The sequence below is a fragment of the Lithobates pipiens genome, unplaced genomic scaffold, assembly GCF_037356315.1.
Source record: "Lithobates pipiens isolate NorthernLeopardFrog02 unplaced genomic scaffold, aLitPip1_a1.2 Scaffold_3, whole genome shotgun sequence".
NCBI lineage: Eukaryota > Metazoa > Chordata > Amphibia > Anura > Ranidae > Lithobates > Lithobates pipiens.
This window is the reverse complement of record NW_027507790.1, coordinates 227,903,606-227,975,694: the sequence shown is the minus strand read 5'-3', so window position 1 is coordinate 227,975,694 and position 72,089 is coordinate 227,903,606. Positions and strand designations below refer to the sequence as shown.

Sequence of the window (72,089 nt, the reverse complement as noted above, 5' to 3'; positions counted from 1 at the left end):
TTAGGTAATAAATGGCAGGTGCCCTGAAACTATAAAAAATAACTAACCAACCAGCGTCACCTGTAACAGTTATATGGTGATCACTGGTGAACGGGTTAACTAGGGGGCAATTAGGGGGCTTTATGCGGTAGTATATGGGGGTCCCTGGTGCTATAAAAAGCTGCGGCGAACCTAAATACCTACCTGCCTAACTAGCGTCACCTGTGACACTAATACAGCGATCAGAAAAACGATCGCTTTTTTAGGCTGGGTTCACACTGGAGCGATGCGGGAACGCCACGAATCCGCGGCAGGTTCCCGCATCGCATGCCTACCGGCGGCAGTTCACACGGCCCTATGCAAACTGCTGTGAGTGTCAGTGAAATGTTAATGACACCCCCAGATCAGTTCGCATATCGCAGTACGATCTGCAAACTCGGAACGCATGGTGTGAACACCCATGCGATCCGATTCTGCTGCGGACCAAAAAAAGGGTCCCGTGCGAGTTTGCGGCGGGTGCGGTGCGAATTCAGCCATACTATCTGTATGGCTGAACTCGAATCGCACAGAGATCGGATGTGATTTGCACTGCAGTGCGGTGCGAATCACATCGTTCTCATAAACCGCTGCAATGTGAACCCAGCCTTAGTGACACTGGCGACGGGGGGTGATCACGGGGTTAAACCTTTATTGGGGGGGTTAGGGGGGTACCTTAGAACTAAAGGGGGCTAACCCTAACTGCCCTAACAGTTATTACAGTCACAAATGACACCAATGCAAAAGAAATAAATAAAATGCAATTGGTGTCACTGTGACTGGGGGGGCAGGGGTGATTGGGGGGGTGATCGGGGGGTGAAGGGGGGGTGAGAGTGTGCCTGGCATGTTCTACTGTGTCATGTTGGTGCAACTCACCGATCCTCTCTCCTCGGTGCCGGAACGAAAAATACCGACACGGAGGAGAGATTACATCACTTCCTCTGCCTGTGTTTACATTACAGGAGAGGAAGTGATGTCACGCTTCACTTCCATTCGTCAGGAGCGATCGCGAGGGGGTGGCCATGAATGAATGGCCGCCCCCTCATCCCGGATCGCTCCTGAATGGATACCGACCGCCGCTGGCACCGGGGGGGGGCCCGATCGGGCCCCCCACCCGCGGGAAGGCAGGGACGTACAGGTACGCCCATATGCCTGCCCGTGCCATTCTGTCGACGTACATCGTCGTGCGGCGGTCGGCAAGTGGTTAAAGGACAGCCGAGATAGGAGGTTTTGAGCAGGTAAGGAAATTAACACAGAGAGAGTTTTGTTTAAAATAAGGATTTTTAAAGTGTCACAGCTAGTTTCATTTGGATTATCAGATAAAAGGTGTTGTTAAAATAATGATTGTAGACTTACCCTGTTACCCTGTTTGTTTGTTCGTCTGTTGATTTGTTTGTTGATTATTTGTTTATTGTTGTTTGCTGAAGTTATAATGAGTCGGTACAGGTGGATTGGTGGGATGTGCAGATCAGTGCAGATCACTGTTTGGCAACGGGCACGGGAAAAGGTTCAACCAAGGGTAAAAAGAGAGAGAGTTGGTGGGGAGGCTAGAACCCTTGTTGACAGCACCCCACCTCCTGCAATGAGCAGCCCTGGTGCTGGGGTCTCATAAGACTTTTGCTGGATTACGGTACCAGAGATTCATAGAGATATCAAGATGTCGGTTTATTGGGCAGTGATTAAATTGCTGCTGAATGCACTGACAGGGGGACATGGTTACTGTTTTGGGGGGTCTGAATGAGGTAGAGGGAGATTATGAATCTTCCTGCTTCCCCCTCGGGTTCCCCCAGATTCCCTCATTGCTCCCCGATTCTCCACCTCTGAGCTGGTGGGTTTGGGGGTGTGAATTCTGACACGGACCTCCGGTGAGGCGCCAGGGTCGCAGCTTCATGGACTGACCGTTTCTGTGTTAATTAGTGAGGATGCTCAGAGTGCAGCGATCATCCGAGGGAGAACATGTTTAAACACTTCTCCCACGACTGTCTCTGTTTCATGGACTGTTTGTGGACTGTGATTAGTGGTAGTCCTTGGGGTCACCCTGTTTGCAATTTCATAAGACGGACACCTAGGTAAGGGAAAGTTGTTAATAGTGAGAAATGCTTAATTTTATGTGTATGTGAATTTTTGTCTTGTCTTGGAATTCCAATTTAGAGTATAAGATTGTTTTTGTTTTCTGAATGCAGATAACTTGTTGGGTAGTTGATTTATGTCCTATGATCCTGCCAAGACAGAGAGCGTTGCTAAAGTGGGCAGGTGAAAGGGACAGAGTAGGGTACTCATCTGTGTGTGGTGCTTTAAGAGGATTGAATCGCGGATTTGGACAAAGACAGATTACTATTTGAGTGATCCCTCCTGTCCAAAGTATTGTTTAGCACAATGCACGGGGGTACATATCCGCTCGCTGAGATCTGCTATTTTGTTTCGGGTGGAAGAGGGGACCAAACCACCAACCATGCCTTCACAACCGCTTTTGTGGGGAGCATACTTCTATAATTGCATTCCATAGTCAGTGAGTCAGAAAAACTTGCTGAGGTGGAGAATGAATGTTAAAGAAGGATTTGATGCAGAAAAGTTATCTATGAAAGTACATGTTTATTGTTAAAATGTTGCAACTAGTGTCAGTCTATTCATGAAATGTGTTGGGCACATATTAAGCCCATGCCCACTCCATAGTAAATTGGGAACATTAAAAGGGGAATGTGACATGTCACTGATAAAATTATATGTATGCGCTGGTACCAAATGTTTTTTTAAAGGAATCTGATCAGATATAAATTTTTAGAGTCTGAACTTTAAGGCCCCTTTCATTACTGATATGCCCCGTGATGATCCGCTCGCTCAGCGGGGATCGCTCCGTTGTCCCCGCTGAGCCGGCGGCGGACAGGGCGGTCTACGCACACTGTGCGGGGACCGCCCTCTCAGCTCTCCACTCTCCTCTATGGGGATCGGATGAGCACGGACCGCCTGTCCCTGTTCATCCGATCCACTCTGCAGACGGATAGAAAATAGGATTTTCCTCCGTCTGCAGAATCGGACTGTTGCGGAGGCGGACAATAGCGGGTGTCTGCGGATGTTCATCCGCAGACACCCGCTGTCCCATAGGGATGCATGTATGTCCGTATATCATCCACAAACGGATGGATGAAATACGGACATACTGTCCGCATGTGTGAAAGGGACCTAAGACTGTTTTGGGTGTGGTTGCCTATCCTTACATTATTGAAGTTAAAAGATGTTTTTTCTGATAACAGCAAATGTGCTATATTTGTGCAAATAGTTTTAATAGTGTTTAAGCTGTATTAACAATGATTTTAAATTGTTGATTGAGTGATTATAATTAAGAGTCCACAATTCGAAAGTAAACAAAAAGAAGTTGTATATTCCAGGTGCTATGCCAGAGGAATTGTGGTTGATAAAGAAAAAGAGAAGTAACTGTGTTGTGTAATTCCGGACACTAGAGAGAAAGATATTAAAGCGGAGGTCCACCCTAAAGTGGACCTTCCGCTCATTGGAATCCTCCCCCCCTCTGGCGCCACAATTGGCACCTTTCAGGGGGGAGGGGGTGCAGGTACCTGTACAGTACAGGTATCTGCACCCACTTCCGGGATAGCTCTCTGCGGAAAGGGGCATAGATTACGCCCCTTTCCGAAAGTCCCCCGCTGTCTGCTGGGAAACACACAGATCCCAGAGGCAGCGGGTCCATCCTTATTGCGCAGCGCGACTCGCGCATGCGCAGTAGGGAACCGGGAAATGAAGCCGAAAGGCTCCACTTCCTGATTCCCATACCCAAGATGGCGGCGGCAGCACCCGAGAGATGATCGAGAGATCGGCTTCGGGTGCCGACATCGCGGGCGCGCTGGACAGGTAAGTGTCTCTATTTTAAAAGTCAGCAGCTGCAGTATTTGTAGCTGCTGGCTTTTAAAAAAAAAAAAAAAACGTGGACTCCCGGCGGACTCCCTCTTTGAAGGTGTTATGGACAAATGAAGGATGAATGGAATGGGCAAATGAATGTGGAATGAGAGAGTGGTTCTATTGTGTTTAACCACTTACAGACCGGACCATTTTGCTGGTCAAAGACCAGACCACTTTTTGCAATTCAGCACTGTGTCGTTTTAACTGACAATTGCGCGGTCGTGCGGCGTGGCTCCGAAACAAAATTGACTTCCTTTTTTTCCCACAAATAGAGCTTTCTTTTGGTGGTATTTGATCACTCCTTTTTTGAGCTATAAACAAAAATAGAGTGACAATTTTGAAAAAAACACATTATTTTTTACTTTTTGTCATAATAAATATCCCCCAAAAATATATAAAAAAACTTTTTTTCCCTCAGTTTAGGCCGATACGTATTCTTCTACATATTTTTGGTAAAAAAATCGCAATAAGCGATTATTGATTGGTTTGTGCAAAAGTTATAGCGTTTACAAAATAGGGATAGTTTTATGGCATTTTTATTAATAATTTTTTATTATTATTTTTTTACTAGTAATGGCGGCGATCAGCGATTTTTATTGTGACTGCGATATCCCAAATGGTCATGTGACCCATGGGGAATGTTCTGGAAAGGGGCTTATTTTATATAGGAATCTCTCACAGGTGCACTCACACCTGTTCCCAGCCAGGCAGTGAAGGTGCAACAAGCTTCCCACCCCCCCTTCCCTTGTCGCTAAGCACGTTTATGTGGTCTGTCACCCTACGTGATGTAGGGGGGACTTTGGTTAAAAGATTTATGTATGCTCGAGTCCTTTAAGACTGAGCTGTTTTGAAGTTGATCGTTTGAAATATAAGAATTTTATGATGCAATAAAATTATCAGAATATGGTTATTATTTATTTATTGATTTGAATATACCAATAAAAGTGCAGCGGCCAATTCTTTGCCAATAAGTGTGTTGAGTTATTATTTAAATAGGCTATATAAGTTTTGGTATTCGGGGAGGGTAGGTGCGGCCTGCATTCCCATGACTATTCTGGATATTTACCTTCTGAATTCCCAGGGTGTCAGTTATGAAGTGTTGATGATGAAATGTTGTCTATCCATCAATGTTTTGTTTGTTGCTGATGATCAGACATATTTGCAAAGTGGTGAGACTTCTGAGTCAGAATATGTGTTTGGGTAAAATGTTCTGTCCTAAGTCCCTTGGGTCCACTTGGGTCCCGGGAATAGAAGAAACTAAAGAGGTTTAAGTTTTGTTGAAGTTCTGCTATAATACTGGATTTGGAAAAATGTTTAGTTAAATATATTGAATCTATATAATGAGAACCCTTGCTGAGAAACATTTTTCATTCCTGCATGTTTTACTTATGTTTGAGTCAATTAAGAATATTATTTTTAATATCTCCAATGGTTAAGGCCTGAATTGATCAGGTAGATTCTGTGACTACTCATGTCAGATGAGGAGTATCTGCCCCAGCCAGCCTGCATTCACCCACAGCCCTATGCACATGAAGAAATGCCCAACCCAGTCATACCCTACGCCCCATTTATACCCTGCCCTATACCCTATCCGGATGAAGTGATGACTACAGCTTTAACAAGGAAATCTTCATTGTTCATCTTTGTTGTTCAAATACCATAGGAGGTGCTCAGATGACTAAAGGCGGACTCCTGCTGGAAAATGTTCCTGCAAATGATACCTCAAGGGGGAGCCACATGACGCAAACCTGGGGTACAAAATTCCTGTGAGCACCACATGAAAGAGATCCAGATGTGCCAGCCGAAAGTCCCCGGTCTCGCCCAACGCATCAGTTCCAGTCTGTCTGTGGATATCAAGTTCTGTCCTTACAAAGAGGCAGTGTTTTGGGGTAGAGAATTCCTGTCTGTACATATGAGTGATCACAGAATTGAACTAAAAGATTTTGGGAAAAGTTGAGCAGGATGAGAGTTATAATGTGGACATTTCTTTTTACTTATTTTTTTGCAAATTTAATGGACATTCAGAAGCCATCCAAGAGACTTTTTTCTTTTTGAGCTTTTCTTTGGGACTATTTTTATTTGGCCTAAAGGCTATCATGCCCCTCCCACTTGTTTCTATGGACTGTCACGCCCGTTCCTCCCTTTTGCATTCCATGGACAATTGCTATGCAGCTGAGATTACATGTTTGTTGTTTTCTATTTTTGCATGCTTGGAAGGTGGTCCGGGTGAGGGGACAGGAAGCATATTGGGATTGTTGTTGTAGTGTGCCCAGGATATGCTCGGCCATTTCAGTGTATATACTGTTTGAAGGGATGCTGTATTGGTTCACATGTCATCTACCAGCCTCTGTGTTCTAGGGGGGGTCTTAAGGTTATATGTGGACCACCTGATAACACCACTAATAACACACTCATTGGACATAGAGGGGATGTGTATTCAGAGTCTACAGGAACTCCACAGTGTTTGACACCTTACATCGTGCCCTACATCACACTTCATGCATACCTCTGACCCCCATACTGAGATGGCCAAGCTACTTTCACAGCTTGCCCTTGCAGGATTCTCTGAGGGTGCCCAACAGGTCCTTAAGCAGACAGCCACTGGCCTAGGGCAACAGCACGTACATTTGTTGTGGAAGAACATGCCATCCATGGATTCTTAATGATTCCAAGGGATGGTGTTGCTTGGCCTCATTGGTTCCAATAGTGGTCATTCTCGGGGACAGTGAGGAACATCACTTGCTCAAGGCTAGTGGATGCCCCCTCAAACACCGTTATGCTGGGTCATTGTTTCTGGAAAAGAACATGACCTGGGCATGGTTCCTCTTAGGAGCCTAAGGGGGTTTTGACATGATGAAAAGGCAAAATAATTGCTTGGGAGCCCCCTGGGTAACATGGGGGGTTTGGTTTCAATGCTGAATCCAGGATTGGTCCTGGATTAGGGATATTGCTTTGTTTGTTGTACTGATTTTGCTTATGGTATTACATTTATACGCCTGTTTCAAGTTTATTATGTGCATGATTTTCCAAGGTACTTGACTTTCCAACCCAGCTGCAGCTAATAGAATATATCTTAACTTTTACTATGGTCACCGGGATGAGTATGTCACAATGAGAAGAAATAAGTCATGTTCATGATTTGATTTCATGACTTAAAGAGGGGATTGTTGTGATATGGCTGAACCGGAGTGCCTCCATCTTTATAAGTTCATATAAGATTAACTTGGGTTAACCTATTAGTTAGTTTAAACTCTGTATTTACAGACTGTAGCAGTTTTCATATAAAGCATACATATAAGAAAATATAGCTTGCATAAGCAGTTTTATTTTGTACTGTCTAAATAAAGAAATTGTGTCACAATATGTCTGGGCCACAAGACTCATGAATGTGACTCATGAAAGCAGATGACATAATTAATGATATGTAATGATATGTAATGTACACCTCTGTATTACCCACACCCATGTTCTATGCAATGATTGGCTGATAATGGTGCATATAAATTGTAGACCCTCCCAGAATAAACCAGACAACCCCTGAACACCAATCTTGACTCATCTCTTCTTGTGTTCGGCAAAATGCTGTCTCCTTAGTCTGCAGTGCTAAGTAAGGGTTTCGTAAGTGTGGTAATTGCCGTAATTATACCTAGCTGGTCTTTGTCAGGTATATAGAAATACCATTTTAATCACAACGGTGACTTGTGTGTTGACACTAGGTTGGTGATCAGTGCGTAAAAATCTGTAAAAAAACAGCACATACTCACTAATCACCAACCGGCTGCATTGATCCCCTCTCCTCTCCTCTCCGAAAACTTCTATGTGAGGAGAGCCAATTTCCTAGCAAACGGCTCTCTGTTTACATCACATGACGGCTGTGATTGGACACAGTCGTCATGTGATCAGGAGGGCTAATCACAGACCCCTCCTGCCAATCGGAGATGCGTCATGTCCGGGTGACGTAGGCTTAGCCCAAGCACCGACACATAATCTAGGGAGTAAATTCACTCCTTCCCAGGTAATCAATCAAGCATGGCCTCCTCTGAAGTCATCTCTAGCCAAACTCTGAACTTGCTCTTTATTACTCTGAGTGGTGAGCCGGCTCATTCTTGACCTGCAGCCCACCTCTTTGCTGTGAGAATGACCCACAGAGCTCATCGGAGCAAAGAAAAAAAAAAAGAAAATGAATTTGGCAAGAGAGTGGTTGAGAGGCTGTCCAAGCTCATCTCTATCCAGCACTATGAGGGTGCACATGTAAGGTATGTCTGTATTTTAATTTGAATTTGGTGCATTCCTTGTGTCACAGTGTAAAAGGGGATGCATTTCACAATGACCTGAATTAGCATTAGTCATTGTCAGAAGCAAAAGAGTCACAAAAGCTTCATGAATCTATCGCAGAAGTGGTGCAGTAGTTTGTTTTATTCTCCTCTCATTTGCCACTATGCCTACTTTTGGTGTTAATGTGCAAAATATGGAATACAGCTAAAAATTTGTTGAAAATCTATCCTACTGGAAATCTCCTATCCTACCAGATAGAGATGTCGAAACGCCAGAGATGCTGGTAGGAGGTGGCGGGTACACTTAAAGCGGTAGTAAACCCTACTCTATGTTTTAATCTAAGACCATATTTGTAATGAGCGAGACAATATACATCTATATAGCTAGGCGCCATTATGTAAAAAGTTGTCCTTACTGTATAATCCGCGATGTTTCCATTTCGTTTTTTATTCACTAAATCAGCGCCATCTCAGATGTGGTTCTTCCTTGTTCTCTGCAATTGTCATTTCCGCCCACACTTCGCTCTGCGCTCTGTAATCCCGCGCATGCGCAATTCGTGCACAATATCCAAGCCTCGTATTCGTTTCCGGTTTCTATGGAAACGAAGAAAGGTTTCTCATAGCCTACGGAGGTGTTCTGCCAACTACTGTCGCCCCATCGCTTAGTGTCGGGGACAGTATTGGACAGCACACAGCACACGGAAAATCTCTCTCGCGCTTGCAAGATATGTAAGGCCCATAAAACGTAATTAATAAAATCTTACCTTTTAAAAGCATAGATCCTAATTTCTTTTCAACTTTCGTCAATATATTGTTATATATATACACGTGATACATATATATACATATTTTAAATGATATACATAAATATATATATATATAAAACGTATAATATATATATATATATATATATACAGATAGAGATTTTCGATCATTTAGAGATATATATATATCTCTAAATGATCGAAAATCTCTATTATATATATATATATATATATATATATATATATATATATATATATATATATATATATATATATATATATATAATAATCTCTACATGATATAACGTCTCTATCTTTATATATAAATATCAATATAAAAACAACACAATTAAAATGTTAAAATTTCTTTTATCGCTTTAATATAAAAAAGACAATATTTAATTTTGTCAATAATTTTAATTCTTATATTATAATTTTTTTACATAATATCAAGATCCAATAGAATTTGAAGTAATAACATAAATTACAATGGTAAGTATAAATGATAAGTAAATATATATCTATTTATTATAAAGACTCTTTTTTTTTTTAACTGTGAAAACATGTCTGTTTATATAATTATATATATATATATATATATATATATATAGAGAGAGAGAGAGAGAGAGAGAGAGAGAGAGAGAGAGAGAGAGAGAGAGAGATAGCTGTGTGTGTGTATATATATGAGATAAATAATTAAAAAAATTAATATATATATATATATATTTTTTTTTTTTTTAAACAATTTATTTATTTTGTCACATTTTTAATTTAATCAAATATTTACAATTAATAGTATATAATACTGAAAAATATAGATTTAAAAAAAAAACAATAAAAGTGATTATTTTTTTATTAATTAAATTCTTACACAAGCCACACACAATCACTCATTTTTTTGTTGCTTCAAGATTAGTTAACCACTTGCTTACAGGGCACTTAAACACCTTCCTGCCCAGACCAATTTTCAGCTTTCGGTGCTCTCACAATTTGAATGACAATTACTCAGTCATGCAACACTGTACCCAAATGAATTTTTTGTCCTTTTTTTCCCACAAATAGAGCTTTCTTTTGGTGGTATTTGATCACCTCTGGGGTTTTTATTTTTTGCGCTATAAATGAAAAAAGACCGAAAATTTTGAAAAAAAACGCATATTTCTTTGTTTCTGTGACAGAATTATGCAAATTATTAATTTTTCTTCATAAATTTTGGCCACAATTTATACTGCTACATGTCTTTGGTAAAAATAACCCAAATTAGTGGATATTATTTGGTCTTTGTGAAAGTTAGAGAGTCTACAAGCTGTGGTGCGAATCGCACAAAATTGATCACATCTGATGTACTGGTGGCCTATCTCGCTTCTTGTGACCCGAACAAGTCAGGAAAGTACAAATACCCCCCAAATGACCCCTTTTTGGAAAGTAGACATTCCAAGGTATTTAGTAAGAGGCATGGTGAGCTTTTTGATGTTGTCATTTTTTTCCCACAATTCTTTGCAAAATTAAGATTTTTCATTTTTTTTTTTTCTCCACAAAATTGTCATTGTAATAGGTTATTTCTCTCACGTGGCATGTGTATACCACAAATGACACCCCCCAAAAAATTCTGCTACTCCTCCTGAGTATTACAATACCACATGTGTGGGACTTTTTCACAGCCTGGCCACATAGAGAGGCCCAACATGCAGGTAGCGCCATCATGTGTTCTAGGAACATAAGTTACACATCTAACTTGTTGACTATTTATTACACTTTTGAAGCACCAGGACAATGACACGTGACACTGATGACAGATGGCACTGATACGTGGCAATGATGACAGGTGGCACTGATGACAGATGGCACTAATATGTGGCACTGATGACAGATGGCACTAATATGTGGCACTGATGACGCGTGGCACTTATACGTGGCACTGATGACACGTGGCACTAATACGTGGCACTGATGACACGTGGCACTGAAACGTGGCACCGATGACAGATGGCACTAATACGTGGCACTAATATGTGCCACCGATGACAGATGGCACTAATACATGGCACCGATGACGCGTGACACTGATGACAGATGGCACTGATAAGTGGCATTGATGACACGTGACACTGACAACAGATGGCACGTGACACTGACAGGTGGCACTGATGACAAATGGCACTGATACGTGGCACTGATGACAGATGGCACTATGTGGCACTGACGGCAGGTGGCACTGACGGCAGGTGGCACTGACGGCAGGTGGCACTGGGGGCAGGTGGCACTGGGGGCAGGTGGCACTGGGGGCAGGTGGCACTGACGGCAGGTGGCACTGGGGTGGATGGCACTGGGGGCAGGTAGCACTGGGGTGGATGGCACTGGGGGCAGGTAGCACTGGGGTGGATGGCACTAGGGGCAGGTAGCACTGGGGTGGATGGCACTAGGGGCAGGTAGCACTGGGGTGGATGGCACTGGGGGCAGGTAGCACTGGGGTGGATGGCACTGGGGGCAGGTAGCACTGGGGTGGATGGCACTGGGGCAGATGGCACTGCTGGGGGCGGATGGCACTGCTGGGGGCGGATGGCACTGCTGGGGGCGGATGGCACTTTTTATTTCATTTTTTTAATTTATTTTTTTTCCACAATCAGAACGGCTGCCGCTGCAGCCGTTCATCTCTCCCCTCTCGCACTGTCTGTGCGAGGAAGGAGAGCGGCGCTGCGAGATGATCTCATATGTTTACATATGAGATCATCTCCCATTGGACACGCCGATCACGCTGTAAACGGCCGCTGTGATTGGCCGTTTACAGCGATCTGTGTTTGCCTGTCCCCGGGGGACACGGCGAACACAGAACTTCCGCGATGCGCGCCCGCGGCGGCGCGCATTGCGGAAGTAAACATCAGGCCGTCCAGGGACGACCGCCCGAACGAACGCGCCTGCTCTACGGCCGTCATTCGGCTATAGGGCGGGCGTGAGGAGGTTAATAATGTCCACTAACCAAAATTTATGAATCTTGAAAATTTGTTATTCTTTATTTTTTTTCAAATCATCAACAACATAAAACACCATAGAAAATGTTTAATTGTAATTTTTTATTTTTTTTAATTAAAGACGACTGAGGAATCTCAAACCAATTATGACACAACCGAAGATATTCCTTCAACGAGCATGAAAGCTGCATCTGACAGAGTAAATTACAATCAATAATAGATGCACTATAAACTAAAACAAAACTTTCAATATACTGTTAATACAAACTTTACATTTATAAGAAAAATTTTGTCTATGCAAGTTGAATCATGAAGTTTGACTGTCGTTAATATTTTCTTGAAATCTGTATGAATTAAAAAAAAAAAAAAAAAATGAAGAATCATTTCAATGAAGTTAAATTAAGTGATCATGTATTTGTACAGTTATGATAGTATATACAAGTAATTTATAATGTTTCCCTTTTTTAATCCCCAAAAAAAAAAAAATTCTCATATTTTGATTCCTCTAAAAAAATATATATATATATATATATATATATATATATATATATATATATATAGATATATATATGTATGTATGTATGTATGTGTGTGTATATATATATATATATGTATCGATAGATATATATCGATAGATATATATATATATCGATATATATATATATATATATATATATATATATATAGATATATATTTTTAGATGTGTATATATAGATATATAATATAATTGGAATCTATAGAAATACAAATGATACTTATATATATATATTTTTTTAATATATTAGAGGAGAGATCTTTTACAAAGAATGTGGTCAAAATATCCGACAGTTCATGACGACCCAAGCTTTCCGAATAATCCACCATCTCAACCTTCTTTGTTGCCTAACTCGGAAACAGAAGAAGAACTTCGGCTTCAAAGAAGATTAGATAACATAGACTGGTGGGAATGTGGCAATTGTCGTGCCATGCCAACTGCAAGAGAGTGTGTATGCTGCCAAGAACTCGCAAATGTAAAGGAAAACATTGAGGAGGGTTCAGTCTGCATTACTCAATCGACCATTTTTAAAAACATGGTCATGGACAGGATGAATACTACTATTATATTGACGATTATCCACCAATCGACATCTCGTGCACCAAATGCCGATGACAATAGGTATTAATTTAAAAATAAAAATTTTACACATTACTCTGATGATCAATTAGTATCCTGTCTACAAATAAAATATCTATGTGTGTAAAATTTTAGGTAAAGTTTCTAAAACTAATCTTTTCTACAATCTATTTATTTTATCGATTACAGAAATTTGAGAAAAACTTCTTATAAAGCGTGGATACATGGATACACGGATATCTGGGAAAGGGTAATCGAAGACCCATACCTTCCTGTGCCGTTCATGCAGTAAGAGCAGCATTTCCAGACCCAGATGGTGAATATGTTGGTTTTAAATATTCTAATGATTATGATGCTGGAGACATGGCCTTGGAATTTTAGATTTTCAAACAATATTAAACTGAATTTACCAAAAAATTTTTATTAATAAAATTTTTCATTTAAATGTGCAATGTTATTTGAGAAGTGCTTTAATAAAAAATTTTAAAACTTCATTTATTGTTGTTTTTTATTTTTTTAATTCTGGTCTAGTTATTAATTAAATCAAGTTTTTTTTATATATAAATATAATAGTAAGACATGCTATAGGAATATAAAATATATTTTTTTTAATGTTAAGAAAAAATTAATTGTTTACCAATGCAAATTTTACTTTGAAAAAGAAAAAAAAATATTACAATATCATTTTAATGACAAAATTTAGAAGGTGAAAAAATTATATTTTTAATGATTAAATCATCTTTTAGTATTTAGAGTATTAAACGATTTTTTCATAACTAATTGCCGTTGTCCAACCCTATTCGAATTTAAATATTCCTAATAAATGTCAAAAAAAATATATATATACAAATAATGTACTGTTATATAGATTGTTACTTTTTTTAAATCAAATATACATTTTAGATAAATGTAATACTAACCTTTAAAAAAAAAACATACCTTATTCCTAAATCAATATCTTGTGCACAAAATTATCAGGCATAAATATATCTATTACATATTTTCAAAAAAGTAAATAAGAAAAAACACTAACTTTTTGTTTTTATCACATACGTTCATGACATCGATTCTTCGTCCACAAGTAAAGGAAAACGTGACATGTGTTTGGACACTGCATCTTTTTTTAATGGTCTTTCGGAAGAAGCTATATTTGCTGGCAGAAGCTCGTCTTTTGACTTCCACGTAGGTTTTAGTTTTCCAGCGGCAACACTCACTATAGTACTCATTATTTTTGAAAAATGCTTGTGGCTTACGGGATCATAGATTTTATGCACTATCCATTTCTTTCTGGAACGTGGGTGCTCTAAAGCAGTTTTTGTGCCCAGCTCTTCAGTTCTCTTGGTCTGTCTGCGAACAATAGCTTGCGAGCGACCAACATTGTTGTTGTGGGACAGAATGGCCAGCTTTGTTCGAGCCTCCATGGAGTTCATCCGATAATGTAATCGTTTGCTCCGATATTTGAGAACACTCGAATGGAATGTTTCAATGGCGCCAGTACGACAATAGAGCACCAAATGGGGCACATCATTTTTCAATTGAGTAGACGTAACTAAGTCTTCAAGTGCAGTAAATGCTGCGCTGGGTTTTTTTAACCATTGCACCTGATTATCTGTGTCCGATATTGTAGTGTGCTGACAGCACATTTTTTTTCCATCCTCCTCCCACTCATGTATGTTGCGTACATGGTACAGAAGGGATGTCCAAGTGCTCCAAAAAATGTCGGTATCTCCTAAACTGTGCCTACTGCACCAGTAAAAATGGTTGACAACCGCAGCTATCCAAAACTGTAAGTCCTTACAAGTTGCTTTCTTGCTGGCCTCTATTAATTTTTTTTTTAAAGATTTTACATAGTGCCACAAATCATATTGATGAGAAATATGGCTGTATTCTTCACGCATTTTTTTTTATGCCCACGTGTCGATCCATTCCTAGAATTTGAACATCATATTTCTCTTCGATACTGCGTTCCAGGCAATTCTGAAAAGCCATTTTTTCCATCGCTACGGACGACGTGGTTTGAGACACTTGCACTGTTTCGAAATCAATGATGAGTTCAGATTCAAGTTCCATCATAGTGTAAGTGCAGTATTTGGCACAGAACCCTGGACTATCGCATTGTCCGTCGCCTACTAAAAAAATCGAATCGCTTTGTAATGTGGATTTTAGGTTATTTTTTTCTTCAAGCCAGGAATGATCGATTCCACCGTATATAAATTTTTTAAAATATTTGTGATATGTTGTTTTAGAAAAAAAGGGAATTGTGCACAAATCCATCATTTCCTTTACTGTGGTAAAGGATGATCCACTGCAAGTAATAGCAGCCGCAATAATTACATTTCCGGCTGCAAAATTAGCTATTTTGGGTTGACTTTCCCATATCAGATTTTGGTGCTTTTCTTTGCATGTCCCATAAAGTTTTAGTAAGCTGCCAACGGTCACTTTATCAAATTGTATTAGTTGCTCAAAACATTGCTCGTTGGGGCAACGAATATGCTGAAATAATCGATCTAAACAGGATTCAAAAACTATAAATTTTCTTTCTTCAAGAAATACTGATTCGTTGGGAGGTATAACACTGAGAGCATCTGTGGTAAAGCTACTTTCTGCTTGTGAAAGATCTGTTTGGGAAATTGCAGAGAAATCAGGGGCATAGGTTTCATCTAGTGTTGTATTTACATCTAATGAGGTATCGATTGGATCATTTGTCTCCATACTCTCAGTACAATCATTTTCGGGAAAAATGCAAACGTCAATCAAACTAAGTGTTTCTGTCACATCTGAAATTGGCATCTGAACAACTCTTTGTTCAGCGGATACAATTTGTGTTGCGCTGGTCCCAGCTTGTGCCAAGTCATCATCAGACTGTGCAACAGCAGACTTTATTGGCGTTAACTCCAAATCTGAAATATCTATTGTAGTTTTGCTTTTTGAGGGTGTGGATTTCATTCATTCTGGATCAACGATGGGACAAAAAATTGAATAATCGTGATCTGGCTTGAAATCCGTATGACTTCTCCGAAAGAGAATAATTAGATTCTTCTTCATAGGTCTGGGTAGCCACCTCAACTTTTGTTATCTAGTTTACCAGGACAGATTTGAAACATTGGCATCTCCTGGGAGGCTCCCTGTTTTTTTGGATGTGCATAGATCTGTCTTCTGGAAAATAAGACGGAACAGCATTGTGTTTTAAAAGTGTGTTTTTTTTTTTTTTTTCATATGACTCTGCTGAAAAATGGGCAGAGCACATCCTAAAACGATCTCCGTTTGTGTCTTTAAAAATTTCATCGGCTGCAAAAATAAGTTCATCATCTTTCAAACTAGATGGTGCTAGTCATTGTTTTATAGACATGTGCATTCGTTTTCGTCCGAATGCATTTTCGTCCGAATTTCAGCTATTTTCGTTTTCGTTTTGACAAACGATAACGAAAGCACAAAATACGAAAAACGAAAGATCCGACATAAATAAATGCTTTATTTTCGTTTTCATTGTTACAACAGTTCGATATAGAATAGGAGATTCGACATGACTCTGACAATAACAATCTGTCTATAGAACCTGTGGTCGAATGTGCCTAACCTTACCTCTATTAGTCCAAGATTATATAGAGAAAATATTCGACAGAGAAAAAAGATTTGACAGAGAGAAAAGATTCTGCAAGTTACTGTCCTAAAAAGTGTTTGGGGACCCGGGTCCTGCCCCAGGGGACATGTATCAATCCAAAAAAAAGTTTTAAAAACGGCCGTTTTTTGGGAGCAGTGATTTTAATAATGATTAAAGTGAAACAATAAAAGTGTAATATTCCTTTAAATTTCATAGGGGGGGGGGGGTTGTCTATAGTATGCCTGTGAAGGGGCTCATGTTTCTGGTGCTTATAACTGTCCCTGCACAAAGTGTCATTTATGCAGGAAAAAAAGTCCTTTAAAAACACTCGCAGCTATTATGAATTGTCGGCTCCCGTAATACAGAGAACACTCATTGAAAGTCATTGATAAAAAAATAAATAAATAAAAAAGTGTGGGGGTCCCCCAATTCAATTACCAGGCCCTTCAGGTCTGGTATGGATATTAAGGGGAACCCTGCCTCAAATTTAAGAAAAAATTTGACGTGGGGTTCCCCCTAAATATCCATAACCAGACCCTTCAGGTCTGGTATGGATATTAAGGGGAACCCCGCGTCAAATTAAAAAAAAAATTGACGTGGGGTCCCCCTAAAAATCCATACCATACCCTTTATCCAAGCACACAACCTGGCAGGCCGCAGGAAAAGAGGGGGGAACGAGAGAGCGGCCCCCCCTCCCTCCTGAACCGTACCAGGCCACATGCCCTCAACATTGGGAGGATGCTTTGGGGGTCTGTGACCCCTCAAAGCACCTAGTCCCCATGTTGATGAGGACAAGGGCCTCATCCCCACAACCGTGGCCGGTGGTTGTGGAGGTCTGCGGGCGGGGGGCTTATCAGAATCTGGAAGCCCCCTTTAACAAGGGGACCCCCAGATCCCGGCCCCCCCCTGTTTGAAATGGTAAGGGGGTACAAAAGTACCCCTACCATTTCACAAAGAAAGTGTAAAAAATAGTTAAATAAGACAAACACACTAAAATCAGATTATAATTTAAATCATGCAAAATTTCAAAAGTTAAAGTTGTTTTAAGAAAATTAATATATTACATATATTTATTCTAAAAGACTTCCTTGTTTAAATTTGAACGGATGTCATTAGACACAGCCGATCACATGTTTAAAGTGCCGTGTACGCTTCTCTGAAGGAAGCTATTGGTTTTGCCATGTCTGAAAAAAGTAGTGCGATAGCTGCTGCGTACGGTAATGGTGGCTAGTCATGTTAGCGCGTAACAGAACAATAAATGCCGCAAGCTTCTTTGACTGTGGGCGGGCGTCAACAGCTTTAATTTTTATTAACATCTATCATTTTTAAAATATATACTGTTTGCATGCGATACAGTGCACAGAGATGCGATACGGTGCACAGAGAGGTGGCACAGGTGTAGACCAAACGGTCCACACATGTGGCCAATAAGAGGAAGTGCAGTCATGAAGATCTTATGGGGCATTGATAGTGGGCAAAGATGGTGGAAAAAGAAGATTTGGAAATGACTTTTGTGACAGATATCACATTTAAAGAAGACAGTGATTGTGACTTTGTTTGTTTAAAAGATTATATTTTTGGATAGCAGCACAGCCATTGACTCTCACTATTTGCAATAATAAAAAATAATTTATATGCAAAGTGGATGGCGGGGCGGGTAGGGCAGAGTAGTGCTCTATGTGTCAATGGACAAAGAAGCTGGACACGTGAGCGCACCCGCACAAGTACGACCATGTAAATATGTTTTACAAGGGCGCACTACAGCTAAATCATATGCATGAACTGTTCGCTATAAAACTAGAAGAGAAGGATTGGGGCAACACTGTGCAAAAACAGACGCACATAGGAGGTTTGTATGGCAATTTGATGTAAAAATAAAAAGAAAAAAAAAAACTTACCTGTACATATCATTGAACAAAGGCCTCTTAGCTCTCCTTGGATGAATCCTTTCCTTTCCAGGGCGTTCAGTTTAAGTGGACGGCCATGTCTTGTTAGTTTGGCAGTTGGGCCATATTTATCCCATTTTACAATGGTGTATGTAAAAGAGCTCCGTGAGACGTAAAATGCGTTAAATGTGGTATTTAGACTTTATGCTTTTCTTTACCAAAAGATTTTTTATTTAAAAAAATTTTTTAAACCTGTCGGGGAAAACTAATAATCATTAATCATGAAGAGGATACTATTTCATTGTGAAATACTTATCTTATAAGGAGGCCGCGACAACTCGGCCGATACACGACAAGTGAGCTGACATGTTGCATTGGGGTTTCATATTGCGCCTCCGACACTGTGAGTGGACTTTGCAGCGGTATCATCACTCGTGCGCATAAACGTGTGAGATTGGTTTCCTGAAGGGTGCAATGTCTGCCGGGCTTCCAGCAGGCGAAAACACGGTGAGCTTGTGATTATGCAGTCAGCGGCTTACTGCCAGGGGAATTTCCCAGATAGCATACAGGTTTTGTTGATTTTTTAAAACATGCTGGTAAGCCTTTTTAGGTTTAAAAAGATAGATTATACAACCATTTTAAAGGCGAATTAATCCATTAATTATTTTTTTTTAAATTAAATTTATGTTAGATTCATTTTAGGGTAAGTATTGTATTTAATTTTTATGTCGGTGTTAATGTAGTGAAGTGCTTGGTAAACTGTGGGCACTATCTTTATCCTGTATTGTATTAATAATAGTAATTTTTGAAATACGAATCAAAGATTTTTTTATTACAGATAATATTACTTTAAATAAATAAGAATATCATTGGGGGGATATAACAGTATTAACAGGTCAATATACTCTTGCTGAGAATTCTTTTAAATATAAAATAATTCAATTAATACATTTTACTACGATGATATAGATAGATATAGATATATATATATATATATATATATCTATAAGTATATACACACATATATACACATATATATTTCGAGCGAGCTGTGTATATATATATATATATATATATATATATATATATATATATATATCTTATATATATATATCTCTCAGTAGATATATATTGATCTCCATATAAAATATATATAATATATATATATATAATTATTTATATATATACAGCCATAATAATAATAATATAATGTTGATAACTATTTGATTTAATTTCATTAATATTACTTGTAAATAATTGCAATCTCCAAAAATCTGACGACCAATTCAGAATTTTTATATATATATATATATATATATATATATAATTTTACACACACAAAAAATATATATATATCTAATAAATATATATATATATATATATATATATATTATACACACACACACACACACAGAGATATACACACACATTTATATATATTCACTAAGAAGCAGACACATACATATACACAAGCATATATATATATATTTATTTACATTAACTTTATAAAGTTTATTAAAAGAAAAAAAAGTGACACAACACATTTAAAATATAAAAAAAAATGTTTTATTAAGATTAAATACATGTAAAAATAACAAATAAAAAGTTGAACATTTAATGTAATATTACATAAAAAGAAATACTGTACTGTGTCTGTATTGGCAGGAAGCTCTATCTGTATAGGAAATCCACGCCGTCCATCTCCTTGAGCACGTGACAGAGGAGTCACGTGATAATCCTGATCCTCTGATAGAAAATAAACATGAGGAGTCATCAAGGGATGTCGGGGCTGACGTCTACAACAGGAAATGACGCAGCCCCGACAGACACAAGAATCATTCCGGCCGGTGTCTTGTCAAATAGCGTCCTCCATCGGAGAGTGTCCCCTGCGTACTGCGCATGCGCAGTACACAGGAACACAGATTCCGAAAATTGCAGAGGATGAACGGCGCCTGCGCCGTGAGTCCAGTTTCTATCCCCACTATCCAAGTGGACATAGAGTTAGAATAAAAAAGAGCCGAGCGCAGCGAGGCCGAAGCGTGGCGTGTTCGTGATTCGCCAAACCAGCGGACTTCTGGCGCTGTTTGCCCGGCAGACATTTTGCGTGTTCGTGATTCGCCAAACCAGCGGACTTCTGGCGCTGTTTGCCCGGCAGACATATGCCTTTACATTGTGAAAGAACTTTGACCCATGATGACACATCCATCATGGGGTACAGGACAGCCAATTGAGACATTTCAGCACATGGACAATTGGACATTCCCCCTACCTTATAAATAGACCTGATCTGGCGGCCATTTTACATTCTGTCTTTTGTCAGTGTAGGGTGAGGTTGCTGTGTGGAGCAGGGACAGACTGTAGTGACACAAATCGCTAGTTATTAGGTCCACAAAAGTCCTTTTAAGGACTGGTATAGGTGTACAGTATATAGGGTGCTGGTGCACTGCTGCTGACTGCTGTGCTGGTGATTGCTGCCCGATTCTGCAGCTGTCTTTTATCAGTTTAGGGACTGAGGGACAGTCTGCAAATCACTAGCTATTAGGTCCACAAAGGTCCTTTTAAGGACTGGTATAGGTATACAGTATATAGGGTTGTACACGTATAATCTACCAACACCACCACCACCATATACCTTCCGCTTGAGTCACAGGAATTATTTTCCGATCCATCACAAGACATTGCCGATGCGCAGCCACTCTTGGCATTGGATCAGAAAGAGGAGGTAGCAACAACTGCCACTCAGCAGTCTGACGACAGTACCCAGATCAGCCCAAGGAGGAGGTTGGTCCCCGCTGTTGCTGCCTACTCCAAGATCTCTAATTATAGCGGTCGGGAAGGTGACGTCGATGATGACGTGTCTAGTGATGTCACATGGGTGCCCACAAGAGAGGAAGAGGAGGGGAGTTCAGAGGGAGATATGGACCTCCAGAGAGGGAGGAGAAGCAGGCGGAACTTAGATTGCACAGGAGGGACAAAGCAGACTGCTAATGTATCAGGAGCGAGGCATCAACCATGTACGGTCACATCTGGCGCTCCCAGGACGCCGACACATGGCTCCGCAGTGTGGGCTTTTTTTTAACGTGTGCGCTGCTGACAATAGTGTTGCCATCTACAATCTTTGCAGTAAACGCATAAGTCGCGGTAAGCCCAACACTCACCTAGGGACGACCGTCTTAAGAAGGCACATGAGCTGCCATCACCGAGCCCAGTGGGTGCAATGGAACACACAAAGCCACACTCCAGGCTCTCACCGTCCAGCCTCGTCTTCTACTTCTCCTTCTCCTCTCTCCTCACAATTGTCCTCCACTTCACCTTCCATCATGCCATCCTCACGTTTTTCTGGAAAAAGACAGGCTTCCGTGGCCCAAATGTTCGAGCGTAAAAAAAAATGATGATGCCGGATAACCCTCTTGCCCAACGGTTGACGGCTGGCTTGTCAGAACTGATAGCCCGCCAACTACTGCCATATAAACTGGAGGACTCGGAGGCGTTTCGAAAATTTGTGGCCATTGGAACACCACAATGGAAGGTCCCAGGAAGGAAGTATTTCTCACAGAAGGGCATCCCAGAGCTATATGGCCATGTTCAGCGGCAAGTGAATGTATCTCTGGCACACAGTGTCGGTGCCAAGATGCATCTAACCACAGACACGTGGTCTAGCAAACACGGGCAGGGAAGGTATATCACTTTTACTGCCCACTGGGTGAACCTTCTGACGGCCGTCAAGCATGTAACCCGTGGCACCCGTGTAGATTTGGTTTTACCGCCATGCAGGCCTGGCTCTTCTTCTCCTCCTCCTACTCCATCCTCCTCCCTCTCCTCCTCGGCTGACTCCTCCTTTTCCGCTGCCAGCATCTCTTCCGCTGCACCGCCCAAGCTCCCCAGAACCTATTCGACATGCCAAGTGAGACGTTGCCATGCTGTGCTGCGTCTGTTGTGCCTGGAAGCCAAGAGCCACACTGGCCCTGCACTCCTTTCAGCCTTGTGTTCACAGGAAGATCAGTGGCTAACACCGCTCAATTTGACAGTTGGTAAAGTGGTATGTGACAACGGTGCCAATCTGCTTAGCGCATTGAGACAGGGCAAAATTACGCACGCTATGCATGGCACACGTCTTAAACTTGGTCATGCAGCAATTCGTTGTCAAATACCCTGGGGTACAGGACATCTTGCGGCAGGCAAGGAAAATCTCGGCCCATTTCAGAAGATCTTACACAGCCATGGCTCGCCTTGCTGACATTCAGCGGCGACACAATCTGCCGGTCAGACGTCTTATTTGCGATTGCCCGACGCAATGGAACTCAACCTTCTATATGCTTGATAGGCTGCTCCAACAGAAACACGCAGTTAACGACTACCTATACAAACTTTGCGGCAGAACAGGTTCTGGGGAGCTTGTTTTTTTTCACCGTGCCAGTGGCTGCTCATGCGCGACGCATGCAGACTTTTGCGGCCATTTAATGAGATCACCAAACTGGTCAGTCGCAGCCATGGCGCCATCAGTGACATGGTACCTTATGCCTTCTTTATGGAGCGTGCATTGCATTGTGTCATTGATCAAGCCGTGGAGGAGCAGGAAGTTGAGGAAGTCGCAATGCTGGATGAATTCCCAGGGGGGGCTACTCTGAGACAAGTCAACAACAGGTGTCTGAAGAGGAGTCAGAGGAGGATGGTGCGGGGGCGGATGAGGAGGAGCAAGAAGAGCATGCTTTAAACCTTTCTGGGATCCCTGTTGTGCGTGGATGGGGAGAGGAGAACGAGGAGGATGACATTATCCTGGATGATGAGCAGGAGCCAGGCCACCACACCGATTCCAGTTTAGTGCAAATGGGGGCCTTCTTGCTCCAGTGTTTTAACAGGGACCCCCATATAAAAAGCACAAGGGTGAAGGACCAGTACTGGGTGGCAATGTACTTAGACCCCCGGTACAAACACAAAATGGTGGAAATGTTACCACCGTCACAGAGGGCTGTCAGAATGGAGCACTTAAAGACCTTGCTTCAACAACTGCTGCATTCTGCTTTTGCCTGCGCTGGCAGAGGAGGAATTCCCACTCCCAGAGAAAGAGTTGCGGGTACCAATCCAACAGAGCCTGCAAGAAGAGGCCGGTTTAAAGATGTGTTGGTGACTTCTGATATGAGATCATTCTTTCAGCCGACCCATTGACAGGTGTCATCCGGATCCAGCATCAGGGAACGCCTAGACCGACAGGTGTCCGACTACATCGGGTTAACAGCCGATGTGGACGCTCTGAGGAGTGATGAACCCCTGGACTACTGAGTGGGCAGGCTTGACCTCTGGCCAGAGCTTGCCCAATTTGCAATGGAACTGTTGGCTTGCCCCTCGTCCAGTGTCCTGTCCGAAAGGACGTTCAGTGCAGCAGGGGGGGATCGTGACCGATAAGCGCACTCGCCTAGCTCATGACAGTGTTGACTACCTGACATTTATAAAAATGAATGAGGCATGGATCTCAGAGGAATTCAACACATGTGACCAGTAGACCATGTATATGCATAACTCTATAAACAATTTATTTAATCAAGCACACAGACCTTTTTTCTACCTTTGGCTCACTTCCTTGTACAAAAAAAGCACACTGTACTATATGCCCGTACCCTCCTGTTTGAAGAGGTTGAGCGGTGTCATATTTTTGGGTCCCGCAGCGAGTTGCTGGTATCAGTGCTGGTGTCAGTGCTCTCTATCTCGGTGCTGGTGTCAGTGCTCTCTATCACGGTGCTGGTGTGGTGTCAGGGCTCTCTAACTCGGTGCTGGTGTCAGTGCTCTCTATCACGGTGCTGGTGTCAGTGCTCTCTATCTCGGTGCTGGTGTGGTGTCAGTGCTCTCTACCTCGGTACTGGTGTCAATGCTCTCTATCTCGGTGCTGGTGTCAGTGCTCTCTATCACAGTGCTGGTGATCATCTCCTGCACCCACTTCATAGCCTGCCCTGACCTTTCCTCTCCTCCATGGCCTTCATGTGCTCCTGAATTGTCAAAATTTCACAGATAAAAAAAGAATGCTTGTTGTTGTCGATCCCAGATTCACTTAATACTTTTGTTATGTCAGTGTCCATGTGGTGGGACTATGTGTGCACAGCTAGTAAGTATTTTGTGGCTGAAAATATGACCTGTAGGTTTTTAAGGTTTGCCTGCCATTAAAATTAATTGGGCCCGCTGCGAACTTTGCGGTTCGCAAACTTTTGGGCGCGTTCACGAAACGTCCCGTCGGAAGTTCGTCCATCACTATTCAGCGCCCTCTTTTTGTGGCCTGCAAACAAATTGCCCTGGTGGATCTCTCTATATCCTCCCACTCTGTCTGATTGGATTTTTTTTTATCTCAATAATTAATTCTTTTGAAAAATACACTTATTTTTTAAGAAACTCAATGAATAATTTTAATGCTATTTGGGCACAATGAATGGAGTCAATGTCCCTGCTAGTGCAGTAGGGAACTTAAAACTACAAACTATAAAAATCTCGGTTTGTATAATATATGTTCATAGGTGGGATATATTTATTTTTGTGGGTTTTTTTTTTCTTTTCGAATTTTGTGAGATGTATTTATCGTGTTATTTTTGTATTGCAAGGTTTTGTGAAAAATGGGAAAAAAATTAACTAAATGAAATCTGATTAAGTATTCTTGTCACAGATCAGCTGCGGAGCTGATCTGTGTCTCACCTTTACAGCTGTAGGTCGGCTGCCACCTGTTGTTCCACTAGCTGGTGTTCAGCTCTGTGCACGCTGCAGCTATGGGTGTCGCCGGCCCTCACCTGTTGCCTAATATATGATTCCTTCCTGCTACTTCCTGTCCAGCCCCTCATGTGCTTCTCTCTTTAAATCCCTTTCAAGCCAGCTACTGGTTGCTTGAGCAACATTTGTTTCTGAGCTCCCTTCATGTAACCTGGTTTACCTGACCTCTCGTGAACTTATCTCTTGTGTACCAACTCAGCTTGTTCTGATTACGTTGTCTGTAGCCCGCCCTGACCTTGGCTCACTATCCGGCTCTCCTTTGCTTCATCCATCCATCCTTGTCTAACAGTGTCTTCTGGTACTTCCCTAGTGAGCAGGGTGAACCCGGGGGTTATGACCTGGGGTCAGCATGCAGCTAAGCCCAAACCTTGGCAGAATACCGGCTGGCCCTTAGAATCCACGCCCTGGGGGATCCCGTTTCACCCGCTCGCTCAAGCCATGAACGCCTCTGAGAATCGGCCACTGACCGAGGATCAAATGCAACATCTAGTTCAGAGACTTAACTCCCAGCAAGCTAATCAAGAGCAAATAATGCTGGTTCTTCAGGATCTTGCCTCCCGTCTGGATCGTCTGCAACTTGCTGCAACTTCAGCTCCTCCCATTCCTGCTCCTGCTTCAGTTGCTCCCGTCTTACCTGCTACACCTGGCAATCCCTGCCTGCATCTGCCGTCGCCACCTCATTTTTATGGCGACCCTAAAGCTTGTCGGGCTTCAATAATCGATGTTCCATCCACTTTGAACTTTCCAGCCACCATTTTCCAACTGATCGCACCAAAGTCACATATATCATCTCTCTCCTCTCCGATGATGCTCTAGCTTGGGACTCTCCACTCTGGGAATCACATCATTCTATCACCTCCAACCTCCAGCTCTTTTTGGATGCATTCCGGAAAACTTTTGATGAGCCCGGCAGAGTGTCTTCGGCTGCTGGGGCCCTCCTTCATCTTCGCCAGCAAGGAATGACAGTCGGCCAATACGCAGTTCAATTCCGTACACTGGCAGCTGAACTCAAATGGAATAACGAGGCCCTTACTGCTACCTTCTGGCAAGGCCTATCTGGCCGTGTCAAGGATGAACTCGCTGGATGCACCATTCCTACCACATTGGATGACTTAATCGCATTGAGCATTCAAATAGACATGCACTTCCAGGAGCGGGCCCTGGAGAAATCCAGATCCAGTCATCCCCCTGCTGGCCGTCCAGCACAGGTAGTCCAAAGACCGGTGCAATCCTCTCTATCTTCAACCTCTCACGTGTTGGAAGAACCTATGCAGCTTGGGCGAACCCGCCTCACTCCCGAGGAACGTGCCCACGCATGGAATTGGGCTTGTGCCTTTACTGTGGCAATAAAGGGCATCTTTTGAACTCCTGTCCAGTCTGTTCGGGAAACTCCATGGTCTAGATCACCAGATGACACCAAGCTATGCAGTGCAATAACGTCCTTACAGGATGTCACCAATTTACAAGCCGACCTCAATGCTCTGTCTAATTGGGTGACTATGTGGCAGATGAGGTTTAATGTTGAGAAATGTAAAGTTATGCAGTTGAGGGTTAAGAATATGCATGCATCATACACGCTAGGGGGAGTACAACTGGGGGAATCCATAGTGGAGAAGAATCTGGGGGTTTTGGTAGATCATAAGCTCAATAATAGCATGCAATGCCAAGCTGCGGTTTCCAAAGCGAGCAAAGTCCTTTTCTGTATTAAGAGAGGTATGTACTCCAGAGAGAGAGATATCATTTTGCCCCTGTTCAAATCATTAGTAAGACCTCATCTGGAATATGCCATTCAGTTTTGGGCACCAGTTCTCAAAAAGGATATCGGGGAACTGGAGAAAGTGCAGAGAAGGGCAACCAAACTGATAAGAGGCATGGAGGAACTCAGCTATGAGGAAAGATTAGAGGAACTGAATTAATCTCCTCTTCTCAAGAGTGAATAAAGGGGGGATTTGATCAAGATGTACAAATATATAAGGGGTCCATATAGTGAACTTGGTGTCGAGTTATTCACTTTACAGTCAACAAAGAGGACAAGGGGGCACTCTTTACATCTAGAGGAGAAGAGATTTCATCTCCAAATACGGAAAGGTTTCTTCACAGTAAGAGCTGTGAAAATGTGGAATAGACTCCCTGCAGAGGTGGTTATGGCCAGCTCAGTGGATTGCTTTAAGAAAGGCCTGGATTATTCCTAAGTGTACGTAATCTAACTGGGTACTAAAATTTATAGGTAAAGTTGATCCGGGGAAAATCCGATTGCCTCTCGAGGGATCAGGAAGGAATTTTTTCCCCTGCTTTAGCAAATTGGATCATGCTCTGCTGGGGTTTTTTGCCTTCCTCTGGATCAACTGTGGGTATAGAATTGGGTATATGGGCTGGTATGATATTTATTATATATAATTTTTATTTTTTTTTGGTTGAACTGGATGGACTTGTGTCTTTTTTCAACCTGACTAACTATGTAACTATGTAACCTGGAGGGAGGTGATCTAGACCGATCCGTTAATTTTGTCCGCTTCCCTCGTTTCACCCTTCTCGTGGCTATCCACTGGGCTTAAAAGCAAAATCAACTCTCTGCATACGTGGACTCTGGTGCTGCCAGAAATTTCATTAAACAATCTTTAGCTTCCGAGTTGGGCATAGCCTTTGTTGCCTTGGCTATACCCCTGTCCGTGACCGCAGTAGACGGCTCCTTCTTGCCTATGAGTCCCATCCGGTTTAAAACCCTTCTATAGAGTTATGCATTGGGGTTTTGCATGGTGAGGAGATCTCTTTCCTAATTTTGCCTAAATCCTCCAGTTCCATCATCCTGGGCCTTCCATGGTTGCAGAAACACTCCCCGCATCTGGACTGGAATTCTGGACAAGTATGAACTTGGGGTCCTCCATGTCAGCAACAATGTATTTCCAAGGTGCTACGGTGCTACCTCCTCCTTCCATTCCTCTTGCTGAGACCTCCACAAATCCCATGTTGCCTGCCCAATATCAGTCTTTCCAAGATGTTTTCTGCAAAAAGTCCGCTGATCGACTTCCTCCTCACAGAGACTTTGACTGCTCCATTGATCTTTTACCTGGGACCTCTCCTCCCCGAGGCCGAGTCTACCCTCTATCTATCCCCGAGACACAAGCTATGTCTGAATACATTCAGGAAAACCTGCAAAAGGGTTTCATCAGGAAATCTAACTCACCTGCCGGAGCCGGGTTTTTCTTTGTAGTGAAAAAAGATGGTTCACTCCATCAATGCATCGACTACAGGGGTCTTAACGCCATTACCGTGAAGAACCGATACCCTCTTCCTTTAATTTCAGAACTCTTTGACAGACTGCGAGGTTCTCATGTTTTTACTAAATTGGATCTTAGAGTGGCCTACTGTGACGGAACCGATCCCACACTCCGATTGAGTGCTTCCGTCATATACCACTTCCTCCCACCCTGAATATAGATATCAGATATTCCAACCGCTCCCAAGCACAAAACAAGGCAAAACTTGCTTAGCTGCTCAACATGGACGGATTTATTAGAACCAAAATGCCAAGTATTTATAATACAGTAGAAGACTAAAACCTAACCTAATTAGCATGAGCTAATTATCTAAATCAACACTCAGACTAGTTGACTGAGGGATAAGACTTTTCAGCTCCTAGCTCACTAACAATTCAATTGCAGGTTAATTGGCACAAACAACAAAACAACAATAGGTGAAATACTCTTTAGAATCTGTGTCAAGCCCGACTAGACTCATTTACATTATACAAGACACAGACAGGTGGCTGGAAGGTGATGATGTTAGCATCTAAGAGTTTGTGTCCCAATAGTGTGATTCAGTCAATTGCTAACATGGCATTTACATATCCAGAGTCTGTGTGTCTTGGGGGGGACATGGATCTGAATCCAAGTAACACCACCTCAGGGGTCCCCAGGCATATAGCTCACAAAGAGCACCATTCCCCCAAATGCGAGAGCCCATAATCACAAGGCAAGAGGTTCGCATTCAGTCCCCTCCAAGAGCCTCGGTCCCAGCTAGGTCTGTCACATTTCTCCCCTTTCGGCAGGAGACTAACACAGGAGGAGACCCCAGACGGGTTGACTCCGAAGTTAGTCAGGGGTTGCAGTCCTCTAATGCTGGTATCCACACAGTACCCCAGATAAAGTGTCCCAAACAGAGCATTACTTACCCAGCCAACCTCTGCCTCTCTCGGAGAACACACTCGCCGCTAGGGAGAGGCCTGGACTGGCTGGCTGAGGTCGATACGTATTCTTCTACATATTTTTGGTAAAAAAAAATGCAATAAGATTTTCTTGATTGATTTGCGCAAAACTTATAGCGTTTACAAAAAAGGGGATAGTTTTATGGCATTTTTATTAATATATTTTTTTTTTACTAGTAATGGCGGTGATCAGCGATTTTTATCATGACTGCGACATTATGGCGGACACATCGGACATTTTTGACACATTTTTGGGACCATTGCCATTTATACAGCAATCAGTGCTATACAAATTCACCGATTCCTGTTTAAATGACACTGGCAGTGAAGGGGTTAACCACTAGGTGGCAGTGTAGGGGTTAAGTGTGTCCTTAGACGTGTTTATAACTATGGGAGGCATGGCTGTGTGTGACACGTCACTGATCTCTGCTCCCGATGACAGGGAGCAGAGATCAGTGACACTGTCTTGTTGTTTACATTAGCATCTCCCCATTCTTCCTCCCCGTTAGACAATCGCGGGTATCCCCGCAGCAATCGAGTCCACGGGACCCGTGATCTGACTCACGGAGGTCCCGACCGGCCCGCACGCGATGGCGCGGTGGCAAATTTAAAAAGACTTATGGGTATGCGCATTTGCCTGTCCGTACCATTCTGCCGAGATACATCAGCATGCGCCGGTCGGGAAGTGGTTAATGGCTGTGTGTTGAGTTATTTTGAGGGGACAGCAAATTGACACTGCTACAATGTAAAGTAGTTAGCGTACAGCTTGTATAACAAAGTGTAATTTCTTCAGTGTTGTCACATGAAAAGATAGAATAAAATATTTACAAAAATGTGAGGGGTGTACTCACTTTTGTGAGATACTGTATATTAGGTGCGTGTGTGTGTGTGTGTGTGTGTGTGTGTGTGTGTGTGTGTGTGTGTGTGTGTGTGTGTGTGTGTGTGTGTGTGAATACCCCCACAGAATAGGTGCAGAAGACAGGAAGTTTTAATTTTGTTTGTTCTGCGCCAAGCATATCCAGAAATACCAGAATTACAAATGGTACCTGTGACAGACCTAGCCGGGACAGAGGCTGTTGGAGGGGACAGAATGCGAGCCTCTTGCCTTGCGATTATGGGCCCTTGCATTTGGGGGAACGGTGCTCTTTGTGAGCTGTATGCATGGAGACCCCTGAGGTGGTGTTACTTGGATTCAGATCCATGTCCCCCCCCCCCCAAAGACACACAGACTCTGGATTTGTATTTGCCATATTAGCAATAACACTGAATCACACTGTTGGGACACCAACTGTTAGATGCTAATTTCATCAACTCCAGCCACCTGTCTGTTGTGTAAATGAGTCTAGTCTGGCTTGTAAGAATTTTCCACACATGGTTGTGCTAATTAACCCTGTGTTTATGTTTATGGTAATGTGTATTGAATAGTCAATCAGTGAGCTAGGAACCCTGAAAAGTCTTATCTCGCAGACAACTAGTCTGGGTCAATGATTAGATAATTAGCTCATGCTAATTAGGTTAGGTTTTAGTCTTCTACTGTATTATAAATACTTGTCTTTTTGTTTCTAATAAATCAGTCCATGTTGAGCAACTAAGCAAATGTCGTCTTGTTTTGTGCTTGTGAGCGGTTGGAATATCTGATATCTATATTCAGACTTAGGAAGCGGTAAACTGATGGAAGCCCTCAATCGGAGTGTGGGATTGGTTCCGTCACAGTACCAGTTCAAGCTTTCAGGCAGAATGACCGCTTGAGAGAGTGGCTAGTCAGGTCAAAGTTTAGAACCTCAACAGTAGATGTGAAACATTACTTTTGTGTACAGGTTCCTACCCATGTTTGACATGTACACGATACTCTTTACTTATTATTAGGCAAGAATTTTATAAACCTAACCATAGTTACTCTCTTATGCCCCGTACACACGACCGGACTTTTCAACATCCAAAGTCTGACGGAATGATTCGATCGTGTGTGGGCTGCAACGGACTTTTGATTCGCAAAAGTCTGACAGACTTTAGAAATGGAACATGCTTCAAATTCTTCCGACAGAACTCTGCCGGACCCAGTTCCTACCGAGAAATTCGCTCATGTGTATGCTATTCCGACGGACTAAAACCGACGCTAGTGCAGCTATTGGCTATGAACTTCCTTATTCGAGTCGAGTCGTACGTCATCACGTTCGAATCCGTCGGAGTTTGGTGTGATTGTGTGTGGCCAAGTCCGCTCATTCGGAAAGTCCATCAGAACTCTGCCGGAACTCCGTCAGAACTCCTTCGAAAGTCTGTCGGACATAAGTCTGGTCGTGTGTACGCGGCTTTAGACACTACACATACCACTAATTCTTTGTAATTTATGCATTAGAGTGATCATGTAAACTTATCAATGTAGGGGGGGACTGAAAAACCAAGGACCAAGATGTCCAACACCAACATTCTGTCTACGCCTGCCTCCCATAGTGCATTCTGATGCCATCTCTTCACCAGGTAAGCAACACACACGCACCCAGCCACATGATATTAAAGAAAAAACGTTATTGATTAGACCAGGATTCCTTCTTCTGTAGTCCAGTTATAATGCTCAAGTGCACATTAGGTGCTTTTGGCTGTGGACACGGGTCAGCGTGGACACCCTGACCAGGCTGCGGATCACAACCCGATCCCTAACAAACTGCAATACACTGTGTGTTCTGACACCTTTCTATTGGAACCAGTAGTAATGTTTTCAGCAATTTGAGCTACAGTAGCTCTTCTTTTTGAACACGTGCAGGCCTTCGCTCCCCACATGCATCAATGCGCCTTGGCCACCCTCGGCCATGACCTTTGTCACTGGTTCACTGTTTCTCCCTCCTTGGACCACTTGTGATAGGTCCTAACCACTGCATACTGGGGACATCCCACAAGAGATGCAGTTTTGGTGTTGCACTGACCCGTTTTGTCCAGCCATTGCAATTTGGCCCTTGTCAAAGTCGCTCAAATCTATGTTAACTTGCTGCCTAATATATCCCACCCACTTTCAGGTGCCATTGTATTGAGATAATCAATATCATTCACTTTACCAATCAGTCATGTTATGGCTGATCTGTGTATATAGTTACTATTTGAAATTATATATAATTTTTTTATTTTTGATAAACAGACTGAGCCACAAGCTATTTTTTCTTCTTTTTTTTTTATTATAATACCAAACAAGTCATACTTACCTTCTCTATGTAATGGTTTTGCACAGAGCAGCCCCGATCCTCCTCTTCTAAGGGCCCCCACTGGTGCTCCTGGCTCCTCCTCCCCCCACTGAGTGCCCCCATAGCTAAACGCTTGCTATATGGGCATTTGTGCATGCCTGCTCCTGAGCCCCACTCTGTGTATCCATTGACACACAGAGCATGGCTCAGCCCCACCCCATGCTTCGTCCTTACTGGCTGTGATTGAGTCTATGAGGAGGGAGAGAGTCTTTGCTCCCTTGCACATTGCTGGATTGAGATTGGGCTCAGGTATGTATAGGGGGAGGGAGGCTGGGGGAGTGGGGGGGCTGCATGCAGAAGGTTTTTTACCTTAATGCAAAGAATGCATTAAGGTAAAAAAAGCTTCTGCCTTTAAAACCACTTTGATGAATTTTGAAAATAATGAAAATGTCAAATAAATGAAAGACTTAGTGAGAGCTAAGACCAATCCAAGTGTAGCGACCTGCTCCTAATGAGCAGACGCTATTGTTTTTGTAAATTTAAGTTTGTCTGAAGCTGCAGTTTGGCTCTGACTAATTATGTCAAAGTTCTGGTTTCTGTACCAGTTCAGCTGGGTTGTGCTAGTTTCCACTTGGCCGTGGGTGTCGCTGTCACCATCGGTAGGTGTTGGAAATGCAACAGGCTGAATGCATTGGGTACCCCTTTTACTCAGAAATAGCCCAGTGGGAGTTGTTCACCTGCTGTGCATTCTGGGTAAGGGTACTTAAGGTACAGGTGCCATATTTTTGGGGTTCATTATCCCGACCTCATGGCCCTCCTGGCCTGAGGTGTATGCTGCCTGTCTCTATGTCTCGGGGCTGGCTGGCCCGAGGCTTTGTAACTGAAAGGGCGGGCCCAAAAGTCTTGGGGCTTACCGATTCAGGGGTGGTCTTGTGCTGTCTTGCCTGTGGGGAGAAGCCAAGCGGCTGGAGGATCCAGGGGAGGACTTTTTCAGGAGAGGACCGAGCAACAAGGCTGGTATCTCTGGAAGAGCCTGAAGACTCAGTTGGAGGACGCATCCCGGGTCACCTACCACACAGTATCGCCGGATCGGCTGAAAGAAACTGGTACTGTGTGACAACTCAAAAATTTCTCAACAAGTTGCTGGTTGTGCTTTCCTGTGGCAGAGGATTGGACAACAATTTCGTTGAATTGACAAGTCTGTGGCAGAGACTTTGTTCGAGCATCTCACCGGGTGCTAGGTCAGTGAGAGGCCTATCCGGTGATTGCTAGACCCAGCCTGTGGAAGTTGTTTGTCCTCTGGATCAAGAAAATACCTCTAACCTGCAATTACAAGGTACCTGAACTCCCCTTAACCCTCTATCCCTCTATTGCAAAGCTTTGTGTTTCTTTCAAATAAATCTTTGGAGAAAGGACTAAGTGTCGGAGCTAACATGGGAATGCAGGCCGCACCTACCCTCCCCGAATACCAAAACTTATATAGCCTATTTAACCACTTCCCACCCGGCCAATGCATATATACGGCCGGGTGGGAGCCGTCTACTCCTGATAGGACGTTCAGGAACGTCCTTCAGAAGTAGCGGGATCGCGCGCGCGCGTGCCCGCGCAGCGGCGCGATCCCGATGTGCTCGTGTCACCCGGACACGGCACATCTCGGATCGGCAGGAGGGCTCTGTGATTGGCGCTTCTGATCACATGACGGCCGTGTCCAATCACGGCCGTCATGTGATGTAAACAAACAGCCGGTTGCTAGGCAATCGGCTCTCCTCTCCTCACACGGAAGTCATCGCTGAGGAGAGGAGAGCAGAACGCTGCAGCCGGCTGATGATCAGTGAGTATGGGCTGCTTTTTACAGCTTTTTACTCACTGATCATCAGTGTAGTGTCAACACACAACACACCACACAGTACAAACACAGTCCCCACATATGTCCCCAAAACACACATGTCCCCAAAACATACATGTCCCCAAATAATAAAAACACATGTCCCTAATAATAAAAACATGTCCCCCACATATGTCCCACTAAAATCACATGTCCCAATGATTATCTGCACACATATGTACGTGATCACCTGCACACATATGTACATGATCATTTGCGTACATATGTCCGTGATCACACAAACCAATTATTATACACTTAACGGAATTTTTTTTACCAAAAACATGTAGCAGAATACATTTTGGCTTAAATTTATGACAAAATTAGATTTTATTGGATTTCTTTTCAAATAGAAAAAAGAAAATATTGTTTTTTTTCCAAATTTCCGCTTTTTTTGCGCTTATATCGCAAAAAAAAAAAAACGGAGTCGTGAATAAATAACACCAAAATAAAGCTCTATTTGTGCGAACAAAATGATAACAATTTAATTTGGGTACAGTGTAGCATGACCGCGCAATTGTCACTGAAAGCGCTAGAGCGATGAAAGCTGAAAATTGGGCTGGGAAGGAAGGGGGTGAAAGTGCCCTGTATTGTAGTGGTTAAATAATAACTCAACACACTTATTGGCAAAGAATTGGCCACTGCACATTTATTGGTATATTCAAATCAATAAATAAATAATAACCATATTCTGATAATTTTATTGCATCATAAAATTCTTATATTTCAAACGATCAACTTCAAAACAGCTCAGTCTTAAAGGACTCGAGCATACATAAATCTTTTAACCAAAGTCCCCACATGCCGGGTTTGAGAATTTCAAGCCCGGCCTACCCCACAACCACGGACAATTCAATGCAGTTTTGCAATCCTACATTAATTATTTTTTTTTATGGAATAAGCGACAGAATATCTACGAATTAACCTTTCCATATTTTTTCCTTAGTCTGAGGAGTAAGGTGGTAACCTAACAGCGAGATATCACATGGTAATGTCTCTTTAAAGCACACTTCTGGTACCAATGCGCTAGATATATTAATCTCAGCTGGTAATAGATATTGCGAATTAACATTAGCTGACTGATTGTTATTAACATTACCTATATTGCCTAAGCTGACAGAATGTCTATTTTGATTAGACCATACATTACCATAATTACTATTTTAAATTGCAGGTGTATTCATAGTGTCAGCTAATCTGTTAATGGATTCCATAATGCTATTAAGTGTGTGTGCTAACTCACCTATACCGCCAGGGGGCGCTGGAGCATTTGTTATATCTGAAGCAGCATAATGCTGCTCTCTGTGGCCATCTGCGGGATGTCTGTGATACTCGCATTGCTTGCAGCCACATGCTGTGGTAATAATACTGGGCAGGGTTTGTCTCTCCTCACTCACAACCGCAGACACTGCCTCTGTCCTCTGTATAGCTGCCGCTCCTCTAGCCCACCCAGCACTGCCTCTGGGCGGCGATGGGGACCGGACCCTCTTCTATTTCTTTTCTGTCAAGCTGACCTGATGCTGCATAGTGGCTGTTGCTCATTATCATTCTCTGCCAAAGCCAGGCATTTTCTAAGTCCTTCTTCTCCACCTTTATCCCCAGCTTTCTCCAACACTTGCCTCATTAAGGTTTTCATAGCCATGACTGAAGTACTTCAGGAGCCTGTTTTCATCTTCACTGAGCTTGTTGCACCTTCACTGCCTGGCTGGGAACAGGTGTGAGTGATTCCTATATATTTATAATAAGCCCCTTTCCAGAACATTCCCCATGGGTCACATGACCATTTGGGATATCACCAATAGCCTTGCAACCCTTAACCCCGCCCCCAGCCCAATTTGCCATTCCCTTAAAGGGACATTAACCCAAATACATTAACCTGTATATAGCCCTAAATATTTACACTATTGCTTCTATTCTCTTATTAATAAAGGGAGGGGCGAACGCATGCCCATGCTGTCGGGCTCAAAGCCTTAAGCCTTCCTATTTCATTCTTTAATCCGCACTACAATGGGACTCCTAAGACGGACACAGTGAGCAGGTGAGGTAACGGTAAGCCCAACAAAAACCAGCAGCTCCTTCGGGGGTCAGTGCTACACAAGCTTCCACATTATAGATTTGAGCAGGGCCGTCTTTTATAATATATATTGGACCCTGGGCAAAATTTTTATTGGGGCCCCCACCCATGCAATTTCCCTCTCCACCTACTCTGAGACATACAATAAATAGAAGCTTGACTTAAAATCAGTTTTCCATATCAGATCAGGCAGCAATTGCGATTGGTTGCCAGCACTTACAGCATATCATTACTGCTTACTGACTAGTTGCTCGAGGTTACAGCACATCACCTCCTCACAGCAGGGGAGCATGATATACATAGGAATGATGACTTTATTTACATATCAATGCCGCCAGCCACACATGGGGTCACCATGTGACATCAACCGGTGACCACTCCCCTTGTCCCTATATAAGTCGCCGCACACCGCGTCCCTGGCATTGCGGCCGGAGAGAGTGTCGAGTCAACATCTCCAGAAGAAGAAAAAGAACGGAAGGCGGTAGCGGCAGCGGCGACGGCGACAAAAAACCGGGCCACCGCTAGTAAAAGAGCTGGAAGAAGAAGCGGTGGCCCGGCAAGAAGAACCGAAGAGGGGGACAAGACCCCCCGAAGTCGGAAGAAGAGGGCGGCAACGAAGAAGAAAGCCGGGCTCCTCCGCTAGTAAAAGAGCTAGCAGAAGATAGCAGAAGAGTCCGACGAGAAGACCCCCGAAGACGGAAGAAGACCCCCGGAGCTGTGCAATAAACTATTTTAACCCTTGTGTGCTGTGTTTTATATTTTTTTTACATTTTTTCACAGGTGAATGGGTAGGGGTACATTGTACCCCATACTCATTCACATAGGGTGGGGGCCGGGATCCAGGGGCCCCTTTATTAAAGGGGGCTCACGGATTCCGATAAGCCCCCCGCCCGCAGACCCCGACAACCAACAGCCAGGGTTGTCGGGAAGAGGCCCTTGTCCTCATCAACATGGGGACAAGGTGCTTTGGGGTGGGGGGGCCGCGCGGCCCTCCCCTTCCCCAAGGCACCCCCCATGTTGAGGGCACGCGGCCTGGTATGGCTCAGGAGGGGGGGGGGCGCTCGCTCGTCCCCACCCCCTTTCCTGGCCGGCCGGGTAGCGTGCTCAGATAAGGGTCTGGTATGGATCTGAGGGGGACCCCCACGCCGTTTTTCGCGTAGGGGGTTCCCCCTTAGAATCCATACCAGACCTAAGGGCCTGGTATGCTCTCAGAGGGGGAACCCACACCAATTTTTTTAAATAAATTTGGCGTGGAGTTCCCTTTTGAGAGCTGATAATTCTGTGAGAGTCTCCTCCGTATAGACGGAGATCCGACTTGGAGGCAACTTCCATTGAAATCAATGGGTACCAGTCGCCTACAAGTCGGATTGAAGTAGTACAGGAAGAACCATTTCTGAAGTCGGAGCGACTTCAGTAGTGTGCATTAAGACGGCTCTCATTCACTTACATTGATTTCTACATGTTGTGCGACCTGGGGCGACTTGAAGTCGGATCTGAGTTGCCTCTGTGTGAATGGACCCTAAGAGGACCTTGATTTTTCTTGTTCAGTCATCTTTATTGAAATGTTTACAATACAAACTATTTAATAACATCATTTGCCATGTACAGTATCTCACAAAAGTGAGTACACCCCTCACATTTTTATATATTTTTTTTTCATGTGACAACACTAAAGAAATTACACTTTGCTACTATTTAAAGTAGTGAGTATACAGCTTGTATAACAATGTAAATTTGCTGTGCCCTCAAAATAAGTCAACACAGCCATTAATGTCTAAACTGATGGCAACAAAAGTGAGTACACCCCAGTTCAAATTGGGCTCAAAGTGTCAATATTTTGTGTGGTCACCATTAGTTTCCAGCACTGCCGTAACCTTCTTGGGCATGGAGCTCACCAGAGCTTTACAGGTTGCCACTGGAGTCCTCTTCCACTCCTCCATGATGACAGCTAGTGGATGTTAGAGACCTTGCGCTCCTCCCCCTTCCGTTTTAGGATGCCCCACAGATGCTCAATAGGATTTAGGTCAGGAGACATGCTTGGCCAGTCCATCACCTTTACCCTCAGCTTCTTTAGCAAGGCAGCGGTCATCTTGGAGGTGTGTTTGGGGGTCACTATGTTTGAATATTACCCTGCGGCCCAGTCTCCGAAGAAAGGTGATCATGCTCTGCTTCAGTATGTCACAGTACATGTTGGCATTCACCGTTCCCTCAATGAACTGTAGCTCCCCAGTGCCGGCAGCACTCATGCAGCCCCAGACTATGACACTTCCACCACCATGCTTGACTGTAGGCAAGACACACTTGTCTTTGGTTCAGAAGGTGTCAAGCGTGTGTGGTGGCAACCAGGTGATGAGTACAAATAAGTTTATCTTGGTCTTATCAGACAACAGGACATGGTTCCCGTAATCCATGTCCTTAGTCTGCTTGTCTTCAGCAAACTATTTGCGGGCTTTTTTGTGCATTGTCTGTAGAAGAGGCTTCCTTATGGGAAGACAGCCATGCAGACCAATTTTATTCAGTGTATGGTCTGAACACTGACAGTCTGACCACCCACCCCACCCCTTCAACCTCTGCAGCATTGCTAGCAGCGCTCATACATCTATTTCCCAAAGACAACCTCTGGAAATTACGCTGAGCACGTGCCCTCAACTTCTTTGGTCGACTATAGCGAGACCTGTTCTGAGTGGAATATGTCCTGTTAAACCACTGTATGGTCTTGGCCGCTATGCTGCAGCTCAGTTTCAGGGTTTTAGCCATCTTCTTATAGCCTAGGCCATCTTTATGTAGAGCAACAATTCTTTTTTTCAGATCCTCAGAGAGTTCTTTGCCATGAGGTGCCATGTTGAACTTCCAGTGACCAGTATGAGAGAGTGAGACAAAAAATTGAACACACCTTCTCCCCATTCACACCTGAGGCCTTGTAACACTAACGAGTCACATGACACCGGGGAGGGAAAATGGCTAGTTGGGCCCAATTTGGACATTTTTACTTAGGGGTGTACTCACTTTTGTTGCCAGCGGTTTATACATTAATGGCTGTGTGTTGAGTTATTTTGAGGGGACAGCAAATGTACACTGTTATACAAGCGGTAAACTCACTACTTTACATTGTAGCAAAGTGCCATTTCTTCAGTGTTGTCACATGAAAAGATATAATAAATCATTTACAAAAATGTGAGGGGTGTACTCACTTTTGTGAGATACTGTATATCTCACATCTAGTAACACACACTAGAGGGTGCTAGAGTAGCTAATTTATAGTCTGGCCCAGGGATAAACCTGAGTCACTGAATCTGGGCCAGGGTTATTAGAGGCAAGGGCTGGATGACTCATTCTGGCAGCTCTCTGGTGCCTCCCCCCATTTCTAAAATGTAGGAGAATGTTCTGGAAGATAGTGGGTGGGGGCTAGGTGGGGTTACCTTGAATATTTATGGGCCTTAGCCAATCCCCAGGAGTGGGCCTGGCAGCGGAGCAAAAAAAGTCCTTAAATAGACATGAGTCATGCCAGCAAGAGAGAAGGGTGGAAGATAAAGAAGCAGTGTGGAGGATGCTGGCCCTTGAGGGACCCCTTACCGGGGAGTATTACCTTGGGCTGGAGCTCGGGAGGCTGGCCTGGAAGGATCCCACCACAGGAGGCAGGTGAAGGGATATGTATAATGCTGCTTTAAAATCAAATGGTGCCTATACATAGTACAATAACACTGATAATGATGATTTTGATCGACCCATGAAGGTTGTGGAAGAAAAAAAACTGGGTACTGGGTCAATCAATGGTGTGTTTTGTTTTTTACATGTAGATTGATCACAAGTGATTTACAAGGACACATAAATAAAGCCATAAATCAACCCTGCGTGATTGTTTTTTTCCCTGCCACAACCTACTGATTAAACTGGGTTGATTAAAACCATCGCTGTCGCTCGTTGCTTGGCCATTACATTTTTGAACATTTTGTTGAATCGAATGGCAATCATACAATTGTATTGTACCATGTATGGCCATAATGAGCCTTTGGATCACCGCAATCTCCCTGAGGTTATTGATCAGCGGCTGCAAACTTTCACTGACACCTGAGGTATCCATGTTGTGAGCACAATGAAATCATCTTCAGTTCTGATACAATGCCAAGTTTCTTTAGTTCCTCTTTAGTTTTCCTGGAGAACGACATTTCCTAATGAGAGCCCCGAATAATGTGACAATGAGGTAGATGACCGCAGTGAGAATGACAAAGAGGAACAAAATAACATCCAGCAGCCAATATTGATACCAGGGCAGTTTGTAAGAATAGGGATGAAGATGACCGCCTCCACCCGACTGGATAATGTGATCCACCCATCTCACTAATTGCTGGTCTGGAGGAAAGGGCTGTGACCTCCTGATGGCTTGCAACTTCATTGCCGATGTCTTGTAACTGTAAACATAAAACATAATACAATCAGGGTCAAGTAAAATGCTTTTACAACTTGTTGTCTAAAGTGATTTTACAACAGAATTGTAAAGTTTTTTCGTTCCACCCAGGGGCCTGAATGGAATAAAAACTGCAGAGCTTTGGAGGAGCTGCCACACTAACAATGTGATGTTGGTACAGCAATATCCCCCACTGAGCTTTTGTGTTCTGTCTGGGGAACACCCCCTCCCACAAGGGCACCCTGTTCAGCCATTGGCTGAGAGCGCTGATCGGATGCCAGCTTCTGTTGGACCGGCTGTCGTATACACGGGCCAAATGTCTGATTTTTTTTATTGAACCAGCCGATGAAGCCTGATATTTGGCCCATGTGTAATAGGCTTTAAAAGGTGATCTCCAGGTATTGCAGTTTTTTTTTTCTTGTATGTATAGTAGCTAACAAAAGTGAGTACACCCCTCACATTTTTGTAAATATTTTATTATATCTTTTCATGTGACAACACTGACGAAATGACACTTTGTTATACAAGCACTCACTACGTTATAGCAGTGTATATCTGCTGTCCCCACAAAATAACTCAAAATACAGCCATTAATGTCTAAACTCCTGGCAACAAAAGTGAGTAAAGTGGAATTGTCCAAATTGGGCCCAATTAGCCATTTTCCCTCCTATGTGTCATGTGACTCGTTAGTGTTACAAGGTCTCATGTGTGAATGGGGAGCAGGTGTGTTAAATTTGGCGTTATCGCTCTCACTCTCTCATACTGGTCACTGGAAGGTCATCATGGTACCTCATGGCAAAGAACTGTCTGAGGATCTGAAAAAAAGAATTGTTGCTCTACATAAAGATGGTCTAGGCTATAAGATTGCCAAGACCCTGAAACTGAGCAGCAGCACTGTGGCCAAGACCATACAGCGGTTTAACAAGACAGGTTCCACTCAGAACAGGCCTTGCCATGGTCAACCAAAGAAGTTGAGTGCACGTGCTCAGCGTCATATCCAGAGGTTGTCTTTGGGAAATAGACGCATGAGTGCTACCAGCATCACTGCAGAGGTTGAAGGGGTGGAGGGTCAGCCTGTCAGTGCTCAAACCATATGCCGCACACTGCATCAAATTGGTCTGCATGGCTGATGTCCCAGAAGGAAGCCTCTTCTAAAGATAATGCACAAGAAAACAGAGAAACAGTTTGCTGAAGACAATCAGACTAAGGACATGGATTACTGGAACCCTATCCTGTGGTCTGATGAGACCAAAATAAACGTACTTGGTTCATATGGTGTCAAGCGTGTGGCGGCAACCAGGTGAGGAGTACAAAGACAAGTGTGTCTTGCCTACAGTCAAGCATGGTGCTGGGAGTGTCATGGTCTGGGGCTGCGTGAGTGCTACCAGTGTTCTGACGAGAAGTGTCCCCCCATCGGATAGTGTCCACCCTATACTGCGCAGGCACAGTGCTTGCACGGTACAGAGGTCAAAGGAGACGCCAAAAGTCTCTGAAGATGAACGGCGCCTACGCACTTAATAGTACTTTCCTTTCACATGCTCCCGATGTTGTAAAACAGCACTTTGTAACAGGGCCCCTCGCGGGCTCTCTACACTTCCGGCACGGCCTCGCTTCGCTCGTCATATTTTTTTCTAACTCTATGTCTACTTGGATGGTGGGGCTTGAACCTGGACACGGGGCAGAACGTACTATTAAGTGCACAAGCGCCGTTCATCTTCAGAGACTTTTGGCGTCTCCTTTGTCCTCCATACTGCGCAAGAGCAGTATAGGACAGACACTATCCGATGGGGGACAGTTCTCGACAAGACACCGGCACAGAGGAGCTACAGTTCATTGAGGAAACCATGAATGCCAACATGTACTGTGACATACTGAAGCAGAGCATGATCCCCTCCCTTCGGAGACTGGGCTGCAGGGTATTATTCCAACATGATAACAACCCCAAACACACCTCCAAGATGACCACTGCCTAGCTAAAGAAGCTGAAGGTAAAGGTGATGGACTGGCCAATCATGTCTCCATACCTAAACCCTATTGAGCATCTGTGGGGCATCCTCAAATGGAAGGTGGAGGAGCACAAGGTCTCCAACATCCACCAGCTCCGTGATGTCGTCATGGAGGAGTGGAAGAGGACTCCAGTGGCAACCTGTGAAGCTCTGGTGAACTCCATGCCCAAGAGGGTTAAGGCAGTGCTGGAAAATAATGGTGTCCACATAAAATATTGACACTTTGGGCCCAATTTTGACATTTTCACTTAGGGGTGTACTCACTTTTGGTGCCAGCATTTTAGACATTAATGGCTGTGTGTTGAGTTAATTTGACGGGACAGCAAATTTACACTGTTATACAAGCTGTACACTCACTACTTTATAAACTGTAATTTCTTCATTGTTGTCACATGAAAAGATATAATAAAATATTTACAAAAAAGTGAGGGGTGTACTCACTCTTGTGAGATACTGTATATAACATACCTGTGGGATCCCTCTAGAAGCTGGAAATCACTGTAGTGGCTACCCTGGGTGCTACTCCAGTGATCTCCACTAGCTTCCAGGTTAAGTGCCAACCAGCTGCCCTGCTTCCACAACACATTCTATGTCTGTTACATCTGATATCTGTGAGGTTAGACATCAGATAACTGTATGTTGATCATTGCAAACCACACAGATATTACATTGCCAACAATTACCATTTATTTTCAATGATGTGTCGAATGGTGCTTGCAAAGTTGTCAGCCTTAAGTTGGTAAGGTAGAATAAAAGTTCCCATTTGTTTGGCTTTTACTCTGACCATGTTTTCTATCTGATCCCCAAAGAGGGGAATCCCAAGAACAGGAACACCATGATACACAGCTTCCATCAAACCGTTCATTCCTCCGTGTGTCACAAAAAGACTCAGTTTCGGGTGCCCTGAAATTGGTAAAGGAAATACAAAAAAAATCATTCTAAGAGAGTGGACACGGTACTGGATTATATTTTCATTTCATATTCCTGATATGTGCCTGCTGTACCATCTACTTGTATGAAAACATATCTTGCTCTCTTTGTATTGCTTCCTTTGTGTAAAAACCCTGGTGTTCCTGACCAAAAAAGTGTTGGGGAGAGGAGAAGTGGGGTGGGGAAGAGAGGAGTAGGAAAGAGGGGGGAAGGGTCACACTGATTAGTGGCCGCAGCATATTGGTATTCAAACATTTGCCTAGAACAGAATTTGATTACATGATGAAATTTGAGTGTTCCCTACTGCACCAGATGAATGTCTATCCATCTAAGACCAGTTTAAGTGGAGAAGGATAAGGTGAGGGAGAAGGTGAGTAGGGGAGGAGGAGAAGAGTATACATGTAATGAATTTGAAAGTTCATGACCACAGAGAGCCACTGATATTACTAACTAGATGACCAGGCCTAAATCACAGCAATGCCTGCAAATGATTCATTGTAATGTTGTTCACTCAGCATGAATGCTACAGATCAGCCTTTCTAAAAGGTCCCATGAAACCCTAATGTTCTTCAAAGATTTACTATATGTTCCTTGAACACTGAGGGGTGGTGGTCTGATCTCCTGTCTGATGGTGCCTGCATAGTTGTGGCACCAATGTCACTAGGCAGAGCCAATAACTTTGAGCCAGCACAACCATTTCTCTCATACCTCAGGTAAGAAACCTCAAATCCCAATTACATTTTTACTTGCCTGTATGGGGGCCCTTACACTATTAAAGGGGTAGTAAACCCTCATGATTTTTCACCTTAATGCATCCTATGCATTAAGGTGAAAAAACACTTTGCAGTGACCGGCCCCCCAGCCCCCCCCCATTTTACTTACCTGAGCCCCGTATTTCCCTTGGCGAGGATGCGCTGACCCTCTCTCCACAGGGTCCCGGCTCTTGATTGGGTAGATTGATAGCAGAGCAGCCATTGGTTCCTGCTGCTGTCAATCAAATCCAATGACATGGGTGCCGGGGCCGAGTCCGGCATTAGTGTCTATGGATGCAAATGCTGGACTCGGGAACACACCTGCAAGGTAACCCCCCTGGGAGAGAGCTTCTCCTAGGGGGTTATCTGATGCAGGGAGGAGCCGCGAGAGCCATCGGGGACCCCAGAAATGGACGATCGGGGCAACTCTGTGCAAAACAAGCTGCACAGTGGAGGTAAGTATGACATGTTTGTTATTTTAAAAAAAATAAAAAACAAGCCTTTACAATCACTTTAAAGTGGAGCTTCCGCTCATTGGAACCCTCCCCCCCTCCGGCGCCACAATTGGCACCTTTCAGGGGGGGATGGGGGTGCAGGTACCTGTACAGTACAGGTATCTGCACCCACTTCCGGCATAGATATCCGCAGAATCTGCGGATATTTATGCCCCTTTTCGCAGGTCCCCCGCTGTCTGCTAGAAAACACACGGATCCCAGAGACAGCGGGGACCATCCTTATTGTGCAGCGCGACTCGCGCATGCACAGTAGGGAACCGGGAAATGAAGCCGCAAGGCTCCACTTCCTGATTCCCATACCTAAGATGGCGGTGGCAGCACCCGAGAGACGATCGAGAGATCGGCTTCGGGTGCCGACATCACGGGCGCGCTGGGCGGGTAAGTGTCCTTATTTTAAAAGTCAGCAGCTCCCGCTTTAACCACTGATGTAAAGAATCAACTTTCCTGCCGACCACAAATGTAGTTTCCTTACTGACCACTGACGTTGAGGATGCACTACAAATGTCACTGCCAATCATTAATATTTATTTAAATGTTTATTATTAAAAATTATTTTCTTGAGGGCAGCAAGGGACTGTTTAAAAAATGATCCACTCTGTGTGTCAAATATGCTAAATACACCATATTTATTATTATTTTTTTTTATTATTATACCTGCAACTTGCATTCCCTGACACTTGAATATTATATTAGTGGTCTTCCATGGTAAAAAGGTTGAGAAAGGCTGCTATAGATTCTTTTATGAAATTGTTCAGACCATTAGCATGTTTAATTGATGTCTTCATGTATCCATATATACTATAACTTCTGCTTTAATAATAGTACACTTTTTACCCAGTAAATCATTCTGTGGCACCCAGTCCATAATTTTCACATTGGGAGAAATGTCCACCTCTTGTGGCCAACTTGACTTCCGGTACCTCCAGATCACCTTCTGCTGAATTTTAGCAAATCCACCGTTCATTTCCTTGAGGAATTCCACTAGAGGGAGTGAGGACAACATTGACCCCAGAGTCACCACAATGAATCCAGCATCTCCAGACTTGGATATAAAGTCTTCCAGTTCCTGAATATAATGAAAATACATTTCATTTGGCAGTAAGAAAATGTCTGGATTTTTATCCGTTAATCCTTGACACATTTAAAGAGGAAGTAAGGGCGAATTTTTTTTTTTTAAAGCACACCCTGTAAGGCAAAGGCATAATGAGCTAGTATGCATAGCATACTAGCTCATTATGAATAACTTACCTGAGAACGAAGCCCCCGAAGCGGTCCTTTATCTTCCTCTTCGCCGCTGCCATGGATCCCGGAGCGACTTCCGGGTCTCACGGGTCCGGCGCTGTGATTCGCCGGAGCCGCGATGACGTCACTCCCACGCATGCGCACTGGAGCCGACACTCGCGGCATATCGCCGCGAACTACGGCCTGCCCCAGTGCGGCTGCGCACCGCTGTCTATGGCGCATGCGCCATAGACAGCTGTGGCTGTCTTCGGGTAAATATCTCCTAAACCGTATAGGTTTAGGAGATATTTCTTGGACCTACAGGTAAGCCTTAATCTAGGCTTACCTGTAGGTCAAAGTTGGTTGTAAGGGTTTACAACCACTTTAATGAAGAATATATTATTCCAACAGATGCTAAACACGCCTATATTACAAAGTCCTGCAGGCTAGTAAAACATGAGTATGTAAACCCAACATTTCATATTCCTGATATGTGCCTGCTGTACCATGTACTTGTATGAAAACATATCTTGCTCTCTTTGTATTGCTTCCTTTGTGTAAAAACCCTGGTGTTCCTGACCAAAATATTGACCACACCAAGCAGGGGGGCAAAGCGTGGTCAGTTCTCTAGCTATGCTCTCCTCCAATGATCATACTTGTCCTAACACCGCCTTTTACTGGGAAATTTAATGTACTGCTGTTTCTCCTTCCCTAGCTCTTATGCAGCTAAGAACAGAAGGAATATGATCACATATAAAAAAAAGTGAAAAGTAGTTATTTATAATGTTTTTTAAATCAATACACAAATGTTTTGCCACTCATTTCTATTTTAAAATGAATGGGTTGTTTTACAAGGTGAGAGTTTACAATCACTTTAAGCCTCAGAACAGGAATATACTTAATGTCTATATTATAGCTAATGACTTGCAATTTCATTCTGTTAAATAATATGTTGGTTTTCAGATTGTGAACCTTGTCAGATAGATATATAAATGTTATTCTCTATACTATATCAAGACTGGTGCTTCTGTGCGAGACGGTGGATTTGAAGGGAGGGTAAGCCCCTTTGAAGCTCTAGATGTTGAGCTTACCTCAATGTGTCATACCAACATTGTATGCACTAATTGCATTTTGTTATCAGTGTATTAATTGTAATTAATTTTTGTTTTTGCTGCTATTTGCTATTAGCTTGTATATCCCCTGAAGAAGCTATTGCGAAACATGTCGGGATAATCGATTACAAGCACTTCAATCCGTTTATTATGTGGACCAGCTATCTTCTGTAACTTTTGTATCTACGTAACATATGTTATGTGTTAATTTTAATACATGAGAATAAAATAATCGTTTTTATGTACTGCTTTTTTTCTGTTGCTCTATTTCAAGTATTTAAGCACCGAAAAAATCCCTTTCTCTTTTGGCTCTCCCATTATTTAAGATATATAAATGTATTTAGAGTAGTTGGTGTTAAGTGCGTGTCCATTGGAGCATAATAAAGCACTCCAGCATATCTTCAACACCCCGCCCCTAAACCCAGCCATAGATTGTTTTATTTCAATTTCTTCAACCACAGGTGACGATGGAAGAATCCCTATAGCTATTGTGTTCCCCAGGAGGGGGGAGCCGTCCCGGCCGGGAAAGTACACAATGATTATTGCTAGCGGCTGTAGTCGCTGGCAATAATTGTATGAAGAATAAGACAGACTAGCTGTACCCAAGCTGATCGATCGATCAACTTGGCTGCAATCAGCCTGCCCATACATGGTTTAATCTCCACCGGTCCCTGCTGAACCGGCTAAGATTCAATCTATGGCTGGCTTTAGACCCTTTCAATTAGGCATTTTAATTCTGTAATGCACTCTTCAGGGACCAGGAACGATTATTGCATTTGCAGTCCTGAGCACTCACTTGACATTGAAACTACCAAAGATGCTGACAATCATTTTTTGTAAGTTCTGGTGACCCTTGAAAACATTGGCTTGGACCTAAGTATCTTTCCACTTTTAATCCAGTTTATTTCACTGTTGTTTAATGATATTTAAAAACATTACGCTGAATTTCTGAATGCTCCATTTAGAAATGAAAAAAACGTTGCCTTTGAAAGTTACCATTGTGTAAATTGTTACGCGCCTATCTGGGCATGGCAGCAAGGTCAGAAACGTCAGAATAGCCCCCACTGGGGTAGATAGGGTAACTAATCCTACGTGAAATCCTATTCAGGTTTGTTTTTAGTGGCTTCTCTCTTCTCATTGCTTTTTGTAGCATGTGTTATTAAGTTGTACTCATAGAAGTAATTTCTTAAGAAAGAGTCAGCTACAGTATCTGTACTCTGTACCACATTGTTTTAATACGCAATAAAAACTTTTGAATGTTAAAAAAAAAAGAAAGAAAAGACAGATGGTACAGTTGTACCCTATACATCTGACTTCAGCTGTTCTTGATTGGAATTTCTGCAGGGGGTATAGAATCAGTGTCAACAGCCACCTTGTAATCCTTAAAGCAGTAGTTAACTCCGCTATATATTTTTTTCTTTTAGGGGCCCCCAGCACATTAGTACATTATGGCAGACTTACCTGTCGAACGGTGCCTCCATCGCTGAAATGGGATTGATCCGTCAGGCTCCCAGCGTTTCCTTCATCGCCCCTGTCTTCCTTCCGGGTTTCATGCCTTTGGTCGTTTAATAGACTCAGCCACGATGATGCCACTCCCCCCGCAGTGGCGGCTGGTGCTGGGGGATTTTGGGGGGGTGGATGGCCCCTCCAGGTCTGTATTAACCTTACGGGTGGAGCCCTTCAGCAGTCATGGCTCCCCTGGTGCATGGCGCTGCAGCTTCTGTGTTGGCCTGGTCTTCTTTCCGGGTTCTGGGTCTTCACCCTCCTGTCCTAACTGGCTGGGGTGGAAAGCTGTTAGCTGGTATCGCAGGGTGGGAGGGTTCGGGTGCAGTGCTCTGCGTCCCGAGCTGCAGTGCTCTGGGCCAATTGGGGCCTAGGGCTCTGGTCACGTGCTTGTGAGGGGGTGACAGACCTGGTAGAGACCTGTTGTTCTGATGCCCCACACAGTGCACGGCCACACACATGGATTTCGCAGGCTTGGGGGGGGGGGCGGCACCCCTGCACTCCTTGTGGACTGGCCGCCACTGCTCCCCTGTATGCTCACGGGAGTCACATTGCTGCAGCATAGATCAGGGCTGTAAATGTTTGCTGAGCTGCACATTTGTGCGGCACAGTGTACATGACGGCTTACAGGCAGGATGAGGAATTTATGTCTCTTCTGTCATAAATACTCTGCCTGTCAGCAAATTTTAGAAAAATTAAGTTTACTTCCACTTTAAAGGGACTCTAAAGGTTACGATTTAAAAAACAAATAACAAATGTTATATTGCTCTGTGCAATTTTTTTGCTGGTGGTCCTGGCTTCTCCCCCCTTCCAAGTGTCCCAAATAGCAAGCCTCTTGCTATGGGGGCACTCGAGCAGGCTTGATCCTGAGCCTCACTCCTGTGAATGAAATTCAGCTCATCCCTGCCCCCACTTTCTACTCATTGGATGACTGGCTGTGATTAATTGCAGGAGGTTCCAATGGCACCTGCTGCTGTGTGAGCCAATGAGGGGAGAGAGACCTGGGAGATCTGCAGGTCTCACGCACATTGCTGGGACGAGATGGGCTTTAGAGTTTGAAGAAAATAAAAAAAACTTTTTTTGTTAGTAAAATGATAGAAAAAATAAAACCTAGGGAGAGGTTCTAGCATTTTTGTCTGTCTTTCTGTTCCTTTTTATTTCTAATCCTAGTGGTGGATCACTGTCTCCAAACTAATAAAAAATAAAAGGTTTGGCTTGAGTTGGACTTTGACCTCTGTTTAATTAAAACAAGCTAAAAGGAAATCATTCAGTCATACTCACTTGTGATATTGGTTTTACAGGTTTTGCCAATAATCCCCCAATGTACTGAACGTGAGGCAGAAGTGGACGAGGAAACTCAAGAGTGAAGTCTACATTGTACAGCCAGAGCTCAGCTTTCAAGTGAAGATCGGCTATAGTTGGTCTAGATTCAGCAGGAAAATGTTCTTCGATTACACCATCAAAAAGTGAGTCCATCTTTGTCTGGAATACTAATGAAGCCAAAAACACCAACAGGTTCTTTAAACGTCCAAAGAAATCCATCTGGTCAGTGAGTTGTGTTTGGAACAATGGAACGTAAGACAAAGGACTCGGCATTCCTACACGGTAAGCATTGGCCATAAACGTAGGGAAGAAAGCAACAAATGGGAGTCCCAGCTTCTCACAGACCAGCATCGTGCAGGGGTCAAATGCATCTACAACTGCAATGTCATAATGTTCCTCCTTCAAGAAGTTCATGATTTCTGACTGGTGTAATGTCAAGTTGCACTGGTAGGACATTTTGTTCATTAATGTCAGGACGGTCCACATTTCACTTCTGAAAAGAAAATTAGACAATTATGGGAATATTATGATAATGGTTGCGTTCCAAGAGGGCTCATTAAAGACTTCTTGTATTGCTGAGAATGTGACACAACCAAAGGTAGGAATCAGCACATTGAGGTGACATACTCAATCTGTAGATGCTGTAATGCTGTTATCCAAAAAACTTGAACACTACAAATATGGAGAGTCTCAAGGTGGATTCAGCCTGTGTTCTGCTGGAGAAAGAGGTGTCCACATATGCACTTCAATAGGGACCACCAAGACAACATTTATATAGTTGGTACAGTATTATGCAGTCTATAGGTGGAGTTAACCTGTCATTGGTATTACATGGATGTCCACATGCAGATTCTACAGGGACCATCAATACCTTATATGCATACCTTAGATGTCATCCAAATTATCAGGAGATCATTAAGCAGGTGACCAAAGCAGAGAAAGATACAAATGGTCCATGCACTCAAATAGAAATTAAAATTGTAAAGACTTCGTACCATGTGTAAAAGCAAAAGTCCATCCTCCATGAAGGAGTATGAAGAGCACCACCACAGGATCAAATGGGAGCAAGACTGATGTATAATTTACAATTTCAGAAGTGTAGGCAGACAGTTACCTAAACAGGATGACACCTTGAAGATCTTTAAAGTTGAGGTTTAACCCAAAAACAGTGAATATTGACATAGTGGATTATAATATTAACCACTCCAGTAACACACATGTGGATGGAATGGTTACTGGAATATAATGCAAGATGGAATTACCAACAGACAGAAAAAATGTAATTATTTTCGGGGTGTGGGGATTTTGAGGAGTTGGGTCAGAAAACTAAGAGGCAAATTGAAACAGCAATTCACAGTGAACATATAACGTGGCATGTAAAGAGCAGGGGTCTTTCACTACCACATTTACCATACCTGCCCTCTAGAAATGCCTTCTGGATTTTTAGAAGTGTATCCATAAATTCTTGAAGAAATTTCTCATCTAAGGAAAATGTGGTCACTGGATATGGACTTGTTGGCTGCTTGTAACCTGAACATCAAAAACAGAGCACAGTTTTTTAGTAGTTTGTACCGTGGCGTGGCAACTAATTTCATAGTGGTTTCTGTAGGTCATTACCACTCATATAATAATCTTCAGACTAGCTTGAGTGAGTGGTGGCCAGTTATGGAGGCCCTGTTGGAGAACTGGACAGATGCCTGCATGTTTTTCACATTTGTAAGTATTTTATCCCAGTTACAGTTTTAAATAAAAGTTATTAGCAGAGAGCACTATGGTTTGCCTTTGTTTTATATGGCTGCACATGACTGAATGAGGTCCCAGGAGGAGGAGGTCTGAGCTGTCTAGGTGCACTGTGATGAGGATTCATTGTTCCGGAAAAATCCTGAGAGATATTACACTAAGCGTGTGTGACTCTGTAGTTGGGGTCTACATAGTGAAAACCACTTGAGGAAGTCTATCTTGTCCAGGAACACCAGGAGGATAAGTTGTTTTCCCAAGGCATCCTGAGAGATATAATCACAGGCTTGTCACTCTGTAGTGTGGTCAACTTTTGGAGGTGAGCAGGCATTCAAGCTAGAGGTGGTGGTCACTAAAGTCACCGGAAATGTATTAACTGTCCCTGAAAGTGGTTGTAAACCCTTACAAACCACTATGACCTACAGGTAAGCCTAGATTAAGGCTTACCTGTAGGTCCAAGAAATATCTCCTAAACCTATACGGTTTAGGAGATATTTGCCCGAAGACAGACACCGCTGTCTACGGCGCATGCGCCGTAGACAGCGGCGCGCAGGCGCACTGAGCGCGGCATTTCCAACAACGGAGCTGCCGCGGGTGTCGGCTCCCGTGCGGGAGTGACGTCACCGCGGCTCCGCCGAATGACAGCGGCGGAGCTGCGAGACCCCACCGAAAAGATGGATGCGCCAGACTACAGGGGACAGTGGTGACATCGCAGGCTCCTGTGTCAGGTAAGTGACACATAATGGGCTACTATGCGATGCATAGTAGTCCATTATGCTTTGCCTTTACAGGGAATGAAAGAGGAAGTAAACCCATCAGGGTTTACTTCCTCTTGAAAGTTGCACAACGGTGGAATTTTGTTATATTTGGACTTGTTTTATCTGTATGTGTTTATGGTTGCACTAAACTACCTTCTGGTTTGAGGCCTCATCTCTTTAAACCCAAACACATATGAATTACACAGGTTCTGAGGCTAAATTAATTCAGATAAGGCACCAAGTTAGTTTACTTACCACCTTAATCAGCCACAGAACCTGTGTAATTAATATGTGTTCCGTTTTAAAGGGATGAGGTGACAACCCTAACTGTGCTGCCAACATCCTGTTCTACCATGAGTATAGACAGCAAAAAAATATTGAAGAGGTTAAAACCCTTCCACATTCTACAGAAAACTAAATTTAAATTTTTTTGGCTAGAGTTGGAAGTTATATAAAATTTTTGACATATACGGTAGTTTGCACAACTCTAAACATATATCTAACTTCATCTGTAAATATCATCAGAGATCTTGTTAATTTTATTGTACAATCACCTGGAGGCATTTGGTTTGAGTACTGCAGGAACATTCTCATTTCATGCCCATTGTTTTGGAGGGTCCGGGAGATCTCATCCATCAGGAGGTAATGACTTCCACCTGAAAGCACAGAATATGAAGCTGACATCACTGGACTATGACTGGAGAATCTCACAATGCGGAAAACAATTCAAACTTGATTGAAATTCTTCTACAGAGAAAAATAGAGTGTTGTCATTACTGAGTATAATCCAGATTAGAAGCTGCACTCCTTGCTGTGCTTGACCTTTAAATGATCGGTGGGTATTCAAAATGACTGCACCATACCACAACCAAACAGAAAGATACAAAGTCACAGACACTCCAAATAAATGCATATCACATTATTTTTTGTGATGACGTAAATCAAAGAATCACAATGTTTCAGGGCCTTGCGGGGGTCACCATGTTACCTTCTGGGAGGCTCTGAAACTTTGGTATTCTGTATTTTTTTTGTCACTCTGTCTTCACAATAAACACGTGAAACACACCTGTTTGGAGTGCTGGTGACTTCATATTTTGCCATTACATAACTCTCTTCCCAAAAAATGCTATTTGCCTAGTCTAATTGCTGATCAAGTGTCTTCAGTACTTAGAGTCACATACTGGTGCAACTATAAACCCATTCCATCAGTGTGACAGCCAAGAAAAGGCAGTCAATACACTGCACTTCATTGCAGTCATTGTACAGAACATTGCAGGCAGTGCCGGGGCCAGGTTATCTAGAGCCCAGGGCAAACATGCCAAACTGCACCTCCCCTCACCCCCCAAGATGTATGAGCATTTTGTGTCAGCAATAATCACCCCACAAAAAAACTGAGCATTAATCTGCATGCTTACCCAAGCAAAAATCCCCCTCCTCTCACTACAAATCTGCCCCCCTGCTGAAAGACCCCCTCTCGGCACAAATATCGCCCCCAAAACAATTCACCCCTCCTAGCACAAATCCTCCACCCCTAAAATGCCCCATCCTAGTACATATCTTCTCCCCTCACTTAAATTCCCCCCCCCCCAAATCCCCCCTGCTAGCACAGATATTCTTCCTTCCCCAGTCCCCCCTTTCAGCACAAATTCCCCAAAATCATCACTCTTAGCACCCACCCTCCAAAATTTCCCCTTCTAGAACAAATACCAATTGCAGCCTCCAAATTCCGCCTTCCAACAAAAATCCCCTCCCCCCAATCTCCTTGTGGCGCCATTTTACCTCAAATTATACAACAGTGCACAGGGCATCTGGCCCTCCTGCCCACCCCTTGTCCCACCACAAAGTATACACTGCTTAGGTTCGCCACCAAAGAAAGCAATAGAGGGAAGGAAAATGTTACCACACCACAGTGAATTCAAAATCTTGAATGTTCTTTATTGTTGCCAAACCAGACAGATACACAGGAACATGGTTGATGCGTTCCACATGAATTACTCTTATACTGATATGGGATGCACTATTTTTTTTGTCTCCCTTTGTGAAAGTTCACCCATATGTACCATTGCATGTCAGTCTATCACATGGAGTTGGGTACATGTATTGTAGAAGAAGTTTATGATTTTTATGCATTTGATTATTCACTCTTAGCTTTACCATTGGTAATAGTTTTCCTTTTTCTTTCTCATTTTATGTTTTTTTTTTCCTTTCTTTTTTTTTTACTGTTTCATTATTGCTAGTTTATATGTTAACACTTTTAATCACCTGTGTCCATTTGTTATGCACTGTCCAGTTAATTGCCTCAGCAATTGTGGATGCACTTCCTGTTGGCCTGCACACATAAATAGCTGAGGTCTGGGTTATATCTTTGTTAGGAGGAAGCATGAGTGATTCGTGTGAAACGCGTCAACCATGTTCCTGTGTATCTTTCGTCTTGGCAACAATAAAGGACCTTCAAGATTTTGACTTCACTGTGGTGTGCTACCATTTTCCTTTTCTCTATTTCACCCCTTGTCCCAGCCTTGATTGCATTACAGTCAACACACTGTCAGAAACAGTATTAATGCAAATAAGCAAGGATCTGTGAATTAAAGAGATTCCAGCTTATTTCCACAAATCAACAAAAACTTTTAGTCTGATTCTCAGTTATGTTGGTTAGACTTTCTCAAAGCAATATATCTAACTTATTTCTCACATACCCTGAGAGTTAGGTAATTTGGCACTCAAAACCTCAAGTATTATTTCACGTGTATTTTCACACTTAGAATTCTTATACATGTAAATCTTATTCATAGCATCACAAACATGCTACCATTATATTAAAAATATATATACTAATATATTTCAATGAGTGCCATCAAACATTCTATCATGAATAAATGTATGAATATTGTAAAAAATACATAAACGAAATATGTGAACTTATTCAATTAAAGAAGTTGTATACTCGCACCTTTTATTTTTTTTTTAAAACAAAAAAAACCTGCAAGGCAAAGGCATAATGAGCTAGTATGCTACGCACTACCTTAACCGTCTTGGGTGTGGCGTTCACCAGAGCTTCACAATTTGCCACTGGAGTCCTCTTCCACTCCTCCATGATGACATCACAGAGCTGGGGGATGTTAGAGACCTTGCGCTCCTCCACCTCCCGTTTGAGGATGCCCCACACATGCTCAATAGGGTTTAGGTCTGGAGACATGCTTGGCCAGTCCATTACCTTTACCCTCAGGTCTATAGCAAGGCATTGGTCATCTTAGAGGTGTGTTTGGGGTCGTTATGTTGGAATACTGCCCTGCAGCCCAGTCTCCGAAGAGAGGGGATCATGCTCTGCTTCTGTATGTCACAGTACATGTTGGCATTCATGGTTCCCTCAATGAACTGTAGCTCCCCAGTGCCAGCAGCACTCATGCAGCCCCAAACCATGACACTCCCACCACCATGTTTGACTGTAGGCAAGACACACTTGTCTTTGTACTCCTCACCTGGTTGCCGCCACACGCTTGAAACCATATGAACCAAGTACGTTTATTTTGGTCTCATCAGACCACAGGCTAGGGTTCTAGTAATCCATGTCCTTAGTCTGATTGTCTTCAGCAAACTGTTTGTGTTTTCTTGTGCATTATCTTTAGAAGAGGCTTTATTCTGGGACAACAGCCATGCAGACCAATTTGATGCAGCGTGTGGCGTATGGTCTGAGCACTGACAGGCTTACTTTCCCACCCCTTCAACCTCTGCAGCGATGTTGGCAGTACTCATACGTCTATTTCCCAAAGACAACCTCTGGATATGACGCTGAGCACGTGCACTCAACTTCTTTGGTTGACCATGATGAGGCCTGTTCTGAGTGGAACCTGTCCTGTTAAACCGCTGTCTGGTCTTGGCCACCATGCTGCAGTTCAGTGTCAGGGTCTTGGCAATCTTTCTATAGCCTAGGCCATCTTTATGTAGAGCAACAATTCTTTTTTTTTCAGATCCTCAGAGAGTTCTTTGCCATGAGGTGCTATGTTTAACTTCCAGTGAGAGCGATAATACAAACTATAACACACCTGCTCCCCATTTACACCTGAGATTTTGTAACACTAATGAGTCACATGACACCTGGGAGGGAAAATGGTTAATTGGGCCCAATTTGGACATTTTCACTTAGTGGTGTACTCACTTTTGTTGCCAGCGGATTAGACATTAATGGCTGTTTGTTGAGTTATTGTGAGGGAACAGAAAATTTACACTGTTATACAAGCTGTACACTCACTACTTTACATTGTAGCAAAGTATCATTTCTGCAGTGTTGTCACATGAAAAGATATAAAAAAATATTCACAAGAACTTTTGTGAGACACTGTATATTATATATATATATGTGTGCATGTAAGTAGCCTTAGAAATTCATTATTTTTAACCCCAATAGTTCTGACAACACCACAGAACATTACACCCAGCATTTTGAATTGCAGAATAGACCTGAAAACAAAACTTTTTTTTTTTCATTTTGAATAGAGTAAGGAAAGCTTACAGCTTTTAAAGCTTTATGGCCATCTGTTTTGCATCAGAGAGATTTCCCTCACCTTCTGTCCCACAGCCACAACAGGAATTGAGAGGAATACCTTCCAATACAAGTCACCAGAACTTGCTTTCTCATTGGAAGATTCCCCCTCTATTCCTGAAAGAAAGTATAAAAGGTGGGTAATTTTATAAACCTTACGGTTGAAATCAAAATCAAATCAAATCTTAAATTGAATATACCAATATCATATGTTGCCTGCTAAAACACTCAAACAGTGACTTTACCTGACCCATATGGATAACCCATATAGAAAAAAAAAAGTGTAGCACAACACTCATATATCCTAAATAAATATCAATTAATCTATCACCTCTAAAAATCAAAGTTAATAGTTTAGTTATAAATAATATAAAAATATTAGCAACAAAGTCCAGTCCCAAAAATATAGCAAAAAACCTGGGTCTTTAAATTATGAAAATGGTGAGAACCAACACTAGACGTGTCTTGTTTTCAATATTATTTCACACTTCTGTGCACATCCATCACCAGGTAAAAACCCTGCTCACCTCAAAGAAATAAGAAACACACATATGCTCTATACTCCCCAAAGCTTTGAATTCACAGAGACAAGCTTCTTAATCCTCTTCAGTCTGTTTGTGGTGGCCCCCTCCTCTGATTTCTCCGATATGCTCATACATCCACACACGGATCATAAAAAAAAAAATCGAAATCACGAACATAGTGTACTCTGCTTCACAGGTTTATTGTCCCCCACACAACAAATACACTTACTAAAAACAAGCTTCCACAGCGCTAAAATGTATCAGTCCCCAGCCGACTCACCACCTCGGTAGGAGAGCAGCATTACGTTATGGGCTCAGCTCCTCTCTCATAGACACATTGTGCCCTGTGATTGGGCTTCTTCTAACGATTTGTCATTACAATCAATATAGACATATGAATGAACATCAGGTAGATAAGCTTTGTCTTAGTCCACAGACTGTAATATAGCCATGTGGCATCTTAAAGATTGACACGTTTGGCGATCATCTCCCTTAATCAGGATCAATGCCAACATCTGACTTTATGTCTCAGATGGTATATTCTGAGGAAATAGTTAAATACAAAACAAGATAATAAAGAACAAACTAACCCCCACAAATAGGGAAAGATGTTAAGGATGGGACAAGAAAAATAAATAAATGGTTATATATAACGTGGAATCCCTCTTAGAAGACTCTCCAAGAGTTAATGTATTTAATGTCAACTTGACCCGCAAGTAAACATCACAGGGGTACTTCTCAGCTCCGAAGTCTTCCAACTTTTGCGGGGGTATATACTTCAAGTTCTTGTTGTAGAGGTCTTGAGTCAAAGTTACTTAACCGCCTGAGTCAAGGAGAGCCATTATGTAAATCCCTTCCACTAACAAAGGGAAATAAACTTGCCAGGGATTCTGGTCGTATTGATTGACGAGACAGGTCTACTCAACATAACTTGTTTCATTCTTCCACAGTGCCCAAAGCAGGGTTTTCAGACAATGTTTTGGAGACTGACGGATGTCTCTCCAAATCAGCGTGTATAGAAACAGGCATTCCCCGTTGTCTCTTTGGGGTGTCAAGTGAGGCCCTACTTAAAAGCACAGGCCTATCCATCTCTCTTGTATCATAACATGATCTGAAGCTGGCTGAGTTAGTCAAGCATCTGGCCAACTCTGTGGAATTTCCCTGTCTCCTCTCTGCCAGTGCTCTTCCCCTTTTGGAAGATGGGCATTCAAGTTAGTAGTGGCCTACACCTCCACAATTGTAGCAAATCACCAAGATCACCAAATCTGCCGAACACTCAGGAAGAGTAGCTTGCGTTATCTTCCCAAAATTGCTCGCTGATCCTCTCTGACAGCAGGGTTACAATTTTATTCAATTGGGACACTGCCACCCTCAGTGTAGCTATGTCTGAGTTAACCTCCACAGTGCTGGCTGTCTTGTACATCTCCAGATCAGTTTGCCTCACCTGAGGCAGTTGATCTTGCAATGTCGGATCAGAAGGCGCTTGGTGGGGGGTCTTTCTCGACAGCTCAACACTTGGCTTATGCACTGGCTTGTCATCCTCCAAGAAGTACTCTCCTGCCGGAGCAGAGCGTAGGAGGACTTCCTCTTTGAGCATTTGCTTTGTTCTCTGGTGTTTTTTTCTCTTCCGTCAGAGCCTTTTCCTCCCTGACTACCCTCATCAACTCTGGAAAGGTAGAAGAGTTTGGTTTTGGAGCCCTACAGGAGAAACATTAAGACAATAGGATGGTTTGGATGGGCTTCCTGTAAGATTTGATGAGCTGAATTCAGTCAGTGTGCCGTGGCTCTATCCCTTTCTCCTGGATGATCTGCTGTAGAATCTTGTCCAGACTATGTAGTCGGACAACTTCTATCCTCTGTACTATCCTCTGTACTGTACTGATAAGTGTGTTCAAACGTGTACATTAGGTCAGAAAGTTTCTTGAATCTCCCAAACACAGCCTATAAGGCCTCAATGTTGTGTGAGGCTATACAGTTCTGTTTTCCCAACTTTAATTTGCGAATTGCCTCTGCAGCTAGTGCTCTCAGACTCTCACTGATTCTCTGTTCCTTTAGGGCCTTGGGGATATCCTATTCCTCTAATGCTTGAGAGGCTTGATCCATCCATGTTTCAAAGTCCTCTAATCCTGATGGGGCAAGGACTTCCTTTTGTAGGCTGCTGTATATATAAAAAATAATTTAAATTTTTTACCTGCAAAATCATGCAAATTTTTTTTTTATTTTAAAGGTGAACCTATCCTTTAAGAAGAAATGGTCAGGAGATGTCTGAGGAGACTGGGCAGTAGCTATTGGCATTTGATTATTCTTAGACTCAATCGTAACCAGCTAAATCTGGTTAAGATCATCTTATGACATGGGGGACTTGAGAAATGATTGGGATTAGGGCAAAGAGCATATAAGATCCATGGCACTTAAAGAATTTAAGGAATGGATAATGTTACATTGCTCCAGCTTGCAAGATTTAACTATGCAGTGCAAATACACTGCCTGTGGGATACCGGTGGAAGCTGAAAATCACTGAATTAGGCATCAGTACTCCAATGGTCTCCACTGGGTTTTTGTCCAAAGCCAAACAGCTGCACTGCTGCATAGTGAACACAGAAGGTTGGCCACTGGGTATGGGTGCCATTCAGAGAAAGCTTTGCATTTTCTCAATGATTGCAAAGCATTCTCTGATTAGACCAGGTGGTGAATGTGATCTCATCTCCCTGCCTTTCCATCTCCAACTCATCTAACCAGAGAACGCTTTGCATTCACTGAGCATATGCAAAGCATTCTCTGAATGGCACCCGTGCCAAGTGCCCAACCTTCTGTGTTCACAGTCCTTTATTCACTGCATCAGACCGGCTGCTCAGCATGGGACCCTGAAGCAAGTGGAGAATGCTGATGTAGCACTGTGTACTTCAGTGATTTCCAGCTTCTAGAAGGATCCCAGAAGTATGGTAGCAAGCTGGACCAATGTAACAATATTAATACCTGGAATACATCTTTAAATTTCATCCAAGAAATGCTGCAGGTTGTCCAGCATCCACCACACATGCCATCTCACATTCTCTTTTCTTGAAATCTGACAGGTAATGACAACTAAAATAGGCGTGACAGTCCCGTATGACCTATTACCTGCATAGTAGAAACACACAACATGTCCTGTGTAACCTCACCTGCTGGGAGTGTCTGCTCTCACGCACGCTACCACACCACACAAATGATTATTCTCTAAAAACTGTGAATGTCGCACCAATATGGTTAGGAGAAATCATAGATACATCTCATCACCTGCTGGACAGGTAAGTATTAAAACTATTCTTTTACAGGTTGACCAGCTTTTAACTGTGGCACCACTTAATACTTAATATACAATAAGACCCCTTTAACACTGAGGCAGGTTGCAGGCGTTTTAGAGCTAGAAATAGTGACTGTAAAGCACCTGAAAACTGCCTCCCATTCATTGCAATAGGTGCTTTCACACCCAGTCGGTGCGTTTGCGGGACGTTAGAAAAAGTCCTGCAAGCAGCATCTTTGGGGCGGTTTGGGAGCGCTGTGCTCCCAAAATGCCCCTGCCCATTGCAATGGATAGGCAGCGCTTCCAAAGCGACTGAAAAGCGCTTCTGAAGCGCTGCAACGTGGGAGTTTTTCAACCCTTCTTTGGGGTTAAAAGCGACCCGCTAGCAGTGCTAAGGCAACGCTAAAACGAGCAGCGCTTTACCTCTAACGGCCGGCGCTTTTTAGTGTGAAAGCAGTCTTACACTTATCAAGACTGCAGCAGATATGGCAAACAATCAGCTTCTACCTTTTATTTTCAAAGTGTAACTGAATAAGTTGATTGGCTGAGCTCAGCTATGTCACAGTAGACAACACATGATTCTGAAATACATACATGGGCAACGCAAAAGTAGATTTTGTTTCAGGCCTCATGCACACAGCTTATAAAAAATGTTGCAATATGTCTGGGTGTTTATACGCACGTGGCGTTTCAGTATAAATGTATTCTACTGGCCAGAATATTTATTCTGACCAGTGGGTACATTTATATGTAGGTTTAGAGATGTTTAGGTGCATTTTTTTTCTGCTCAAAAGCATCTTGCAGAACGCACCTTTTTATGCATTTTTTTCCTGCCTGTAAACGCTCCTTTTCAAATACATCTATAAACTCCTATGTGTGCTTGGCTACACAGGATAACATAGGTGCTTTTACAGGCATAGAAAAAAAAAAGGTGAATAGCGGTGATTAAGCACATCCCACCCGGCCTATAACAAAATGACAGCCGGGCGGGTGTTCCATTATATGATTCCAGAGGGATAAGCCGCTCGTGTGTGCCCCCGGGGGCCAGCAGTGATCGGTACTGCGGTGTCTGGCTCTGGCACACCACATCTCCGATCTTGGTAAAGAGCCTATGACGTAGGTTCTTTACCATGTGATCAGCTGTGTCCAAACACAGCTAATAACGGAGTAACCAGGAAGTGACGGTTATCGGATTTCCTCTATTCACGCTGATGGGGCGCGAGTAGAGGAAAGCCAATTAGCAGATCTTCTGACGGTGCCCACCAGGATGTCCACAAGTGCCCACCTGGGATGCCAATCAGTGCCCATAAGTAATGCCTGTCAGTGCCCCCTCAACAGTGTTGCCTATCAGTGCCACCTATCAGTCCATCAGTGTTGCAAATCAACGACCAACAGTGCTACATATTAGCGCCTCTTCAGCAATACCCATCAGTGAAGGAGAAAAGTACTAGTTTACAAAAAAGAGAAAAGAAGAAAAACATTGTTAATCAAAATTTTAGTTTTCTTTTTTTTTATTTGTTTAGCAAAAAATAAAAAACCCAATGCTGATCAAATACCAGCAAAAGAAAAACATTTGTGAGAAAAAAAAATTGAAAAATGTAATTTGGGTACAGTGTTGCATGACCGCGCAACTGTCATTCAAAGTGCGACAGCGCTGAAAGTTGAGAATTTACCTGGGCAGGAAGGGGGTGCAATTGCCCTGTATTCAAGTGGTTACGCTCTGTGTGCATGAGGTCTTAGTCTTGGCAATTCAGGAACAATATTTTACGTTGTAATAATAATAATAAGGAAAAGGACTCACCCATGAAGCAGATTGTCAGGATTTTGGCCCCACCAATAAACAGGAACTGTGGTGCAAAGACCAGAAGAAACACAGTCTGCTTCTTACATGCAGCCATTGTAGTGAGGAGTCGTAGGGAACCGAGTCGTTTCTGCACGTGTCTACAGAGATCATTTACAGGACTCAGAATGGGAGGGGTCAGAATACTAGACACACCTGTTCAGACTTTATGCCATTAAGATAAGTCTAACTATTCAAATGAATCAATTGAAATGTGTTTCTGGAAGAAAGCCCTGACCCTGGCCATCCACACTGTTGCTAGTGAGTCTTAACCTGTTTAAAAGGGTTTAGCCCCTGTAATAGATTCCAATAAAAAAAAAAAAATTAAATCGCCATTGGTTAAAGAGGTGTCGTGCGGACACTGAGCCACGGAACAGTGATAAACAAAAACAGGGAAGTGCTCAGATGGCATAATTACCCTATAAACGTGCTGGCAGTAGAAGACGTTTATATACCAAAAAGAATTGAAATATTGATCGATTCATTAAAATTCCTTGAAACACTAGTTGCTGCTATAGGGCAATGCCTCTTTTTCCTTTTTTTTTTTGGCATAGACGTTCCCCGTAAAACCTTTTGATGGGTCTAGGGCAGTGATGGCGAACCTTGGCACACCAGATGTTTTGGAACTACATTTCCCATGATGCTCAGCTACATTGCACGGGTATCATGGGAAATGTAGTTCCAAAACATCTGGGGTTCCAAGGTTCACCATCACTGGTCTAGGGGATCATTTGGAACCAAGACCATTCTGAAAGGTGGCAAATATTAAATAATAAGGTTCTACAAAAGCTCCAGAAGAAGCCACGTTTGTGGTGGAACATGTAGAGGCAATCACACTTTTGTACTTTGACCACTGGGTCTTTATGGCCTAAATTTTATAAATAGTTTTATAATATCTATGTAATAAAATTTTCAATTTTTTTTTGTAAATTTTGCTTTTGATTGATTTTTCTGCACCTCAAATTTTGTGCTCTCTAGGGCAGTGGTCATCAACCCTGTCCTCAGGGCCCACTAACAGGCCAGGTTTGCAAGATAACTGAGATACATCACAGGTGATATAATTTGCTGCTCAGTGATTGCAGTATTCTAGTCTGCATCTCCCCAAGGTAATACATAAAACCTGGCCTGTTAGTGGGCCCTGAGGACAGGGTTGATGACCACTGCTCTAGGGTATAGGGGATTGTTTTGTCATATTTTTCTTCCATTGCTCCATGGTCCAGTTCTGATACTTACGTGCCCATTGTAAGCACTTTTGGTTGTGGACATGGGGTCAGCATGGGCATGCTGGCCAAACTGCAATGCATGGTGTGTTTTTGACATATTTCTATTGGAACCAACATTCTCTTTTTCAGCAATTTGAGCTACAGTAGCCATGTTCATCAATGAACCTTGGCCATGACCCATGCATGACCCGGTCACCGGTTCCCCGTTTTTCCTTCCTTGGACCACTTTTGGTAGATCCTAACCACTGCAGACTGGGAAGGTCTCACAAGAACCCCAATTTTGTAGAAACTCTGACCCATTAGTCTAGCCATTACAGTTTAGCCCTTGCCAAAGTCACTCAAATCCTTATGCCTGCTCATTTTTTCTGCTTTCAACACATCAACTGCAGGAACAATATCCTGATCCTGTGTTAATATAAAAAAGGGACAGTGGTCCGGGTCAAAGAGGGGGACTCCGGGGTTTTTGCAGCTGCTGTCATTGTTGTTCCTATTACTGATACCGTGGCTGGAGTCCATCTATCCAGCTTGCTGCATCATGCCTGTGTGCCTTCTAATAAACATCTGGCTTTAGGAACCTTCCTCAAACTTTAAGGCCAGCCATCCGGCTGCATCACACCGTAGAGCTCTGCATGTTCAGGGTGCTGCTGACTCCCCACGTATTTTGAAAAGTTCTTTGGTGTGGGCCTTTTTTGATATGTGTGCAGCAGATCACACAGTTGCTGTTTGCAACATATGTCTGAGCGTATCAAGTGTGGCCAAAATAGCAGCCGCTTAGGCACCACATGCTTGACCAGACATATGATGACCACCCATGCAGTCCATTGGCAACAGTACTTAAAAGACCCACACCGAAGAACAAGGCAGACCTCTCCTTGCTCCTCATCAGCTGGGATCTCCAACCCCACTAGACCTTCAGTCCTTTCAGAAACCTGCACTGAGAGGAATGAAGGTGTAGAATTAGGTGTGCCAAGTACTTGCGGGCAATCTGCTATCGCTACCCCAGTTTCTAAACAACCAAAAGAAATTCGGTCCCAGACATCCACATGCTCAGGGGTTGAATGCTAGCTAGGCTAAATTTCTAGCACTCTAACTGCTGCCTTTTCAGCTGGTAGACTCTGCCCCCTTTCGTGAATTTGTGGAATGTGCGGTACCTCATAAGCAGGTTCCCAAACACCATTTCTTTTCACGGAAGGACATTTTGGCTCTCTAATGGCATGTGGAAGGCAATGTCTTGGCCTCGTTAGACAGGGCAGTCAGTGGTAAGGTGCATATTACCACTGAGTCATGGTCCAGCAGGCATGGACAGGGACGTTACCTTTCTTTCATGGTGCACTGGGTAACTCTGCTGGCAGCTGGGAAGGATGCAGGACAGGGTGCAGTATTGTTGGAGCTTGTTCAGCCACCACGCCTCCAAATGGCTAGTAGTGGTGATTCTGCCACACCTTCCTCTATGGCCTCTTCCTTTGCAGATTTCTCCTCTGAACCAGCGGTGCTCCATAGGCGTTTAAGGGGCCACGCAAGCACTCAGGCAAAAAGATGCCATGCGATGCATCAGTTGGTCTGCTTGGGGGACAGGAGCCACACTGGGGCAGATATTCTGTCAGCTCTGTAGGGGCAGGCTGAGAGGTGGTTGGCGACATGCCAGCTTCAGCCAGGAATGGTAGTTTGCGACAATGGAACCAACCTCCTTTCTGCCCTCTGACAGGGACACTTGACCCATGTTTCCTGTTTGGCTCACGTCCTTAATTTGGTGGTGCAGCAGTTCTTGTGCAGGTACCCGGGCTTACAGGATCTTCTGAGGCAGACCAGGAAAGTCTATGGGCATTTCCACCGGTCATATAATGCCAGTGCTCGGCTGGCTGACCTTCAAAAGGAATGCAACCTGCCCAAGAGCTGCCTCATTTGTGACATGCCCACCAGGTGGAACTCAACATTGGCAATGCTGCACATGCAGCAGAGGGCCATCAATAAGTACCTGTCTGAGTATGGTGCCAGGACAGGGTCAGGGGAGCTTGTTTTTTTTTCGCCATGCCAGGGGCTACTGATCAAGGACGCATGCACTGACCTGTCACCATTTTAGGAGGCCACGAGGATGGTGAGCAGGAACAGTGCATGCATCAGTGATACTGTCCCTCTTGTCTTCCTGGTGGAGCACACGCTTCGTGGAATAATGGACGGGGCACTTGAGCCAGAACAGAGGGAGGAAGAGGAGGACTTCCTTACCTCTCAAGGCCCCCTTTATCCAGACAGTATTCCTGCGAGCTCGCCAATCACACAGGAAGAGGAGGAGGAGGAGGAGGATTGTGTCAGCATGGAGGTGGAGCCCAGCACTCAGCATCAGCAGCAGTTTTCCAGGGATTGTTTTCAGTCCCCAGAAACCCATGGACTTGTACGTGGCTGGGAGGAGGTGGCTGTAGATCATCTCATCGTTAGTTATCCAGCCTTCGCAGAGGGAGCAGAGGATGAAACATCTTCGGGAGGCCTTGCAAAAAGGTTTGTGCAATGTGTTTCCAGAGCCTGGGAGGTTACAATTTCCTGGTCCTCCTGGACAACATGTTGCAGAGGCTTCGGTCAGTCACAGAAGGAGTGGTGGAGAAGGTGGCCGTCTGACCGATTCGTTCAGACAATTCTTTAGTCCACAGCCCCAAGATCTGAACGGTTCCAGCAACCATAGCCAGCATCTGATTTACATGATGCAGGAATATCTAGGGGCAAGATCAGACTTGGAGACCTTTCCAACTGAAAATCCACTGGGTTACTGGGTCTTGAGAATGGATCACTGGCCAGAGTTTGCACAATATGCAATTGAGCAACTGGCCTGTCCTGCATCCAGCTGTCTTTCTGAACGCACATTCAGTGCTGCTGGAGGCTTTGTAACCGATCACAGAGTGCGCCTGTCCACAGACTCAGTTGATCGGCTCACCTTCATAAAAATAAATCAGTCTTGGATCACCAGCCACCAAGCACCTGATGCTAATGTAATCAATTAATTTCGGTCCGTTTGCATGTTCTGACGCAAACTGAACCGGGGGGGGGGGGGGGGGGGGGTGTTCGGCTCATCCCTACTCAGTAGCACTTTGCATCTCTAACATCGGGTCTCCTAAGTGTTTGGAAGTTGCTGCATTATTTAAAACTATTAAAATCGCTTTTACATTTTAGGATGGGATGCCTCAAGACTGTCCATGATTTTGGAGGGTGCCTTGAGAATGTTGATAATTTTAAAGGGTGCCTTGACTGAAAAAAGGCTGTACTAGAGTGTGAAATGGGAGAAGATCGGGAAGGTTTACAGTAGGTATAGATTCTTGTGTTATGAACATTAATACATTTTTTATTTGAGTTTAAGTTTTGCAACAATATATAGTAAATGTAAATTCACATTGTAACGGTGAAAAAAAAAAAAAGATCTGTTCAAAAATTTCATAAGTCTGGCAAGAAAAGTGGGATCACATTCCAAGGTGCCCATTTTCCCCATAGGTGCCCGATGTACTACATCTGTGCGCATATAGTACCCCAGTGCCAAACCTGCAGCCCTTTGTTATACGATGTGCAGCCCTTGGACCTCAGCAGTCTGTAGTGGGAACATTGATATGGGTAATAAATAGTATTGATCTCTACTAGCCTCAAGTAACATGTTCCTAGTTTTGTATTTTCTTCTGCAGCATATCTCCAGCCAACAATGTAACATGTTCACTCTCACTGACCTTCATTTCCTCCATTAGAGCTGCAGTTTCTGACCGTCCTCTCAAGCATTACATATATTGAACATCAGTGGCAGCCATTTCATTAGGGGCGCAGAAGCGACACCCCGTTAATCTCCATGCGGGGCGCCGGAAGCATGGATTTCAATGGGGTTTTTTTTGTTCTGGTTTTTAGAAGCTCAGGATTAGAGCCTGAGGCTGTAGTTGGCCTCAAAAATGGGTGGGCTCCGGGGGCAGAGCAATAGCGAATTAATATTTGTTATTGTCTTCCTGATTCTCCTCCCGGGCAATCAAGAAGCAGGTTCTAAGACCCGATTGGCCAGAAGGGGTGCAACAGATCAAAAAACTCACGGACCGGATAGTTCCTCGGATCAGAGTCACGGATCGGATCATTTTTCGGATCAGCAAAAAAGGGAAAAGACAAATGTTTTTACACCTACTGGAGTTTTAGATTTGACAGTTATTTTCAACTAAGCTTATATGCCTTAATACAGTATTTGTAAATCCAATGTACTGTTTAGATGTTACATTTTAAAAGCAGCAGCAAACCTGCTGACCTTACATGGTTGCTCATGTGACAGAACACCTCTGATTTTCACATTCAACTATCCGTCGGATTTACAAATACTGTATTTAAAGAGGACGTAAACCCTGATGGGTTTACTTCCTCTTTGATTCCCTGCAAAGGTAAAGCATAATGGACTACTATGCATCGCATAGTAGTGCATTATGTGTCACTTACCTGACACAGGAGCCAGCAAAGTCACCGCTGTCCCCTGTAGTTCCGAGCGTCAATCTTCTTGGTGGGTCTCGCTGCTCCGGCGTTGTGATTCGCCGGAGCCGCGATGACGTCACTCCCGCGCATGCGCACAGGAGCCGACACTCGCGGCATATCGCTGCGATCTGCGGCTTACCCCGTGCGCCTGCACGCCGCTGTCTGCGGCGCATGCACCGTAGACAGCGGTGGCTGTCTTCAGGTAAATATCTCCTAAACCATATAGGTTTAGGAGATATTTCTTGGACCTACAGGTAAGCCTTAATCTAGGCTTACCTATAGGTCAAAGTGGTTTGTAAGGGTTTACAACCACTTTAAGTATATAAGCTCTGTTGTGTGTTGAAAATAACTGAAATCTAAAACTCCGGTGGGTGTAACAAGATGTCTCTTGCCCTCTTCTCACTATCATTACTGTGCAGGAGTGTGCCGGAGCTAGGCCGAAGCCACGGCCTTTCCTAAGCCACGCGATCAGCGGAGTGTTACGCGGATCGCGTGGTGTGCCGATCCGAACAGGGATCACCGAGCCCAGTAACGTCCCCATCCCCCAGCAACCGGAAAGGACACAGAGCTGAGGCTGCCTGGGGAGCAGGAGAATGACAACCCCCACGCTACTGTACCTTCTATACTGGTATGTACTGGGGCTGGGCACCTCCTCAACGCCTGTTTTAACCCCATTGCTGACAAATGTGGCACAAGTGCGTTCATTACGGTGCTTTCGCATTTGCTTGAGTGTGTAGCATTCAGCAGGCTTGCCGCCCACCGTTCGCTAAACGTCGGGTAAACTTTGCTGCAGTTGCAAGAAATCGCATGTAAATAACTCCATCCGCTGTCTATTGCAAAGTAAAGTGGATGTAAAGGCTCAAGTTTTTTACCTTGAGCATGAAGGTAAAAAACCTTCTCTGTGCAGCAGCCCCCCTCTCAATACTGTCAATCACAGCCAATGAGTAGAGAGAGGGTTTATCGCCAAGCCGTAGGTGTGTGAATGGACACAGAGCCGTGACTCATGAACGAGCTCGCTTGGGTGCCCCCATTGCAAGCTGCTTGCTCTTGGGGCACTCGGCAGAAGGGAGGGGCCAGGAGCGCCAGTGGCGGATCTGAGAAGAGGATTGGGGCTGCTTTGTGCCAAACCAACTGCACAGAGCAGGCCAGTATAAAACATTATCAGGATGACAGCGCTGTCATCCTGATAATATAAACTTGAATTGCGCTCCCTCGATTTCGACAGCAGCAATTACTCATTATTAATCATCCAGGCGCGGTTCACAATTCACCGAGTATAAAACAGGTTTGTTATTTGAAGAAAAAAAAAAAGAAGAAAAGAAAAAGAAAGCCTTTATTACCACTTTAAGGGGGGGGAGGTTGGCAGGCAGCAAAAACTCGGCACAAGCCCACATTTTTTGCCACCCCTTCTCCCAACCACACGTCTAAATGAAGCCTAAGGCCGCTTGCCTAATCAAAATACAGTAAAACCTTGGATTGCAAGCATAATTAGTTCCGGAAACATGCTTGTAATCCAAAGCACTTTTATATCAAAGCAAAATTTCCCCATAAGAAATAATGGTAACTCAAATGAGTTGTTCCACAACCATTTATTCACAAATCCTTCAGTTTATAGTCCATATAAAAAGATTATAGCAAATATAACCATAAAAATGTTCATCCACAAATGGAAGCCTCCACAAGGGGATTAGAAGCAAAATCCAGCAGGAGCTCCAGAGTATAAAAGAGAAGAGAGGGGCATCTAAGTGTAGCAATATGGTTATATTAAATGAAGGTACAACATTTAGCAACTCACATGGTTGATTTAAAACAGGCACATCTAAGTATGCAGGCATCCTGGGTAAAGTGGTCCATAGACCATCCCCCACACTGGCGTCTCTCACTGCTGTTAAGCGTACATATTCACCAGCACACCATGGATCTGCAATTTTCGTCCAGGTTTCGTAAAGGTTTTAATGGAAAGGATCACATCACAAAGAAAGGTGCATCCTTTGATCCTGATGTGATCCTTTCCATTAAAACCTTTTGGACGAAAATTGCCGATCCATGGTGTGCTGGCGAACATGTACGCTCTTTTAACCACTTGCTTACTGGGCACTTAAACCCCCCTCAGTCCCAGACCAATTTTCAGCTTTCAGCGCTGATGCACTTTGAGTGACAATTGCGCGGGCATACAACACTGTACCCAAATGAAATTTTTATCATTTTTTTCCCACAAATAGAGCTTTCTTTTGGTGGTATTTAGTTACAGCTCGGAGTTTTATTTTTTGCTAAACAAACAAAAAAAGATGCAAAAAAAAAAAAAAAAATCATGTTTTAATAGTTTGTTATAAAATTTTGCAAACGGGTCATTTTTCTCCTTCATTGAAGTGCGCTGATTAGGCGGCACTGATAGGCTGCATTGGTGGGCACTGATGGGCTGCATTGGTGGGCACTGATGGGCTGCATTGGTGGGCACTGATGGGCTGCACTGGTGGGCACTGATAGGCATAGTTAAGGCGGCACTAATAGGCACAGATAAGGCGGCACCGATGGGCACAGATAAGGCGGCACTGATGGGCAAAGATGGGCACAGATAAGATGGCACGGATGGGTGGCACGGATAAGTGGCACGGATGGGTGGCACGGATGGGCACTGATAGGTACCACAGATAGATGGGACTGATGGGCACTGATAGGTGGCACTGATAGGTGGCTCCGATAGGTGGCACTGCTGGGCACTGATGGGCGGCACTGCTGGGCACTGATGGGCGGCACTGGGGTGCAGCACCTTTGAGGCAGATTGGGTGGCACTGTGGGTGGCACTGTGGGGTGGCACTGTGGGGTGGCACTGTGGGGTGGCACTGTGGGCACTATGGGCACTGACAGGGGGCACTGACGGGGGGCACTTACTTTTTCTTTTATTTTACTTCAGGATGGCACTGCGGGAGGCAGGTGGGCACAGGCAGGTGGCAGGTGGTCCCTTGTATTGATGGCCGTGATCGGGACTGATGTCCCGATCACGGCCGCCGGTGATCGGCTTTTTTTTCTCTCCTCGCGCTGTCAGCGCGAGGAGGAATAATAGCCGATTACCGGCTCCGTTCTATCACATGATCAGCTGTCATTGGCTGACAGCTGATCACGTGATAAGGGGTCGGGATCGACCCCTTACACGGATCGGTGATCAGGCGAGTCTCACGGACTCGCCGATCACAGAGCGCGCCGCGCGCGCCCCTCAGGGGGCGCGCAGGCCGCTCGTAACCAGGACGACGTCAATAGACGTAGTCCTGAAAATGTAGGTCCGCGCTAATGCCGTCATTTGGCAATAGCGCGGATCTGAAGTGGTTAA

General features: G+C 43.5%; 1 protein-coding gene across 1 annotated transcript; it reads right to left on the bottom strand.

The window, feature by feature from the left end:
• Nucleotides 1–35,227: 35,227 nt before the first annotated feature.
• Nucleotides 35,228–63,172, bottom strand: LOC143940990 (UDP-glucuronosyltransferase 3A1-like). The gene is made up of 7 exons (XM_077462860.1): nucleotides 63,027–63,172; nucleotides 53,433–53,534; nucleotides 51,799–51,913; nucleotides 50,342–50,876; nucleotides 46,059–46,290; nucleotides 43,711–43,930; nucleotides 35,228–41,025 (listed from the first exon to the last, which is right to left on the bottom strand). The coding sequence occupies exons 1-7, from the start codon at nucleotides 63,121–63,123 to the stop codon at nucleotides 40,749–40,751; spliced, it is 1,578 nt and encodes a 525-aa protein (XP_077318986.1). The 5' UTR covers nucleotides 63,124–63,172; the 3' UTR covers nucleotides 35,228–40,748.
• Between the last annotated feature and the right edge of the window lie 8,917 nt (nucleotides 63,173–72,089).

Bases quoted from the DNA above. Each gene is read 5' to 3' on its own strand.
- LOC143940990 (XM_077462860.1), bottom strand. From the start codon at position 63,123: ATGGCTGCATGTAAGAAGCAGACTGTGTTTCTTCTGGTCTTTGCACCA. The intron at 50,877-51,798 runs GTATGGTAAATG...TTTTCTTTTCAG, and splicing joins AAGGCATTTCTAGAGGGCAG to AAGTGAAATGTGGACCGTCC. The intron at 46,291-50,341 runs GTGAGTATGACT...CATTATATTCAG, and splicing joins CTGTAAAACCAATATCACAA to GAACTGGAAGACTTTATATC.